The following is a 64,170-nucleotide window of genomic DNA, read 5'->3' on the forward strand; positions in this document are numbered from 1 at the left end:
GCACATTCACGCCTCAAGAGGCAAAGCCAGCAGGGCGATCGAGCCAGAGCGAGGCGAAGAGCGAAAGAAGAGATGAATACAAACTCTCAATCATGCATCACTGACTCTGCTGCGTGGGTAATTTGTTCAGCAGGCAGAACAGTCTTAAAAAAAGATTATGCTGAACATTATTAATTAGCCTGGGGAAAAAAAAATAGACTGTGTGCTGTGGGTGTGTGTGTGCGTCTTCCTGTGCCATCCAAATGCTTCCCTGCTGCTAAATCCAAATTCGATCGCACCAACTTTCAGCAAGAGTCACGGAGCTGTAGAGAAAGGAAGGCAGAGAGACTCATAATTGGTGGTGATCGCTCCAGCTTTTCCTATCACATCACAGCGTGCTCTCAGGAATGAAATTATCTTCTTCTTCTGTGTGTGTGTGTGTGTGTTTCAGAGAGTGTAAGACAGAACGAGGGGAATTTGAAAACCTGTCCACAGAAATAAAACCGATATTTAATCTTTGCCGCTGCACGCTCCGATTTTAAAATTCAGACCGAGCGCTTGTGTCAGGTCATCAAGTGACGCATCTGCACACACACACTTACACACTCTCTCCAGGGCATCCTACATGAGTCATGCATGCTTGAGAACACACACACACAGAAACAAACAGATAAACAACTGTGCAGCCCTCTGGTCCCACAAATCCTTTCTCCCATGTGCACACACTCCGTCAGCTCGCTTCCACGCACACTCGCTGGCTCACACCTTCACACGAATCGCACACTCTTTCCCGCTCACCTCCATTATTCCTCTGTTTATGTAAATGTCTGAGCCTGTACAGCCGGCGTGAAGGCAAAGGTCTCCCGTTTGTACTTCTAATCAGCATGAAATAGCTTGTTAGCTGCTAATCTGATTGCATTTCGCCTGAAAAGGCCAAATCAAATTGATCCAGAAATATCTTCCCGCTGGCTTTTCAGCTTCGCGCGCTTGCTTTCTATTCTCGGCGTTTTTTAAATACCTGCAGCTTTCACGGGCAAACGTAAAGAATCGACGAGATTAGCTGCAACTCACGAACAAAGGGTACCTTTAAACGAACACCGGTGACACGACTCTGCATCATTCGCTTTGATTTGACATGTTCGGTCGGGGAATGAGGCATCGTTTTATAGCTGCGGTGACTGCAAAGGCCACAGAAGTGCGTTCATTCCTGATTTATTCAGGTGTTCTGTCGTTTCTATCTCTGCATCTGGATCAAGAAACCAAGTTATTCTACTAGAAGCAAAACACTTGAATGGATTTTTGCTATTTCCTCCATCAGTGTTGCTTTCCCACGCTGTCGAAGTCCCCCATCGCCACATCTGACCCAGCCACCACCATCCAGACTCCAAGGAGATCTCCATCCATCTCCTATCGTTATGTCCACTTAATCACATTAACGGGGTCTGCTTGCCAAAGTCTTTCTCTGTTGCTAACCTCAATAAATGTTGTTACGAGCTGCCAATTGATCTCTCTTCTGCTGTCCTAAAAAGCCAACGTGATCTCATGCGACGGCATATAAATAACACTTAAAGACATTTCACATGTCATGTCATGAGTTTTGTACTTCCAGAACAGGAAGAATTCAGGTGATCAGTGTGTGATTAGTCATTCATTATCATAGTCGGGTGACCTTTGTCGTCATGGTGACAGTGATAAATATGCCGTTAATGGTGTGAAGCGCTCACACCAAAGCTACTTCGGTTCAGATAAGTTAAATTACATCACGTACGAGACATAGCTGACATTACACGAGCTAACTTATGACGTTAACGGTGTGACATTTGGTTTCCGGCATGAAAGTCCTGTGTATGTGGACTTTGTTGCATTTTATACTACGTCACCTGAGATGTTTTCCTCTCTGACACGTGAAAAGCTGAACGTAGACACCGTTAAATGATGCACGGTCAGCAAAAAATGCATTGTGTTAACACGCAGAATAACTTAAGGGTGTTTTTCGTACGCTATTTGGTGACACCAAGATGAAAAATCATCTACATGCACATTTTCTGATCCAGTGATCCTATTATCAGGACATTGTTAACGTTTGTCAAAGTTTTGTGGTCTGCCACCCCCACAGTGATGGTTCCTTCAGATTTAGGTGCAAACACAAGCTTGAAATAAAGGTTTTGTTGAGAAAAACTGAATGAACGAATGAGTTCAGCCCATGCTTCTGAGATTCAAAAGAACCATCGATCAAAGGTGTTGTTTTTCTGGCGAGGACAGATTTAATTTACCGGCCCCTGCAGCCTACAGATGGCAGCCCCCTTCTCCCTGGACTGCGAGCAAAGAACTGTCTTTATTTGGGTTCGATCATCTTGAAGTGCACCCGCATCAAACTGTAGGTGGGCTCCAGCTTTCTCTCTGATTCACACACATGCGAACACACTCACACACAGCACATTCTGACTGTCGGTCGTTCACGCATAAATTTTCACCTCCAAGAAGGCAAAGCAATCAGGTGGCAAGTGATGAAACGCACATCCACCTTCTTTCCCTCTCATTCGCTCATTCACACGCTCGGAGTCAACACTGCACTGCGAGTATGAGCGCCAGCCCGGGGATTATCAGCAGGGCCGCTGTTTGCACATGTAAAGAGGCTGTCGATATATCGAGCAGACAAACGTACAAGCTGAGACAAACGAGCCGAGCCGAGTTGAGCGCTCTCCCGCGCAATGACTCAGGCAGCAAGCGCACTGGAAGTGAAGGCAGATATGATGTGTCACAGGTCAGCGAAGTCATCTCGGCAGAGAGAGAGCTTCCAAAGAGATTAGTTTCAAAAATCCTTCCTTTGAGGGGGAAGGAACTGCAGCGTTGCATGAGCTCAGCTTTCCTCCCAGCGACTCGCGTCTAAAAGTCTACTTCAAGCTTCAAGTGGTGTTGTTAAGAAAAAAAAAGCATTCAATGTCTTTGTCGCTCACTTCAGCAGCGACGATAGGAGGCAAAGTAACCCGACGGCCTTTCGTGCAAAGCCCTGGGAGACAACAGGAGAAAACTGAGGGTCCGCCGGTTCATCCGTCGGCCTGTTGAGGACGACAAAGGAAGTCCCCGTAAGCCATGGCAGGGACCCACCATCTCCGCCGTGGCACCTGAAGCTACTTGCCTACTTGCTGGTCATCGGTGTCGGGCGTGCGTGGAAGTAGTCCTGCCCAGCCCCACCGCTCACCTGCTACCACCTCCAGGTGACAAATCAGGGGATTTATACTAGTGAGGGTTCCTTTCTGTGTCTGTGAAAGAAGCAGTGAATGGCCAGAAGAAGTAGATGTTAGCAGTGGGAAAGTCAGACTCAGCACACCTGTACAAGGGTGCTGGTCTCAGCTACCAAAAGGGTCAAAATCTTTGTGGAACTGGAAGAAAAAAGCGAGATAGTTAGCTCGAGATCTTGAGATAATGGCGTTCTCAGCTTCCTTGGCTTAAATCAAACTGACTTGACAGTGTGATTAAAGAGTCAGCATCCTCACTGCGTACCCACTCCACGGACGGCTCTGACCTCCCCTTCCCCGGTTCGTTGCTGCTCGTCCAGACCTCAGCGGCTCATTTTTGGAGATTTAAGTTGTGTTTAGGAGGAGGCATGCAGACGGGGCTACAGTTCAGTTCGTCAGGTCACTGTTAAGTCAGCTGAAACCGAGCAATTAGTCTAGAAAATTTACATCTCTGGGAAACATTCGACTTAGTTCAATATCACGTCCACATTTGTAGGAGTTTAGGTTTTTTTCCTAAAATGTCTCATTTTCCACTCATGTTGACTTCCAAGCATGCATGAACTCAATCTCTTTGCACTACTTTGTCAGTTTTGGGCCCATTTTGCCCCGAAACCATTAAAGTTTTGCAGTTTGGCTCAAATCAAGCGGCCACTGTAAGAATCATCTGTGATACCCTCGCGGACAGAACAGCACAGAGACCATTTGCATTTGAGAAAAGGACGATGTTGTTCCGAGTGAAAAGAAAGGGAGAGAGAGAGATGGAAATTGGCAGTGGATGTGATTCATCAGCACCGGAGGCCGATGTCTGCCGAAGCTGGAGACCGTTCAAGACTGAGGAATTGAATGTGCTAAAAACCTGATCGCGTGCTCGGCCATGATGACGCCAGTACAGCGTGGCGGATTTGCCCAAAGGCTGCAAGGAGTTGTTGGAAATGCAGTAAACAATTACAGCACTTGGCTTGAGATCTTAGCTACTGTGTGAAGCAAAGTAACCATTACAAATCTGTACAAAAGCATTTGTCTGATTCTTATCTTTGATATTTAATTGTAGACCGAAGTAATTCCACTTTTACTTTTGGCCTGTGCTTTCGGCTCAATGCTAATGCTAGAATGCTAAAATGCTCACAATGACAGCACAATCTCGGTTTAGTGTTTGAGAATACAAACTAATCAGCACTTAACACAGCTGAGATTGACGGGGAAGCCACGAGTTTTACAGGTGCTTCACCTGATGGGAACATCTGCACCAAAATTCATTGCAATCAATCCAATAGTTGTCGAGACACTTCAATCAAAAGTTCATGCTAACACAAAGGGACAGTTGGGGGATCTCAAAAGTCATTAGAAGTCATCATCTTGGAAGCATGACGATTATGAAGCCAGCTGACAGACATGACTGGAACTGAGTGGCAGCCTTCAGGACAATTGACATAAATCTAAAATGTATGATAAGCCTTAAAACGTTTGGCGATGGTGTAAAGTCTGAAGTTAATCTTACGAACATGTCTTCTTCTCTTGAAATGCCTGATTGTCCTGATTGAAGTGACGTTGCCTGCACACCCTTCACATGTAACGTACCCTTTAAAATGCAGTGTGACTCTAACCTAAGCATGAGTCCGCGCTCTTGCATCACGAGATCTGACAGTACTTTGGTTTTTTTGGTGGTGACTTCCTGGAGCATCGCCAGGATGGAAATATTTTCCGACCAGAGGTAGAACGCAGCAGCTTTGCAAGCAGTTTGACCAGTTACACGGGCGCAACAACGAGATTCGAGAATTGTATAAAAACAAAGCCGCATGAAATCCTGATGATTTAAATTCTTAAGTAAGACTTAAAGTCTGAGCCGGGATGACTCGTGACTTTTCACCAACGCACGAAGAGGACATGCGGACATGCGTCACCAATCAGCATCCAGCTACATTTATTATTATTATACTATGACACCCCAGGTCTCTGAGTGGATTTAGTGACCTTTGCTTCAGGACAACAGAAATATCATAATGCTAAGAATAAAATGAGCCAAAGCAGGATTCGGTTCTTGAATGAATTAGACACCGAAGTCCACTTCACTTTGTTTCCGACACACACACACACACATTCAGAGGAGACCTGGCCTATTCATTCTCACCTCCTATCAATATCCGCCCTCTGTCCCTGTCCATCTGATTGAGAGGCATGAAAAGGTTTCGTGTGATTGCATCAGGTAATCAGTATCATTACAACCAGTCTGGCTGCTGCATATCAACCTTTCCTCACCTATCTCAGCCTCCACGTGTCAATCCATTCCTACCTTACATTTACATACCTCTACTTTTCCTCTTTTCCTTGTCTTTACCATACCTGTCTTTGTCCATCTTGGAGGACACTTGAATTCTTCCTTTCCTCATTGACACTGACCTTACAATCGCCCTCATTAGGTTTAAGAGCTCATTCCATTGATTAATGTGATCTCGAGCCTTTCATCTGGACTTGAAAAGGTGTGTGAAGGTGTGTTTGCGTCTATCTTTATTTATTTAGCAGCTCAAAAAACTAGCTATCAGGAGCGTTGATACCTTTTCACAGTAGGGAATCAGTCAAATATGGTGGAGTTCTTGATACCCATCGCATCTCAGCAGCTTTAATGTGGTCTTATCTCAATAGCTAGTTAACTAATGTAATACTGCACATTAGCAAGATAACGCTAGCTCTCGCTCTCTCAGTCCCATTAAAGAAAATAAACAATCTCTAATATCTTGACATGCAGGCTAATGGACTGTGCCTGCATAATTGCGATTTGTCGGCTTCTACCTTAATAACCATTCACTCTAGTGGATTGTTGTGGGGTGTGCTCATAGATCTTCATAAGTGACATCCTCCCTCTGCAGTGACAGGAAGGCAGAGCAGGTAGTAATGAAGAATGCATATATTTCTTTAATTCTATGCAAAAATCGGCTTTTATTAATCTGGGACCTGCGCCTCGAACATCCTCTGCACGTCCCCGCGGTGCAAGTCACAGCTCCATGATCACACCAGTCATTGCATGTGCCTCTTTTGCTGCACTCTGCCAGTCTAAAAAGAAACGGATGCATATCGTTGGTACTGGTTTAAGTTGTCTGGGGGGATTTTCATTTCTTAAACTAACGTCCTGTGTAGAACTGTAAAGCACAACTAACCGGTCTGATGTGGACAGATCACATGACTTCATGCCATTATTTTGCAGCACCCTTATGAAAGATTTAATGAGTAGATTTGGCGTGATGTCGGCAATCAGCCTCACTCAAAGAGGAGAGACCACAAACATTACCGGCTGTTTTTCGATGGTTAAGATGGGTAAGAGAGTATGAGTTAGACTATATGATAATTTAAAACAGACGAGCAAAACATATGTTAAATGTATTTGTCTAACTGTAGGGAGCTCTGTGTGCATGCCACTCCACCAACAAGTGCTTAAAATGCGTGGGAGCTCAGGTGTGCCATGCATAAGGAGGAGCCGACCTTTTGGCTGGTGCAGGGTGGCACCTCCTGCTGTGTCTGCACAGAAATCAAACCCGAAACATTTCGTAACGTTTGATGGGCGCAGCTGACACCATCCTCATTCCTTTACAAATCCCTGCCACTTTCCTTTCTTCACTCAACAATGGGCCAACAAGGACAAAGCAGCACTTTTTCACTGTAAGCGCCTTTGCGCCGCATAATTGTACATAGCACACCTCTGAGAAGAGCAGGGATGGGTGGATCTGCATACCAGGAGTGCTAGGAAATATCTAACGGGCGTCAAAGATTTGAGAAATTTTTGCATCTTTTGAGAGAGTGTGCAAGCTACCAGAGAGGATACTGTTTGATCATCATCATACAAACACTTATTATATCAGCATGCTGGTAAATACTTCCAATATTCACATGAAAACGAGAGATTATCATGTTTGTCATATGTCCATATTTGTATCAGACGTTGGACGTCACGTAAAAGCCTTTAATTAAAAATAAGAACAGTGTCAACACTGTAAACATTAGTTTTCCCGCTGAGAACTCCTCTCCCGGCTTGTTCTGCAGGACAGGCACAGCATGAGAAATATGCTGCCAGCAACTGCTGCGTTTCACACGAAATAAAATATTGATTTTGCCCTGTCATATCACATGATTGAGTGCCTGGCACGTCTGAAGCCTTTAATGGGTGCAGTTGAAATGTGTTTAGAAGATACGTGGGTGTGTTCGCCTCTCTGTCTGGTGTGCGAGGGCAGAGGGATCAGAAGCTCGGCAGAATCATCGTTATGCAATCCAGCGAACGGGTGCCATCATACGCCTGTTCGTTGTGGCTGGAAGGTGGCACAGGTATGCAATAGGGAAATCATTGTTGAAATCCTTGCCCCAGTTTGAAAGAAACTAGTTTTCTAGTCTGACTGGTTTTAAAGAATTTCTTATGAGTTTTGGTCTCATTGTGAAAACAGTGAAAATCCAGATCGCTCAGTGGGTTTAGTTTGTTGACCTTTGGTAAGCTAACGTTTGAGTAGCTTTTCTTTCACAATTAAGATATTTTAAGATTCTGCTCCACAGATGTGCCACTTATTATTATTACAACTGATCAAGCCAAGTTCAGACAAAATTTGTTACTCAAGTTGGTTAATTAATAGATAGAATTGATCAGGCATCTCAAACCGATTCCATAAAGGGCCGTGTGGCTGCAGGTTTTGGTTCCAACCAAGGAGGAGCACCCTGGGCCAACCAATCAACATCAAAGGATCACTTAGTTATCAGCTGAAGACTGAGATCAGCTGATTAATTGATTCCAGCCTGCAGCCACACGACCCTTTATGGAATCTGTTTGAGACCTCTGGAATAGATTAATAGACAGGGCTGGAAACTGGTCACCGGCAAGCTAACTGTTAACTAGCTCGCTGGCTACCGCTAATCAGTCACGATAGTTCCCAGAGCATCTCTGTTCTCTCTCTACTGTTCTGTTCACTTTCCACCTACCTTTTGTTCATCATTTCATTAAATAAAATGTCATTCGAGAGGTAAAATAAAAGTTCTTGAAGTTAACGAGCTTGCTAAACGTGAGCTAGCAAACTCTTTAGCTCAGTTTGGTTGCTGACGAGATAGTTCTGTAAGTTTCCGCAGTTTATTCAACGGAAGTTTTATCATCGGGTTGTGTGTGAGTGAGCGAGCACGCACGTGGGCGGCTGCATGAACTTTAGAAGAAAAGACGTGAAGCAATCCACGAAAACCTGACATGCAGCATTTTTCCAGCTTAAATCAACATTCAAAAAAAAAAAACAAAAAACAAGACACAAACCAGACAAACAATAACACTCGAGAGTACAGGAACAAGTTCAAGTTCAAGCTCTTTTTGATTTGGCATTGAGATGCATAACGGCAACAGGATCATTGATTTTACTTATTTCAACCATAGAGAAATAATAATCAGATAATGCTTTATGCAAAGTGCAACGAGCAGGCTGGACACTTGTCAAAGTGTCAAAAAAACAAAGACGATTAAAGTCACTTTTAATTGTCGAAGTTAGCGTCACCTTTTTCTAACTACAGTGCGGTCTGACTGTGAACTTCCTCTTTGAGAGCATTAAACGTTACGCTGAACTCCCTCCATAGTCTCAACAGCAGGTGCTCGTACTGCTCTTTACTGTAAGGTGCACAGGTAGCAGAGCAGGAAACATTTCCCTGTTGTTTGGCAACTGCTGAATGGTTTACCGTCAATCAGAGCAGCCAGAGTGGCAGGAAAGATGTTTCAGAAACTGAAACAGTGAAGCGCTGAATGTCTTGTTGAAAAGCATTATAATTAGTTACCACACAGGAGTAGTGGCTAAATGCAGCTGTGAGTCCTCTGTGTTCTCAGAGGAAACTAACAGTGAATGGTCAAATGTTCGTTTATTAGTACCAAAATCTGCAGATATGTCATTTTTAATTGGCTTTTCACTTTTTTTTAGTGTCTTTGCGATTTGATTGAGAAGTGTGAGGTCACCATGCTTCCAACAATAGATAAACTTTTATAATATGAGACGATAACTGTGGCCTCGGGACTGTAATCTCGCAAAAAACAGTCACATATATGTCAAAATGATGTGGATCAAAAAACCCACAGGCCAGTTCACAACACCAGAGCTTTAAAAACACGTGAGTCTGACTCGATGCTTTTTTTCATGGCTTCGAGCACAAGTTATGTGGAGAGGCAGGTAAAGGTGGCAACTATATGATGACAGTTTGATGGCATGTTTGACACTGTGGGTGGAGCTACGTATAAGAATAAGGTATTTAAAGGTGAGGACAAAGTGAAGGAAGCACCGTGAAAATGGATCTCTGCAAGGTTCTGTGTGGCATAACAGTGGCGATCAGTCTCTTGTCCAAAGGTAAGATAGACACTTTGATTTTTCTTTATAATGAAACTTTTTTTTTTCATTACTTGGCTCATATCAAGGGTTGAAGAAGCACAAGACTATCATGCTACTTTACTTAAAATGATGTGAGGGCACTTTTAAGTACAAGTACAAAAGTAGCTTTTTAGAGGCTACTCTTAAGTGATACTTTTCCATCTGGGTACTGTGAAAGACCAGCCACGCACTCCGCAGGCCACCGATGTTCTTCAAAGGGATGAACATCGTTTCTATATCAGAGGGATTTTTCGCAGAAAGCTGCATGAGGGGGGGGAAGGGTCAAAACAGTCTTCCTGAAGAGTGTCAAAACAGCAGGAACTGTGGGCTGGGCTTCAATTTCATCACTTCATCCAAATGACTGACTTTTATAACGTTATCACTCTGGTGTTGTAGCTTCGGTTGCACAGATTTTAGGGATATGAGGCATGTTAATATAATGTATAGAAAATTACATCCTCATAAGCAAAAATACCAGCACGGAAATATCAGATGAAAGTATGGAAACACCTTCGCATTTAAAAAAAAACACTAAAATTGACATAGTTCAAATAACATCTGGGGTGCTACGAAATATGATGTTCGTATTTCTACATTCAGAATTGTTTTACATGTTTAATTTGTCGAATTTAATGAAAGAAACATGTCCTATTTATGACACAACTCCTCTACTTTTACTTCTTATTATGGTTTAATAGATAATTGACTTTAACTTAGGTTGTATATATTATAGGGACATACGAATATCAGCATTTGAGGATGCTGCAAGGACATGACACCACAATGAGCAATAATACCAATGCAGGCATTTTAGACCATTTGGTTTGTACTAAAGTCATAACTGACAAAAGTCATTAACAAGGACAGCAATAATATTGGCATACGCCTTTCGGCAACACCAGCCAAGTATGAAAACATGAATATCAACATCTTGTCAGTCATTGTGGTAATATTAAAGAGGATGTCCCTGCCATATAAATAACAACAGTACAATAACATGGCTGTTACACAAATGAAACCTTACAATTTGGAGTCTTCCTGCCCTCAAAGCAGTCTGAGAGTCCAACAGTTTTTGAACGCTGTGTAACTGAGAGAAGCAACAAGCAGCGAGATAATTGACAAGGCGTGCAGCGGTAAATCTGTATTGTCAAAGTAAAATATCATGTCAGTCAAATGAGAGGGATCAGGGCTCTGAGTGGAGGTTTGGTGCAGCTTGTTACGCAATCAAACAGTGTTGATTTGAAGAATATGGGACCTAGACTGTGACATTCAAAATCAAAACAGTGCTTTTAAATATGAGGTTTGACAAAATTCCGCTTCTTGGCTTTGGTGTTTTAGACCACAGTTAAATTTCCACGTATTTCGTATCTTTTTGGTATACAATATCAAATGTGCTAATGTTTCTCTGCCTGTGTTCTGATTTTCAGGATGCCATTCACTGCCAGGTAAGCATCCAGCTTTGCAAGTTATTCAAGTTTCATTTCCTCCTTTTAGCCATTTGGAAAATAGATAACACAGCAGGTAGAACTAGCCTCATGCAGCTCAACCACAAGGGCGGACTCGAGTCTGTCATCTGTCACCAAGTGCAGTGTCTGAGCAAATCTGCCTTCAGGCAAAAAAAAAAGCTAAAGTCATTTGTGAAGTTCACTTCTGACAGCTGGTTTGGACACAATTAACTGTCAAACTGCTTGTTTTATCCGACAGCGGATGCATGATGTAGCATACCTTTTTTCTAAAAACAGAAAAATGCCGTAAGACGTACATTTCTTTATCTACACAGCAAAATGTAAGGTGCAAGGTGTGCACCAAATGGGCTTCGTAGAGAGGTTTGGAAGTTTTGTTGCTTACGCTCCATGTCTAACACACTTCTTCACTCCTCCATCAGAATGTGGCATGGCTTCAAATAACCCCAGAATTGTGGGAGGTCAAGATGCGGCTCCAGGAAGCTGGCCCTGGCAAGTCAGTTTAAGCACTGAGTTCTCTGAAGCCTTCTGTGGGGGGTCCCTAATTACCAGCGAGTGGGTGCTGACTGCTGCTCACTGCATATCACCGTAAGGGATCATTGTTGCATGTTTTCTTTTAGAAGCTTTGTGTTTTTAGCTTGTTAGCTTACAACATAATAGAGTTGCAAGACAACATGTGTCTAGAAATATGAACAATGATGTACAGACCTTATGTTGCTTGTATTTTATTTATTTATCAGTTATTTAGCAGGTCATGTCCTTGACCTAGTCTACATACCATCTTCGCCTCATGCACCACTTAACCAATTTGCATATTAAGATCCAATCGCAATTGCGGCAAAAGCAAGACAACTTACAGTATTAATACTGGGTGTAAATGCAGGCTATCTAGAGACAGATGTTAGCACCACTCAGTCACTCATTCTTAATTTTGTTTTTTCTTTGTGTTAAAAAAAAGGTATGACAGAATAACGGCTTATCTGGGCCGCCACAACCTGTCAGATCCAAACCTCAATGAAGCGTCACGGACAATTAATGAGACCGTTTGCCATCCTGCATACGACCCCCTGACCTTGGACAACGACATATGCCTCCTGAAGCTGTCGGCCCCTGTGAATTACACGAACTTCATATATCCAGTGTGCTTAGCCTCAGAAAACAGCACTTTCTATGCCGGCACAAGCAGCTGGGTCACTGGTTGGGGTGCTGATGCTAATGGTAAGCTAATTAACAATAAAAAGAACATAGATGGGCCGTTATGCATACTGACATTTTTGTATAAAAGTGGCTCTCTTGCTTTAAGCTTGTCCATTGATAAAGTGATTCTGACATGCTAATAATGCTCAAAAGATCATTGTGAGTATGCACAATTTTTTTCACTTACATTGCTGCTGCCAGGGTCCTCACAAAACCCTCGGCTCTACTTTCTCTTTATGTTCTTGCCTTCTTTTGCTTTTGTGTCTTTTCCGCACCAATTTGAATCTCACTGTTCAAACATCTTCAACCAGGTTCCTATCCCAACATCCTTCAGGAGGTGAAGGTGCCAATTGTGGGAAACAACGAGTGCAGTTGTTCCTATGAAGGAATCACAGACAACATGATCTGTGCTGGGTACAAAGACGGAGGGAAGGATTCATGTCAGGTGACCGCCACTTTTTCTGTGTTTGCTATGGAATGATTTGTTGACTCTAGGTCGACAAATGTACTTTAAAGGGAGGTGGGAGAGAGAGCAAGGCAAGCTACAGAATAGCATCCTGGGGACATGGAATCAGTCTTGAAGTTTTAGCTACGTGGCAGCTGTTGTATCTAGTGGATTGGTTGCTTAAGACACCTAAACCAACAATCTTGATTCACATACCAGAAATGTATAAAATCATCCGTGTGCTGCAGATGATGCACACTAGCTTGTCTTTGTCTGCCTGAAACCTTTTATTTTACTTTCAGTCAAACTTGTTTGGTCTGCTGAGAGGCTTTTTTCCTTTCGATGGAGACCAACCATTTCCCGTTGCTTCCAGCCTTCATGCTAAGCTAGGCTAAACATGGGTATCCATTGACTGGACACACAGATGGAGCTGAAATCAATTTAATTTCATAACTCTCGGTCACCCATTAAGCTTTTCGCTTTACTGATTAAAATAATGTTCAGTATTTCAGTATTTAATGTTCAGGAGCTGAGACTTTAACAGTTACCAAACAGCACAGCAGGGTTTATGCTTCAGCCAGGTGGACATTGTAAAAAGACATTGTATTCCAAAAACAGTCATCAGTTTCTTTCCACAGGGAGACTCAGGGGGGCCAATGGTGACCAAATATGGTGATGTGTGGGTCCAGAGTGGGATCGTGAGTTGGGGCGAAGGCTGCGCCAGGCCTTTGGCCCCTGGAGTTTACGCTCGTGTGTCCGAGTACCAGGGATGGATCAGCAACATCACAGGCAGCAGCAAACCAGGCTTTGTTACCTACACTTCCTCAGGAACCGACAGCGACGAAGACTTCATCTGTTTTCCACCCACTACCACTACCACCACCACCACCACCCAGTCACCTCCATCCACATCTCCCAACGTCACTCGCGATGGCAACAGCATATTTGACGGTGGTGAGAACGTAATCCACTTCTCCCACTTCACTCACTTCATCTCACTCTGTGTTCTCTTTCTTTCGCTCCATGTTCTGGTTGGCGACGCATAACATGAAAGCGAAAGTATTTAAGGTAAAAGGTTTCTGTGCCTCAGTGTCTCAGCGGACTGTTGGGTGACTTGTCTTTAATTGAGGAGTAACTCAACACCACACTGAAAAGCAGCATCTCTGTGGGAAAATTTCAACTGGGGGTGGACGGCAACGTGCCCTGTTGCACCTGCAAGCATAACGGGCAGTGATGTCCTGGCCTACACCTGTGCATGACTGCATCAATCCACTAGAGGTCAGCAAACACAACATGTCAGTGTGGTGATGAGTTGCTCTTTAAATTTGATGTTGATTTTCCAAAAGTTTAAAATCAGTATTCTAATAAAAAGTTAATAATTTAATAAACAACAGATGGTTGGGTAATATCTGACACACTATAATAACTGTGTAATAATAATAATCTGCAATACACCTTGATTGAAAGTTTTGATTGTCTTGTAAAGAAATATTGGCTTCCAGGCACGTGTAACAATAAAAATACAATAGATATTGTTTTGTGTTTTTGCGTTCTTTACACATTGAGCAGACATGGAGCAACATTAGTGTTTATTTAAAGTGTTTAAGGCCACCTGATGAATGCCTGAATGAACTGACCACTAAGATTATTGGTTACAGATTCCATTAAAAACAAGTAAGACTAAAAATCACCTGTTTCAGACGTGTCTGCGCTATTAGCAGTTTCCCTCAAGAGATGTCCTCTCTAGACTTCTCAAAAGAGGTTCCACGGGTCATAAAATTCATGCTTGAACCCGAACATAGCTGGATATGTATGACCCAGAGTTGAGATGGACCCATCAATTAATAGAAAGTTGGGACAAGGACCCACGCAGAACCAAGAAATGCCAGACCTCGACTGGCAGACACAGACCTGATCGGCACTGATTTCATAGTTGATTGACATTAACAAGTTAGCATTGATGTACAAGTTGTGAAAAAAAATATTTTGTTCCTAATTACCTCATGCAACATTGTTTTTTCACCTTATTTCCCGGCACACACTGATCCACCACTACAGCTACACTCCCTACAGGTCCAGGGTCAGATGTTGGGTCCTTGTGGACCCGTGAAGACTTCTCCCTCTTAGGTGGTTTAATTTAAAGCTACAATAATTGTTTTTTCTGTTAACTGTTAACTAGCTCGCTGGCTACCGCTAATCAGTCACGATAGTTCCCAGAGCATCTCTGTTCTCTCTCTACTGTTCTGTTCACTTTCCACCTACCTTTTGTTCATCATTTCATTAAATAAAATGTCATTCGAGAGGTAAAATAAAAGTTCTTGAAGTTAACGAGCTTGCTAAACGTGAGCTAGCAAACTCTTTAGCTCAGTTTGGTTGCTGGCGAGATAGTTCTGTAAGTTTCCGCAGTTTATTCAACGGAAGTTTTATCATCGGGTTGTGTGTGAGTGAGCGAGCACGCACGTGGGCGGCTGCATGAACTTTAGAAGAAAAGACGTGAAGCAATCCACGAAAACCTGACATGCAGCATTTTTCCAGCTTAAATCAACATTCAAAAAAAAAAAACAAAAAACAAGACACAAACCAGACAAACAATAACACTCGAGAGTACAGGAACAAGTTCAAGTTCAAGCTCTTTTTGATTTGGCATTGAGATGCATAACGGCAACAGGATCATTGATTTTACTTATTTCAACCATAGAGAAATAATAATCAGATAATGCTTTATGCAAAGTGCAACGAGCAGGCTGGACACTTGTCAAAGTGTCAAAAAAACAAAGACGATTAAAGTCACTTTTAATTGTCGAAGTTAGCGTCACCTTTTTCTAACTACAGTGCGGTCTGACTGTGAACTTCCTCTTTGAGAGCATTAAACGTTACGCTGAACTCCCTCCATAGTCTCGACAGCAGGTGCTCGTACTGCTCTTTACTGTAAGGTGCACAGGTAGCAGAGCAGGAAACATTTCCCTGTTGTTTGGCAACTGCTGAATGGTTTACCGTCAATCAGAGCAGCCAGAGTGGCAGGAAAGATGTTTCAGAAACTGAAACAGTGAAGCGCTGAATGTCTTGTTGAAAAGCATTATAATTAGTTACCACACAGGAGTAGTGGCTAAATGCAGCTGTGAGTCCTCTGTGTTCTCAGAGGAAACTAACAGTGAATGGTCAAATGTTCGTTTATTAGTACCAAAATCTGCAGATATGTCATTTTTAATTGGCTTTTCACTTTTTTTTAGTGTCTTTGCGATTTGATTGAGAAGTGTGAGGTCACCATGCTTCCAACAATAGATAAACTTTTATAATATGAGACGATAACTGTGGCCTCGGGACTGTAATCTCGCAAAAAACAGTCACATATATGTCAAAATGATGTGGATCAAAAAACCCACAGGCCAGTTCACAACACCAGAGCTTTAAAAACACGTGAGTCTGACTCGATGCTTTTTTTCATGGCTTCGAGCACAAGTTATGTGGAGAGGCAGGTAAAGGTGGCAACTATATGATGACAGTTTGATGGCATGTTTGACACTGTGGGCGGAGCTACGTATAAGAATAAGGTATTTAAAGGTGAGGACAAAGTGAAGGAAGCACCGTGAAAATGGATCTCTGCAAGGTTCTGTGTGGCATAACAGTGGCGATCAGTCTCTTGTCCAAAGGTAAGATAGACACTTTGATTTTTCTTTATAATGAAACTTTTTTTTTTCATTACTTGGCTCATATCAAGGGTTGAAGAAGCACAAGACTATCATGCTACTTTACTTAAAATGATGTGAGGGCACTTTTAAGTACAAGTACAAAAGTAGCTTTTTAGAGGCTACTCTTAAGTGATACTTTTCCATCTGGGTACTGTGAAAGACCAGCCACGCACTCCGCAGGCCACCGATGTTCTTCAAAGGGATGAACATCGTTTCTATATCAGAAGGATTTTTCGCAGAAAGCTGCATGAGGGGGGGGAAGGGTCAAAACAGTCTTCCTGAAGAGTGTCAAAACAGCAGAAACTGTGGGCTGGGCTTCAATTTCATCACTTCATCCAAATGACTGACTTTTATAACGTTATCACTCTGGTGTTGTAGCTTCGGTTGCACAGATTTTAGGGATATGAGGCATGTTAATATAATGTATAGAAAATTACATCCTCATAAGCAAAAATACCAGCACGGAAATATCAGATGAAAGTATGGAAACACCTTCGCATTTAAAAAAAAACACTAAAATTGACATAGTTCAAATAACATCTGGGGTGCTACGAAATATGATGTTCGTATTTCTACATTCAGAATTGTTTTACATGTTTAATTTGTCGAATTTAATGAAAGAAACATGTCCTATTTATGACACAACTCCTCTACTTTTACTTCTTATTATGGTTTAATAGATAATTGACTTTAACTTAGGTTGTATATATTATAGGGACATACGAATATCAGCATTTGAGGATGCTGCAAGGACATGACACCACAATGAGCAATAATACCAATGCAGGCATTTTAGACCATTTGGTTTGTACTAAAGTCATAACTGACAAAAGTCATTAACAAGGACAGCAATAATATTGGCATACGCCTATCGGCAACACCAGCCAAGTATGAAAACATGAATATCAACATCTTGTCAGTCATTGTGGTAATATTAAAGAGGATGTCCCTGCCATATAAATAACAACAGTACAATAACATGGCTGTTACACAAATGAAACCTTACAATTTGGAGTCTTCCTGCCCTCAAAGCAGTCTGAGAGTCCAACAGTTTTTGAACGCTGTGTAACTGAGAGAAGCAACAAGCAGCGAGATAATTGACAAGGCGTGCAGCGGTAAATCTGTATTGTCAAAGTAAAATATCATGTCAGTCAAATGAGAGGGATCAGGGCTCTGAGTGGAGGTTTGGTGCAGCTTGTTACGCAATCAAACAGTGTTGATTTGAAGAATATGGGACCTAGACTGTGACATTCAAAATCAAAACAGTGCTTTTAAATATGAGGTTTGACAAAATTCCGCTTCTTGGCTTTGGTGTTTTAGACCACAGTTAAATTTCCACGTATTTTGTATCTTTTTGGTATACAATATCAAATGTGCTAATGTTTCTCTGCCTGTGTTCTGATTTTCAGGATGCCATTCACTGCCAGGTAAGCATCCAGCTTTGCAAGTTATTCAAGTTTCATTTCCTCCTTTTAGCCATTTGGAAAATAGATAACACAGCAGGTAGAACTAGCCTCATGCAGCTCAACCACAAGGGCGGACTCGAGTCTGTCATCTGTCACCAAGTGCAGTGTCTGAGCAAATCTGCCTTCAGGCAAAAAAAAAAGCTAAAGTCATTTGTGAAGTTCACTTCTGACAGCTGGTTTGGACACAATTAACTGTCAAACTGCTTGTTTTATCCGACAGCGGATGCATGATGTAGCATACCTTTTTTCTAAAAACAGAAAAATGCCGTAAGACGTACATTTCTTTATCTACACAGCAAAATGTAAGGTGCAAGGTGTGCACCAAATGGGCTTCGTAGAGAGGTTTGGAAGTTTTGTTGCTTACGCTCCATGTCTAACACACTTCTTCACTCCTCCATCAGAATGTGGCATGGCTTCAAATAACCCCAGAATTGTGGGAGGTCAAGATGCGGCTCCAGGAAGCTGGCCCTGGCAAGTCAGTTTAAGCACTGAGTTCGCTGAAGCCTTCTGTGGGGGGTCCCTAATTACCAGCGAGTGGGTGCTGACTGCTGCTCACTGCATATCACCGTAAGGGATCATTGTTGCATGTTTTCTTTTAGAAGCTTTGTGTTTTTAGCTTGTTAGCTTACAACATAATAGAGTTGCAAGACAACATGTGTCTAGAAATATGAACAATGATGTACAGACCTTATGTTGCTTGTATTTTATTTATTTATCAGTTATTTAGCAGGTCATGTCCTTGACCTAGTCTACATACCATCTTCGCCTCATGCACCACTTAACCAATTTGCATATTAAGATCCAATCGCAATTGCGGCAAAAGCAAGACAACTTACAGTATTAATACTGGGTGTAAATGCAGGCTATCTAGAGACAGATGTTAGCACCACTCAGTCACTCATTCTTAATTTTGTTTTTTCTTTGTGTTAAAAAAAAGGTATGACAGAATAACGGCTTATCTGGGCCGCCACAACCTGTCAGATCCAAACCTCAATGAAGCGTCACGGACAATTAATGAGACCGTTTGCCATCCTGCATACGACCCCCTGACCTTGGACAACGACATATGCCTCCTGAAGCTGTCGGCCCCTGTGAATTACACGAACTTCATATATCCAGTGTGCTTAGCCTCAGAAAACAGCACTTTCTATGCCGGCACAAGCAGCTGGGTCACTGGTTGGGGTGCTGATGCTAATGGTAAGCTAATTAACAATAAAAAGAACATAGATGGGCCGTTATGCATACCGACATTTTTGTATAAAAGTGGCTCTCTTGCTTTAAGCTTGTCCATTGATAAAGTGATTCTGACATGCTAATAATGCTCAAAAGATCATTGTGAGTATGCACAATTTTTTTCACTTACATTGCTGCTGCCAGGGTCCTCACAAAACCCTCGGCTCTACTTTCTCTTTATGTTCTTGCCTTCTTTTGCTTTTGTGTCTTTTCCGCACCAATTTGAATCTCACTGTTCAAACATCTTCAACCAGGTTCCTATCCCAACATCCTTCAGGAGGTGAAGGTGCCAATTGTGGGAAACAACGAGTGCAGTTGTTCCTATGAAGGAATCACAGACAACATGATCTGTGCTGGGTACAAAGACGGAGGGAAGGATGCATGTCAGGTGACCGCCACTTTTTCTGTGTTTGCTATGGAATGATTTGTTGACTCTAGGTCGACAAATGTACTTTAAAGGGAGGTGGGAGAGAGAGCAAGGCAAGCTACAGAATAGCATCCTGGGGACATGGAATCACTCTTGAAGTTTTAGCTACGTGGCAGCTGTTGTATCTAGTGGATTGGTTGCTTAAGACACCTAAACCAACAATCTTGATTCACATACCAGAAATGTATAAAATCATCCGTGTGCTGCAGATGATGCACACTAGCTTGTCTTTGTCTGCCTGAAACCTTTTATTTTACTTTCAGTCAAACTTGTTTGGTCTGCTGAGAGGCTTTTTTCCTTTCGATGGAGACCAACCATTTCCCGTTGCTTCCAGCCTTCATGCTAAGCTAGGCTAAACATGGGTATCCATTGACTGGACACACAGATGGAGCTGAAATCAATTTAATTTCATAACTCTCGGTCACCCATTAAGCTTTTCGCTTTACTGATTAAAATAATGTTCAGTATTTCAGTATTTAATGTTCAGGAGCTGAGACTTTAACAGTTACCAAACAGCACAGCAGGGTTTATGCTTCAGCCAGGTGGACATTGTAAAAAGACATTGTATTCCAAAAACAATCATCAGTTTCTTTCCACAGGGAGACTCAGGGGGGCCAATGGTGACCAAATATGGTGATGTGTGGGTCCAGAGTGGGATCGTGAGTTGGGGCGAAGGCTGCGCCAGGCCTTTGGCCCCTGGAGTTTACGCTCGTGTGTCCGAGTACCAGGGATGGATCAGCAACATCACAGGCAGCAGCAAACCAGGCTTTGTTACCTACACTTCCTCAGGAACCGACAGCGACGAAGACTTCATCTGTTTTCCACCCACTACCACTACCACCACCACCACCACCCAGTCACCTCCATCCACATCTCCCAACGTCACTCGCGATGGCAACAGCATATTTGACGGTGGTGAGAACGTAATCCACTTCTCCCACTTCACTCACTTCATCTCACTCTGTGTTCTCTTTCTTTCGCTCCATGTTCTGGTTGGCGACGCATAACATGAAAGCGAAAGTATTTAAGGTAAAAGGTTTCTGTGCCTCAGTGTCTCAGCGGACTGTTGGGTGACTTGTCTTTAATTGAGGAGTAACTCAACACCACACTGAAAAGCAGCATCTCTGTGGGAAAATTTCAACTGGGGGTGGACGGCAACGTGCCCTGTTGCACCTGCAAGCATAACGGGCAGTGATGTCCTGGCCTACACCTGTGCATGACTGCATCAATCCACTAGAGGTCAGCAAACACAACATGTCAGTGTGGTGATGAGTTGCTCTTTAAATTTGATGTTGATTTTCCAAAAGTTTAAAATCAGTATTCTAATAAAAAGTTAATAATTTAATAAACAACAGATGGTTGGGTAATATCTGACACACTATAATAACTGTGTAATAATAATAATCTGCAATACACCTTGATTGAAAGTTTTGATTGTCTTGTAAAGAAATATTGGCTTCCAGGCACGTGTAACAATAAAAATACAATAGATATTGTTTTGTGTTTTTGCGTTCTTTACACATTGAGCAGACATGGAGCAACATTAGTGTTTATTTAAAGTGTTTAAGGCCACCTGATGAATGCCTGAATGAACTGACCACTAAGATTATTGGTTACAGATTCCATTAAAAACAAGTAAGACTAAAAATCACCTGTTTCAGACGTGTCTGCGCTATTAGCAGTTTCCCTCAAGAGATGTCCTCTCTAGACTTCTCAAAAGAGGTTCCACGGGTCATAAAATTCATGCTTGAACCCGAACATAGCTGGATATGTATGACCCAGAGTTGAGATGGACCCATCAATTAATAGAAAGTTGGGACAAGGACCCACGCAGAACCAAGAAATGCCAGACCTCGACTGGCAGACACAGACCTGATCGGCACTGATTTCATAGCTGATTGACATTAACAAGTTAGCATTGATGTACAAGTTGTGAAAAAAAATATTTTGTTCCTAATTACCTCATGCAACATTGTTTTTTCACCTTATTTCCCGGCACACACTGATCCACCACTACAGCTACACTCCCTACAGGTCCAGGGTCAGATGTTGGGTCCTTGTGGACCCGTGAAGACTTCTCCCTCTTAGGTGGTTTAATTTAAAGCTACAATAATTGTTTTTTCTAGCCACTTGGAAACAAGGTGGAAACACAACAGTGTTATGTGACAATCCAGCACATCCCGCAGTTACAGAGCAACATGATCAATCACGTGGAGTCCTGTTTCTGGCCACCTGATTGAGTCCAAGAACTGGTGCTGATTCTCACTATGAGCAAATCCTTTCCAGAATGCCTCGTCATTTGATTCATCTTTTAATATAAAGCTTTAAACTGAGATTTTTGTTGTTGATTTTTGAAAATGCTGGGATGCTTGGTAACACACGTTTTGACAAAACATATGCAGCAGCGCACGGAAATTGTGGCAAGACCTAGGTCAGAAAAATAAATCAACATTTCGTCACAAGCTAGCCATCCAAACCTGACAGACTGGGAAATGTGGTTTGTTTTCCAGCCCTGTCATTTTCCATAGAGCTCCTCAGGGGAACGTGCATGGTCTACACACACACACACAGACACACGCACACGATGTGGGTGCCTGCTAACCTGGCAGGGAAGTGCAACTCATTTCCCTGGCCTGCAGGATTAATCGGGTGAAAAATTACATGCACTGATTCCAAGTGTGTTTGAGCACTCATTAGGTGTGTGTGCTTAAGTGTGTATGAGTCATCCCTCTGATGATGTGTCGAGGCATGTTGCTTTGTGCATTTGTGTTTCACATCGGCCTTAAATGCCCTTCAAGGTTCACAAACTCCCTCTGAAATGAGACCTAATTGGGCCAGGTGTACCTTATTTTTCATTTCCCTTCACTTTTTTCATTTTAATTTTCAAATATTCACACACGAATGCGACTACTGTCCCCCGCAGGCCACTGCAGAGAATTTGCGACAAACCCGAACTCCAATATGTTCTGGGTGGCTGATCAGAAAACTAACTTGCAAGCAGCCTGAAGCAACTGAGACATTCTCGTTGTCATTCTGTGCCCCAGTCTCAGCGGTGTAAAGTGTGTGTTTGTGTTGTTCTCTGCGAGCTACAGTGTGAGAAAAGTCCACAAAGATGACAAAAAGCAAATCTGACTCAGGGGCCAGAAACACCTTCCGGAAAATTAAGTTGATTTCTTTCCTTGAAGTGGTACTTTGTTTCCGCGTGGCACACCACTTAAAAACCTCGACAAACAAGATAAACTCACTGTCTCTACTTTAAGCAGCCAGAGGATGAGTGAGGATTTTATATAAAATGCCTCCACACGTTGCAACTGTTTAGCAGTCTATGATTGGTTATTGATCATTCGAAAGAGCAGCGGGTCTGCTACCAACCTATTGCAACCAAGTTTAGCAAAGACTCTCTCAATTAGCTAACTGCACTGTCAGGTGGACGCTGTATGAACGTATGCAAAAACAGAAAGCAGTCATTTGCAAACTGTGTTTTCTGATTTCTTAGTAACATCTTCGATCCAATCATGTGTTCACAAAGTGGTGAACCTTGCTCCATCCTCGCTTGTGCTTGTGCTTTCATACCCAATCATGATCCTATCACCTGTTATCAACCTGTTTACCTGGAATGTTCCAAACAGGAAAGGACCTTCAGGATCGCTAAACCCTATTATCGGTAAATCTTAAATTCCACACTGTGCCAGCTCATGCACACTGAAAACAGGAGGAGAGGAGGCAAGACCAACCACAGGACATAGACTGGGTCTGGGTGGGTCTTGAAGCATTTTATTAAATGTAGGTCACCATCTAAAACTGTGGACAAAAGTCTGAAGTCCTTCTTGTGTCTGCTGACATGCAAAAAAAAAAAACTTCTTGTGGCACAAAATAAAACTCACGGACTTCAGCCAGAAATATTAATAGAAATATTCAGAAAGGAAACGCTGCCCTTCCTTTTGCCTCTTTCTTAGTAAGCTATATGATTCATTTTGATTATATGGACACAATATCTTTATCAATGTCAGTCAGTCAAGCAAACAGGCTGAGGAACTTGTCACTTCTTTCATTTTTATTTTCATTTTGGCTAGTTTTTGCCTTTTTTTGATAGAGGCAGCTTGAGAGAGACAGGAAAGAGGGGAGAGAGTCAGGGTGACACACAGCCAGGGGCTCTGGCCCAGGCTGCTGTGGTAAGGACACAGCCTTGGTACATGCGTGGGTGTGGTGTGCTCTACCAGGTGAGCTATCAGGACGAAAACATCACTGAATATTGGACCAAAACAGGCCTTAAACACCGAACAATGGGCTAAAACACACGTGAATACCAATGTAAAACAGGGACTAAAAAATAGTATAGAAATATGCATCAGTGTTAAACTAGAGTAGTGCTAAAACACCAGTCAATATTAGCCCTAATCGGGGGTAAAATATCAGGGAATACTGGACTAACAACTGTCAAATGATCTGTGCAAAAACAGGATAAACAGATACCAATGACTTGTGAGACATGATAAATAGCAGTACACTGCAGAGCTTGTTGCAGCTCTGTCTCAGTGCTGACTCACTGTTTAGATGTAATGACTCATGGTGAAGATAAGATGCTGCCATTGTTAGTGAGGTGAACCTCTGCACCTCATCACTGTTATACAACCAACTGTGGAGAGCCATTATCAATCTTACTTTTTTACCCTTAAATTGGTAAAAAGGTAGTATGATTACTATTGGAAGTACTAGTAATAGGAGTTATAGGTACCATTTTGTTGCCATTGTCATTTTTACTACAAAATTCTGCAATATATTGTTTAGTAGCATAAAAACAACGTCATTATCATTGATTATAGCCATAGAAATGAAAATAAAATCATGATTTCTGAGGAAGTACAGTTATCTCGAATTAAAAGCCACATTAAAGTAGAGCGAGTGGAAAAGCCAGAGTCAAAGCAGTAGTAGCAGGTAAATATTACAGTAGCAGCAGTAGTAGTACTTGCACTTGAGGGACCATCAGCTCTGTAATAGCAGTAGCTGTGGCAGCCAGAGTAGCAGCTGAATCATGCGGCCGTGGCTCACTTCTATTTCCCTCAACTCATCCTCCACAAACATCTCATCAGCTCTGAATTTACTGTAGACTGCTGTGTTTTCTGCGAGTTTCCTACTCTTCTTCTGGGCAGGAAAAAAAAACCCATACTTGTATCAGTGTCTGACTAAGCGCTGAGTCACTGCTGTGGCCTGCTGTGTGTGTCTGCATGCACATCTCCATCTTTGCCTTAGCACTGAGTAAATGTGCAAGCGAGCGTGTGTCTGTACGTGTGACATTGAGCTTCTTTTCACCCTCCCACCCAAACTTTCCTCCAACTTCGTCTTTGTTTCCCTTCTTTCATTCCTATGTTGATTTCTAAGTGTGTGTGTGTGGTCATGTTCTTCTATACAGTACACGTGGGGTCCCACCTCCAGGAACTGACGATGCGGGGTCTAACGACTTTGTGGGGACCTGCATTTTGGTACAATGTAAATGAGTTTGTGTGTGTGCTCGTGTGCTGCTGATGCAAACAAAAGTCAGTTCAGGACTGTAGCTGAGGCTGCAAAGAGGAAGATTAAAGCAATTTACTCTTATGTCTCTCACCCACACTTGATCTCTCTGTCTCACACACCCATGCACACAGTTCTATACAGATTTGACTCACTAAGCTCGCTTTGTTTGGTTATAAATCATGTTGATGCATATTGTCTTCACAGTGCAGTGAGCGAGGTAAAGGTTTTCAGGTGTGCAAGACAACTCAAATTTTGAAGCAAACACTCATATGTATTCAGGAGAGAGAGAGAGAGAGAGAGATTGACTTAACATTAAATTCATGAACACTTACTCTACCAATGACTGCAACCACTACTTGCCTAACCTAACCTTAACTGAAGTCTCCGTCCTAACATGTATTTATCTACATTATGGGGACTTGGGTTTTGTCCCCACAATGTGAGTAACATTGTGGGTCCACACATAGTCTGTCCATTATTTTACTCTGCCACTCTCAAAGTGCAGCAAAGCCTCTGCAGCGACATAAAGGGATGACGGTGCAGCTGTTCAGTTCCACACTGCCACACTAACTCGACACAACAATGTCTAAACTTTTATTCTCCCTACTTAAATCTACACGAAATTCAAAAGCACCACAAACTAAATCTGTGTTAATTGTCTGAGTTGCATAAGTAATTTTCTCTTTGCCCTGCCCTGCAACCACAGCACTTGCTATTAGAGAACACATTAGCATGTTTTTGAATGCTAACTATTTTGTTAGCATTCAAAAACATGCTAAAAACATGATATTTTCACAGTTTTCATAGTTAGTTGTGTTGTTGTGTATATGGAGTGAACTGCACATGGTTACATTCCACGGACGCTACAGAATGTGGAAATTCCAGTTTCAGTGCAGCTCTCAGCGCTGTCGTTGATATGTGACTGACAGCTTCATTAACCAGCTGTGGTTATTGGTATGCATTGAGTGTCTCAGCAAGTGGAAGTATTGCCCTTCCATCCCAGCCCGGCCCTTCACTTCGATCTGAGCAGACTGTGCTGATTAATGTCTGTCTTGATGTCTTGATTGATTGATTGATTGACTAATTGAAAGGATATTGACATCTGGTTTTCTAAAAAAGCCTGCCAAAAGTCTACAAAATGAATTCATCTTCAGCATTTTTGTGATGTTTGTCATTTTGACGGAACCATAATTTAAGGAATGGGATTTTGATCTCCATACGTGGCTACAAGGAGGATTACAAATTAATTCAAGTACAGCCTTTTAAGGAAAGTAGGTTAAGAGACCACTGTATTCAGAATTAGTCCATCTTGTCCTGTATTCTGCTCATGTCTTGAAAAATAAACCCAGTTGAAGAACATGGCTTATCTTGGAAGAAATTAATTCTCTGAATGAAGCTGAGCCATCACATGGCTTTTGCAACTCCCTGTCGGTAAAAAGTTGAATTGATATGGCTGAATTAAAAAACAAAAAACAGCTGGACTGATGTTTAATGCTGATTAGCAAATGTTGGCATGTTAGCACACTGAACTACAACCCCAATTCCAAAATAATGGGATGCTGAAATAAAAACAGAATGCAATCATCAGCAAATTCCCAACAGTTCCTGAGTCCATGTAGTAACATCCTTTATCCAATCATGTGATCACAAAGTGGTGAAGCTCCCTCCATCCTCACTCATAAACCACTGAGCCTTTCCAGGATGCCCCTTTCATGCCCAATCATGATGCTATCACCTGTTACCAATCAACCTGTTTACCTGTGGAATGTTCCAAACAGGTGTTTTTGGAGCGTTCCACAACTTTCCCAGTCTTTTGTTGCTCCTGTCCCAACTTGTTTGACACATGTTTCTGCATCAAATTCAATATAAGCAGATATTTATAAAAATCAATGAAGCTGATGAGGCCAAACATTAAATATGCTGTCTTTGTGCTGTTTTTAATTGAGTATATGTCAAAAAAGATCAGCTTTGTCATTGTGACCATGTTAAGATGCTGATGTTAGCATCTGGATAAACAAGCCAAAAAGATAAGAGGACACTGTGAAAGTCAGATTAACAAATTAAAGCAGAGAAGAAGAAGAAGCAGCAGCCAGGAAGAAAAAAAAAGGGGACTCTGATAACGTTATTGCACAGGGAGGTGGTATATTGAGCAGAAGTGATAATTTGAGGCCTTCCCCTCCGCTCAGCTAGATACTGATAAGATTCTTCATAAGGTAAGGAAGGGCGGAAGGGGGCGGAGGGTGGAGGAGAGTGTAAAAAGAGAAGATTTTGTGTCCTTGAATGAAGCTGGAGGAGAGGTAGTGTGAAAGTATAACAGGAATAAATCCTCTGTTCATGGTTTTCTGCTCGCCCTCTAATCTGCTAATCTCTGTGCCTGGATATTTCTATCTTTTCTCTCACCCCCTCTGTTTTCTTTTATTCCTCTTCTCTTCATTCTCCTTATCATTCTATGTTCGATCTTTTCCAACATTTCTAACTTTATTGCCCTTCTTCCTCCTTCTTCTGTCTTTCTCCCTCCTTTATTATATATTTTATGACTCAATTCCCTTACTTTATCTTCCTATCAATTTTCCCTCCTCCCTCCCACAAAATCTCATCCTCCTCCTTCCTCATTTTTGTTCTGGCTCTCCTCCTTTCCCACGTTTGCCATTCCCCGGCATCACTTCATCCCTTCTCACCCCTGTGCAGTTAAAACAATCTGACACTACATGGCTCATTCGACTGGGAATTGGATTATTTTCGTTGGAGAACTGAGCTGCATCAGCAGGAAACAGAAACCTCCCAGAGGGTCAGTTTCAATTCAGCATGAACAAAGATGAGATGGATATCATTTTTTCCAGATTCCTCTGGAATTTGTCTCATGTTCCTAAATTGCTTTTCATATGAGATAAGTCTGCTCGAGGGACGATTTAAGGGATTCAATAGAAATTGGCTTATGCCAATATTTCATCCAAATCTGATCTATAAAATTGTCCTCAGTGTGGATAAATGGCTGTGATTGGAGGCATTCTTTGACCCCAGCCGGTTCCCATTAAGTCGATTTATAGATGGTTTGACTGCATCAACAGATTAGGAGGCTGCTATAAACTGTAGATTTGGGAGAACACGTTAGCATTCATTTGGAGTCCTGTTTGTGGCCACCCATCAACGTGATAATAATGACTCCGCTTTTAGCTCTGTTTTTGGTCTCCACCAACTCTTGAGGGAAATACGTGGACCTTTAGCTGCTAAATGCTCCACTATGCTCACCTGTTAGTTGCTAACTTTGTCTGCCGGTTACGGCCACTAGAGGCCACTAACAACAAGCAAAACCACGGGGCATAATAACCTGCTTTTCACGGACGACCTGTACAGGCGTTTTTCTGTTGAGGACGTGCTGGATATATAATCTCCCTCCTCTGAACTCGTGAGTTTCAGCTAAATTTCTTCTTAACAACAGATTTTTCTCTCATTACAAGCTGCTCACATCATCCCGCGTTACAAAGGCTTGACATTTCCGCTTCATTTCACTGCAAACGGCTGGTATCTGCGGGAATGTATCAACATAAATATCGGTTTAAGTGGGAAATTAAATTCTGGATTAAGGATTTAGTCCTTTCTTCTCCTTCATTCATCCCTCGTCTTCATCCTGTAATCTTCTTCTCCTCCCTCTAAAGACCAGACGGCTGAAATCATTCGGTTCCTCTCCAGCAAAGGTTGTTCTTCGCAGCAGATTTAGCTCCTCATCAAAACTCATGTCTTTAACTTGCATCCGTCCGTCCTAAGTGTCTTTCTATGCCCTCAGCATTTAGACCACAAAGTGGAGGCTTCCTGTCATAGAGTCTCTTTTTTTAAAAATTGTATGGATTTCAATAAAAGAAAACACAATTACAGAGACCTTACTCGATAATCCCTCAATGATGTCCTAAAATATCTACGACCGTATTAAAATTACCCTCAGTTCCGCTTCTTAAACCCTAAAATTAAGGATTTGTTATTTATTTTCACAATTAGTTAGCAAAATAAACAGCAAACCAGGATATTTATAGTGGAGTTCTGATACTGATCAGCAACACTGAAGGGAAATGCATTGTTGTGCCAAATGGAAAGTTGTTGCTGTGGAGGTAATTATAGTGCGTTTGTCGTCAATTTAACTCATTATTGATTATAAAATGATGGGTGAGAGAATTTGCCATTTGCCTTCATACTGAATTATTTGTAATTGGATGCAGATTGTGTCAGTTATGACCACATCAACACGGCCTATTTTCCTCCAATGTGCACTGATATCTCAGGATTAATTTATGCCTTTTCTATCGCATCATGTAACTCTATCAATCAATTGCTGATCAATTGGGAAGTGGTGAAATGATAACGATTTATCAGATTCAGCACGTTTGTAACTTGCAACCTGGAACACATCGGTACAACATCATCCTTTATGGTAATAGCATTTCTGCTTCCTGCTGTGTAAATGTGGTCTACATGGCGAGTTAAGTGAAGCTGAGAGGTTTAAAGTTCCAAGTATGCATTGCAGATAACTTATTACCGTCAGCCGTGTCACAGAAAATAGCTTATTGACACGAGTGGCGTCAAGGCTCTGATCTCATCGCTCCCTGCAGCAAAGCTGTGCTGACAGAGACAAAAAAGCAATATTTGCTCCCTCAGGAAGACTCAATCAGAGGCTGCAGGTAGGTGTCAACGGGGTTGATGTAAATACTAAGCAATGACGCAGCAGCAGCACCCAAACTGACAAGAGTTTAACTTTGAATGTCGAGTTTAATTTAATCGCATGCACCCTTTGCTGGTGTTCGCTCGGCCTTTGTTTCGTCCTGTTTTTCCTCAGTTGTAAATCGTCTTGTTTTCTCTTCTCCGGAGGCTCTGATTGGCTCATGGACAGCACCTGAGCTGACTGTGGCTGAACGCTTGTCACAGAGAGAGGCGGAAGAGATTAAAACTAGCTTCCAGCCAGCACAAAGCCCTGCAACTGCTTTGATTGTGTTGGAGGTCTGGAGTCGCTCTGTTTTCAGGTTTGAGTTTAGTTTCTGTTCACACGGGCACCTGGGTGGTTGAGCTACGGTCTTTTCCAGCCTTCTTCTTGTCCAAGGTGTTAGTTACTACTGTTTGCTGTGAAAGCATTGTTCGTATCGAGTCAGTCATTTTTGCTTGGAGGCTTCAACACATGGTAGGCTTTGTTTTTAGCACAGCGAACGTAATATTTTATTTTACATGTCCTATACAGTCCTGTAATTTTCTGTCAGGACGCTGATAGGTAACTGTAAACGAATAGAAAGGAAGGACTTAGTTTCAGTAAGCAAACTGTTCAGCTGAATGTGCAAAACTGTGACGCATGTGATGGAGATATATAGATGCATTTATAAGAAATTAGAGAAAAGATTAACTTCATTCCTACACTGTACAAATACTCCATTACAGCTAAAAATCTTGTATTGAAAATGTTACTCGAGTAAAAGTAATCAGGAGAATGTACTTTAAGAATTAAAAGCGAAAGTAGTCAATGGAGAAAAATGTCCCCTGTGACTGTGGAATGACTATATATTATTATCAGATTATTACTCATGCATCAATGTAAAAGCAGCTTGTCCAACCAGTCGTAACCGTGCCGTACAGGAGGCTGCCCTGCATGCCGGTGCCTCTATGTTTTACATAACTTGTGTGTTAATGTGCGTTCATACCGGCTGCAGCCAAACAAAACTTTCCACACAGAGAGAGAATCGAGCGTCAGCCGCCACCAATCAAAATGCTCCATTTAACTTGCAGTTGAACAATATTTGCGTGGAGATACATCAAAAATAAAACCATAGATAAAAACCCTGCTGCGCGAACCGACCATGACTTATTTACAGAGGTCTGGCGTTGATGCTCCCGAGCTCTGAGACCAACTCAGGGAGAAGAAGTCAGAGGAGGATGAAATACGTGGGGCTGATGTGGTCAGAGAAAAACAAACCTGACAGCAGGGAATCACATTTTTAAAGTTTCATGGAAAGAGTCTATATTATATTGAGGTGAACAGGCTGAGGTCAGAAAACTCACGCACATGCAAAAATTTCCAATTTGCATCACCTCTCTCCACCGCTTTGTTCAGTTCCTGAGCGTGGAAACGAAATAAAAAGCCAAAGTGAGTGTTTCAGCTGCATCATGCTTCCCGTAGATGGGAATCTTAGATCACAGCTGTGAGAGAAGCCTTGTTTTTATACATCTTTTCTTACATTTATATCTAATGTTGGTACTATTTTCCTGCTTCTTGTTATTTAACAGGCTGAAGACTGCGGTGTTAAACGTTAAAGACAATTCAGAGGACAGTTTGTTGGTTAAAGATTAAAAAATATATATATCAACAAACATTTTGCAGGTCAGACATCAGCCAAGCCCAGATGGTTTGGTGACATACGGCCTCATCACTCAGGAAGCCTGATACTAAGCTGTTTGCTTTGGTTTTTATGTCCAAATCCAGGTAGATCTGACAGCTGGCTGTGATCGACACCACCGAGAAAGACAGACTGAACAAACGAGAGGAAGGAGAGCAGCAGGAAGGCAGCATTTCAGAATAAAGCCCAGGGAAGGCATGGCAAACGTAATGCTAGTCTACAGTCTACGGTTGTACACCTCATTCCAAAATCATGGGTGTTAACGTGCCAGTATAACAGCCTCCGCTCTTCTGGTTTCAGGCTGGCCACCAGATGTTGGAACCCGGCTGCAGGGATTTGTTCCCATTCAGCCGTAAGAGCATTAGCGAGGTCGGCCACGGATTTTTGGGTGACAAGGTCTGGCTCACAGTCGGCATTCGAGTTCATCCCGAAACTGCCGCATGGGGTTGATGTCAGGGCTGTGCAGGCCGGTCATGTTGCCAGAAAGCAGGAAGAACAATATGGTGCGCAGTATTTTGCTTAAATGTAGTAAGTAAGCAGTTCCTGATTCATGTCACCAATGATTTCACCAACACCATCTTCCCCTAACTTTAATATTACCATAAAAATGTTAATCATGCCAGTCAAACGGCAGTTAGCTTAAGTTTAGGTTCAAAAGCTACTTGGTTCAGTTCAAAACTAGGAGGCTAAGTTCAGTCAATGATCACGGTTCAGGTTAAAATAAGTGCGTTAATGTGACGAACGTTATGTAAGTTAAAATATGCCAAACATTGACTTCCAGTTTCACAAAAAAAAAGCAGCCTTCTGGGTAAAAATGGAAAGTCTGTTTGACTCATCCATCCACTCCACCTCCTCCACATGCAGACTTTCTTCCTCTTAAATCAACTGACTTCCTCTTTTGCTCATGTCATGATTATTACGGCCACTAGACGCAACTTTACGTAACAATAACCTGCTTGCACAGACAACCTATACGGCTGTCTCTCTGGTGAAAAAGCAAACGCACTACAACATTCTGCAGATATTCGGTCATTAGTAAAGACGCAGGGAGGGGGGAACAACAGGAAACAGCTGTAACAATTACATTTCTTTCAAATTGGATATTTGCTGTTGCACATTAGCCGTATATCAATATAACCCCAACCCTGGAAGGACTTAAAATACAATATTAAGATTCTCTTCATTGGGAACAAAGGGAAACCCAGACCCTGACACACAGCCACAGTGGGTGTCCACATACTTTTGGACACATACTGTATTTGTATTGCTCATAGACTGGAGGGAAACATGTGGGATCCAGCAGTGGAGCTGAAACTGGACTTCCCTTTAGTCCTTTTTTTTCTCAACACAGCCAACATCTGTTTGGGAGCAGCGTCTTTAACAGCCTTTAGAGGAACTGCAGCTTCTTGGCAGAAAAACAAAACACATCTTTTCCACTTTAATGAAGGTCACCCAGGCCGGGATCACTCCTCCCCTCTTGCTGGGAATCCCAGCTCCTTCTGGGCCTGCGGGAGGCCGAGGTCCCCCCAGCGTTTCTTGGATGCTTGCCCGCGGTCTCCCTCCACCGGCCAATCATCATGACCAGGCGGCCCGAGCCGCCCCTCGCGGCTCCTCTCGACGTGGAGGAGCGGCAGAGGTCGTCTTGAACCGGCGGGCTCTTCACCCCGGCACGAAGACGAAGGCCAGCCACCCGGAGAAACCTCGCCTCGGCTCATTCTTGCATCTGCGGCCTCATTCTTTCAGCCGCTGACCATCATCTTAAAGGACATTTAAGAGATCAACACATGGCCCGCTGCCTCATAAACAAGGAAATACAGACTCTAACTACTCCATAATGTGGGATGCTTTGTTCAGCAGCATGTCGGAGGGCGGCCCGCTCGGAAAGAAACATCTGTTCAACCAACAAACACACGGGCCGGAGTGCTCATTCATGTTCACGAGCTCGTTACACACTTCATCTACGAAAACGCCTTCTAATATCGATGAGCCCACTTTCCCACAACACAAGACTCTGTTGTCTTTATGTGCCCATTCTGTCGTCTAACGGCGGCATCTTCACCAACGGGCCAAATGTGGACATCAGACGTAACAGCTTCGGTATCATCCCCTCGCTTTCATTCGGCGACAGTCAACACTCACACGGGGCTGAGATTCATCACAGCGGAGGCAGAGACACCAATTTCTCCACCAGCGGCGGCAGGAAAATGGCCCAGAATGCAATTCAGCCGCGAGACGGGGACACAGCTGCAATCACGCCGACAGCCAAATGATCATGAGCTGGGAGGCTTTATTACTCGGCCGGACGCCCACCCTTGATTGAAAACAATATGCTTACCTCATTGCTTCGTGGGCTGATGAAAAGCATCTTGGGAAATGTAGTAAATCATGTATCATTCTGCTGTTTTCACATTAAAAAGACCAGAAAATACTCTGAATCTGGGGATGTATCTGTGTTTATTTTCATAATTTTTTCATCATATCTTGGTACAAAAAAAAACCCATCGCCCTCAATTCTTACATTATTATTACATTTTGTGCTTACAAGGTTATTCATGTCATTTGGGGATGCCAACCCAAACCAGGGTTTGGGTAGATGATGGTAGTGCGGCACTTGGCAGTTACATGTGGCATCTAGGCCTGTGGTAGCATTGTAGCAGTTAACAATAGCTAAAGTGGTGGTAGTATAATAGTATCTTAGCAGTTAGCATTGGCATCTAGCAGTTAGCATTAACAGTATAGGTGAATCTAGCTGTGTTGTCTTCTTCTATTCTTCTTAGCAGTTAGCGGTTAGCATTAGCATTAGCTAAATAGTAGCATCGGTACTGTATTGTCTTCTTCTGTTCTTCTTAGCAGTTACCGGTTAGCATTAGCATTAGCTAAATGGTAGCATCGGTACTGGCCACTACCTGGAGCATCTCCTGAACAGGCCTGGGTCAGTTGAACGTGGCAGTGCTGTTTGGACTGTGTAGGAGCACTGTGAACTGGCACTAGGGGGAGTTCACCGCCTAGCCTCCTGGAGGTGTCGTGGGACTAAGTAGGCAAAACACTGTTGAAGGGAGGTGACCCCCAGAGACGTGTTAGGAATCACCGCTCTTTGGCATGTATAGAGGCAGATTAGGGGTCCAAGGCTCTTCACTGAGAATGAATCCTCTTTTTGAGCACAAGTACCTTGTGTCTAAATTAACTAACTTCATGTCTGTAAATGCGGCAGCTAACTAACACTAGCGTCCATTGCTAATCAAGCATGCTAACTGTGTAACCTCATAATTGTAGTGTTTCCACGATATAAGATATTTTGCTAGTGACTCGGCTGCACATTTCATGCAGTGTTATGACAGTTGTAGTTAGGCATATATGACCTGGTGCATGATCAGCAGCTTGTGTTGCAGGAAGCCAGAAGACCTGAACCTGGACTAACGTCCTCTCTCCTCCTGGTTCTGGTTAAAACCTGCAGAGTTTTGAATGAGCTGAAGTCCTGCAGTGTTTTTTTTTACACTCAGCCAGTGTAGCTGTTTTTTTCTGAGGCGGAAAAATGTCTGCGTCACCTTGTTGATGTGGGACTCGCGGCTTAGTTTTGACTCCAGGATAAAAACCGAGACTTGCAACCTCGGATTTGATCCAGGGGGTTCATTTTAAGATTATTAAAAGTGGAAAGGAAAAGGATGAATCTCAGCGTTGGATGCACTCGTTAAATGCTTTGAGGGTCAGATTTGAGCTTGTGTTAAATCCACTTCCTCGGAGGGGAGGTCCACCTCTTTGCTATCCTCTGGAGGATTCAGACTTCGGCTGCGCTGACCTCTGAGGACGCATCATTCCACAAAGATGAGCCTGCTGACGTTCACTGTGTGTGTGCTTATTTTCTCCTCTTTTCTTCCCAGAGGCTGTTCTCTCTCTTTATTCTCTGTCTTTTAACACCCCCACGCACCAGTATTGAAACAAAAATGCTCTCACACACACACACACATTAATGAAAACAAGGAGGCAATGACTACCTACAGAAGCAGAGGAGACTTGTCATTGGTCGTTTGCACCATTACACGTTCAGTCACGGTCAGTTCCAGTTCAGTGCACGAACATGCAAAACACAAGCGCTCGTTCACCTGCGCTGATGCCAGGACACCACACAAACATCACTCGAAGGAGAGTGTCCGACCCTCTTTTCTAACGTCTTTCCCGTCTGAGCAGCGTCTCAGCAGCCTTTTAAAGAGCTGGATTTGCTGGAGAGCACTTGAATTCAGGAGTCACGCTATGCAATGTGTGTGTTTTCTGATAATTTCACAGTAAAGTCTGGTGTGACGCAGCCTCTCATACCTAAATCCTGCTCTCCGCTGTGCTTGTAGAGAGCTGGGCGGGACCACGTGCTCGTTTCCTGTTTCCGTCCTCGCTGTCTTGTGCTGTTTCTGCAGGACGCTGAGCTTTGGGTTGTAATTTGGTGTAGAAAGCACGGCGGGCACGTTCACCGGACAACACGCCGGTGATAGACGAGGATGAAACACTCACCTGTGCTTGCACACGCTCCCACTCCAACACACACACGTCTGCTCTTTTCAGCCGGGAACAGATCAGCCACCTGATGTATTGTTAGTCGTGACAGATGATAAAGGCTGCGGCGTCTCGCTGTAATGGAAGAGAAGAACTCTCTGAGATACTGGGATTTGCTGAATCTGAAATCTGTAATTCAACCCAGTCGGCTCCGCAGTCATCCATCATTATGACAAGCTCAAGATGAACCCGACTGTACGAGACAGTTTACAATAAGCTTAAAGCCGTTTCCACATCTAAACATGTATACATGACAGCTATATGTAAACAGGTTAATCTGGATTCTGTTATATGCAAATGCAAAGACTGTTTGTCTGTCAGAGCTGTTAGGATTGAAGGTCTAAACTACCAAAATGCTCCCACCTAGTGCTACCACAGCATCTGTCACTATCAGCATAGCCTACTAGTCTGCAGAAAGCATGATTGGCTGGTTAGATGTGACGTACAGCCCCTTAAATCACCGCCAGCTTCAGCTGAGCAAGGGGCGACGCCACGCAAAAAAAAGAGATGTGGTTCCTTAACCAAAAAAAAAAGTGAGAATTTATTACTTTAATCTCAGATAATTTTAATTTTTTATCTCACAAATTATTATTATTATTATTATTATAATCTCAGAGAGTATTTAAACATTTTTCTGGTAATTTGTTTCTCCTCCTAAATGTACCACTTCAATCCCAGAGAATATTCAAGAGTTTTTTGTTTTGCTTTTTCTCGTAAATGTACAACTTTAGTTATTTTCTCAGAATATTACCCTCCTCCTCCAGCCCGTTTTACCTACAGTGGCATTTTAAAAATCTTTATTTCTGAACACAGCAGGAAAAATGAGACCCAGGTTATAATTAATCTTACTTTCTTTACTAAATCAACAACTTCAAGCGAAGGAATGGAGTAGGGGTGCACGATAGTCATCGGGCAGATAACAGGAAATTATGACATCATTCAGATAAGTCCGATATCATGACAAACAGCTCCGATAACATATGTGTTTTTGTCAGCACAGCAGTGCCTCGCTCCCACTATGAGACCCGAATGGACTGCAGTGAATGCTGCATTCATGTGACGTTGGCATTATCAGAAAAACTCTTTCTCACTGGGAAAAATCAAGAATACCTCCTCATCCCAGAAAACAACTCGATAACTCGGTCATAATTTTGGTAGTTGCTGACTTGAATTAACATTCGCAGCATTCTCACACATGTTACACATAAAGGAATAGAAACATGAACTTAAAAAGGCCGGCCGAAAGAACGACTACCAAACGAGGGAACGGGGGAATGTACGTTACACCTTGAATGCAGCATGCGGCACAGCGTGCTTATGAAAACAGAGTTCAGACTTCTTCAAAGTTTCCGAAGAAGACAGTTCGCTGTTTATTCGTAACAAATGTTCCAAGCGAGTTCCACGAGGAGGGACAAATTGCACGAGTTTTAATACTTCAAACCTGGTCAGCCACCTGAAACATAACCACCGCTTTGACGGAGTTTGGAAAGCGTATGAGGATGCCCGGCCTGCTAAAGACGCTAACGTTAGCAAGGCAGCTGCAAAGAAACGGACACACGTCGGCAAGGCTTTCGAAAAATCCAAGAAATTTGCCAAAGATGACACAGGAGCTGAAAGTTATCTGTTATCGGTATCGGTTTTAAAAAACAGTTATCGTGCATCCCTAGAATGGAGCATTCATAACGAAACACTGCTGCTTAAGTCGTGGGAAGGATGACCCACTACTGGAACTAATATTGAGCAGGACGCTAAATCTCCCCCTCTTCTGCATGTGGCTGAGTTAAAACAGCCTGAATGGAGTCAGGGAGCGAGACTTTCCTGTGCTGCAGAGCGATGATGAGGCTGAAATATCTCACAAACAAAACAGGGAAATGACAGCAAAGGAATTTGTTCGGCCGCAGAGCTGAAATAACCTTTCAGGAGGAGTTACAGTCGAGGTGAGAAATGAGAGGAAGTGCCCCGGTTTGGCGAAGTGACAATAACAGATGACTTGATTAATGTCCAATTTACTTCAGAGGGATGAAAAGAGCTCAGCAAAGTCCAGAATAACCTCGCTCTCCGGGGAAGGAGCTGATGTGCTGCGTCTTGAGAGATGAAGCGAAAGCGTGTTTAATAAAGCACTACAGCGACCGGGCAGATCCAGAGTCAGAGCGAACGCATTCTTAAACATTAAATCGAATGAAACGGCTTAATAAACCAGACCATTTCTTCACTGAAAGAAACGACGGCTAACAGCAGCTCTCAGTGTCAGACTTCCAGCTGGAAGGACTCGATTTCAAAGTGTTCGCGGCCTTGTAGTTTTCAGAGGAACAAATTGGTGCACTTGAGATCAACGGAAACCGACGAGGGCCTAAAAGCCCCCATAGCCATACCACGCAAGCGTGCCAAAAGCTCTTTGCTGCCATGGCAACCAGCTCCCTGTCCCTCGTTTGTTTTAACTCTGGAATAATCTGCTCTGTGCTTTCCAGCACTCAACACGGCTTTTACGTCTTTATCGGTCAAATGCAAGACTCTTCATGAGTTAATGACATTGAAGTGTGATCGCTTCCACTGAAAAAAATACATTTGAGACGTTTTAAACAGTTAAAAATGTAGAATCTTGGGGATAATTCACTTGAATGAGTTGAAGTTTGAGTGGATGTTGAAGCGCTGACAGAAATTACAGTGGCAGCGAGGGTGTGAAGAAGGGTCAGCTGGAAAACACTGAAAGACGTCAAAGTCAAGTGAAGTTTCATTAAAAGGTAACAGTGAAAGTAATATAAGCGTCAGCATCAGGTCTCACTTGTTTGACCTTAAATTTCTTGTAGAGCTAAGTTCAAGTGTATCTCACGCCAGAAGAAGTGTGAGCACTGAATGGAGCTGAAGCGTCAGTTCATGTATAAACACTTGGAGGAATTGACGAGTTACAGTTGAAGTTGAAGTGTATCTACTAAAAGGAGTTAAATGGCAGTTTAAGTGTACTGACAGGTGTGAGATGGACAGATGGAAGATGACGTGTCAGCTGAAGTGACAGTAATGAAAGGAGACACTTATGCTAATTTAAGTGTAAAGGAATGAAAGAAATTAGTCAAATCAGGCATCAGTTGGAAGTGTAAACGCTCAAAGAAGCTGATGTCAGTTGAAGTGTTGCTTGAATTTAACAAAGTGAAAGCAGTACATGTCAGTCCATCTGTGACTGCTGAAAAGCGGCTCAAGTGTCACTTTTACAAGCAGTTTGAAGTAAAAGTTTGGTTGTATGTAAGCACCTAAAAAAGCTAAACTGGCTAGATGCCGCATGGAGTTGAAGTGTCGGTTCGTGTGTAAACACCAAAAGGAGTTGATAAGTCAGCTGAAGTGCAAACAGGCGAAAGAGATACAGTGAAAGTTGAAGTGCACTGACAGGAACTGAAGTGTAGGAACTGAAAGCGTCACTGTGTAAGCACTGATAGGAGTTGAAGTGGCACTTCAAATGAAAGCACTTGAAGGGTTTACACTGTCTGACTGCCTCACCATGTGACGTTCCGAAGCTCAGTGTTTTCAGCACAGGCTAAAGATCGGGGCTGCGAAGGTCAGAAAATGAGACGTTTTCACTCGCATTATTCCAATCTTTTAAAGACACTCGCACAGCGTCATCTCTGAGGACGTATCCGCTGGCTCTGCAGCCCCGACCGCTGCATACATATTCATGCCGCTTGTTTCGACTCTCAAACATTCGGTGCGTGCACACACGCGAACACGATCGCCGGGAGCAGCGACGGCCGAATCCGAGCAGCTCTATTGTTCTGGCTCATCTGTTTTCTCGCCACTCTCAATCCCTCTTTTCTCGGACAGGGTGAGGTTGCCCTTTCGTCTCCGTTCAGCTGGGGAATGCTAATGGCAACGCAGCGAGGCCAAGACAATTAGCCAGACACACACAACGTCAACAGACAAGGCCCAAAACACACTGAGTGAGCAACAGGAAACACACACACACACATATATATGTACATATTGAAACACACTGGACACAATGAGAGACAATTGCTAGTATCAAGCTTTTGTTTCGTAAACCTGCAGTTTATTCCAAGAAGCAGCGAAAGCTAAACAAAAAGAGAGGGGAGACAGAATGAGAGAGGTGGGCAGAGGGAGTCACAGGCTAAACTCAGACAGGGGGGATTGAATGAAAATACTGATTTTAAGGAATAATGGTCCACAAAACGGTGTCGGTTCAGGGTGGAACAAATATCACACAACCCAATCTACCATGTTCCTATGAACCCCCCAACCCAGACCTTTAAAGAGCGCTCCACAGATTTATCGTCGGACTTGAGATGGACAACAGAACCCAGCCCCGACGTTACCTACAATATATCTCGACTGACGACGGTTCGGTTGGAGACTCCATCAAATATGTTTCAGTTTTTTCCAGATTTTGTTTTATTTTCTCCAAAGTTCAGTGTTTTTAATTTTCTGTATTCGGCGTTTTACAATTTGTGTGTCTGAACACCTGGTGGATGAATAAAACTGAACACAATTCAATAAAAAAAAAATAGTAAAAAATTAAACATCGATGACTTTGTTGTTGCAGTGCACTATTTTTTATCAAACGGATCTTCTGCAGGAAGGCTTTACCAAGCTTGAAAGGAAACATACGTCACTTTTTCTTTTTTTTTTCCTTAATAGTCTGCAGCCCCCACCAATTCTGACTCAAGTGACATCACTTGAGGAAACTTGCTAGGGCACAGCTCCCTCTGGTGCCACAACAGGCTTAATACAGCTGTTTTCCACATGCACAGTAGCTCTCCATCAACAGACTTAGATGAGTATAATTCCTCTTTAGGTTAATCAATTTAAAGCAAACCTTTAATGCAAATTGCAAAAGCCTGTTGAATGTCAACTTTGCTGAGAATCAGTTTTAGCTCTTATGGCAACAGCTGAAGAGCAACACACCCAGAGACTAGCCAATTCAAGATTTCGAACAAATGTGTCCCAAAGGTCTGTACAGATAAAGAGTGCCTACATCTGACTAATCAATCACCTGATCAAATGAAGCAGGTCTTTGTGCTTTGTCCCGCCTCTGTGTGGGCCAAACGACTCCACACAGAGGCGGGTAAGCATGCAGATTCAACAAAGCAATAATCAGAATTTGAGCCATTAGGTTGTATAGGATTTGAAAGGTCTTGCAGAGCTGCATCAGTAAATTATTTTCACGGCATTTCTGTGCAGGGAGCCAACAGGAAGTCACTGGGCAAAGCCAGATGAAGATGATCCAGCATCCAGCTCTCTCCATGTTTCAGCGAGGCGTTAACTTTAATAATGAAACATGCAAAATTATCATGCTTGTCGATATTTCGTGGCCGCTTTTCAGACTGGTTTCTTCAACGGGAGGCAGAAATGGCCATCAGTGCGCAAAACAGTTTGACTCTGTGAACAAATTGGACGAGTGGCTTGTGATCGTGAAACCAGGCTGCGATGCTGCGAGCTGAAGGGGAATTTATCCAGAGCGAGGCAGCAGACTCATGACTCCACATGCGGTTTGAATTATAATGATTGTTTATCGCAGCTCAGTTCGTGGATATCTACGGCATCAAGTAACAGCCGTAACCTTCAAAACTGCATCGCAGAGACTTGAAAGACATTTAAGACTCTGTGACTGTGGATAAGAAAGAAATATGGAAAATCCCCCAGAACCAAACTAGCCCTTTATTCTCCAGTTCAGAAGTCTGGAACAGTAGCTGCACCTCAGAAGTGAGAACTAAAGAGTGCAAAGCTGCCAGCTCTCAGCCGGCCCCTTCTGATTGTGCAGAGCTAACAGAGCGAAAGCCCGTTTCAGCCCTCCACTGATCAATAGCTCATATGCGGTTTGGCAGCGCCGGTTTAGATGCGTATCTGCTCAGCCGAACGGCCACCATCTTCACCAGCACACTTTAATCAGACGGAGTTATTGGGATGTGTGGCTGCGAGTGGACTCCGACATAGCACACACACACACGCTCAATGTGGCCAATCGATCTCTTTGTTTGATCGAGTGAATAGCAGAGGAAGAATGGGCCCCCGGTGCAGATGCAGCAGTGGAGTGTTTGTGCAAGATGATGATGGCTGGTGAATTGAATTGGCAGGGATCCATACACTGTATTTCAAGAATATGAACAGCCTTTAGCGATTAAAGCCCATCATTACGGCATCTTAATGGGGTAGAGATACGCTGGGTTGTACAGAATAACCTCTGACGGAGCTCAGACACTGGTGGTGGTGACGGAGTGAAGAGCAAATGCTGGAGATGTGGATGGATTTGATGCGGACGAACACAGTGTCGGCGCGAATGAGATAAATGGGCTGGTGGAGGGTCGCATCAGGCTGACTGGCTGGCAGCAGCAGAGAGGGACAGATTTAAATTTGATAGCAACGAGATGATTGGCTCTCAGAGGTCAAGGCAAGATGCGAGTGGAGGAGTGGAACGCCGGCGGTCAGCTGATTGAGCCGGAAGCCGGAGAGGACAGGAAGTGTAAATGTAAATAAGGAGTCAGTCCTTGTTGAACGTCCACTGAGCTTCATAATGTAAGTATATGAGTGGGTCCTCTAGCGACCTGTGACCTCACCTACAGCCTTTTGATGGTCGGCGCAAGCTAGCTGCTAGCTGCTAATCAAATCACACAATGTTGCCAATGAAGCAGATGAACTCCTGCAGTTTGTTTCTTTTTCACACATAGCGACATTATTACTTTAAGAGCATTAAATAAACTTGCATACACATGCACACACCAGCGAGGATCCTGAAGCAGAACAGGCTTCTTATAACAACAAGGCTAACGCTACCTTAGCTAGCGCTGCAGTATAAACACAAAAACAGTAACTGGCATGAAACCAAATACTCTCAATATTTAGGTGGCTTCAAATGAGGCTGGACAGTCACAGTTTCTGTCGACTGTCACTCAAAATTAATCAAACATTACTCCCAGTCTATGGAGGAAGCCACTTTGGTAACGCTAGCCGGGCTAGCGCTGCAGTAACAACACACAAAGAGCAACATGGGAAAAAAATGTTACCAGCATCAAACTTACTGCTGTTAAATAGTTGGCTTCAAATGAGGCTGAACATTCAGTTTCTCGACTGTCACTCAATATGACAACATCAGTCCAACATCGCTCCCAGTCTGTGGGAGGAAGGTTAGCCACATTAGCCGTGCAACATGCTAGCACTGCGGTAAACAGGCTAACTAACAAAACATAATCTCACAAAACGTGGCAAAACTTACAGCTTCCAAGTTTGACGTTAGGTTGTGGAGACTGTATCAATCCATCGTTGGGTTTGTACCGTCACCGGCCCCCGCTGATAAAGCAGAATGACAGATTTCCATCACGTTTCCATCAAAAACCGACAGGTGAATCCACTGTGACTTGTGTTGGTCCTCACAGCCAACAGAGAAACTGGTTTCTTTACTCCACAGTTACCTTCCACATCTTCACATAGCCACAGCTGAAAGCAATGTGGGCGGGGCAGTCATCTGGAAGGGGCGTGGTCACCGTGCTGGAGGCAGTGCTGTGTCACAGAGTGATGTGGACTGCTGTGTGTACTGATGAGGACTGCTGACGAGGCCTGTCGGGCAGTTCAGGAGCGGAGAATAACTCCCTTTGGTGTGGAGCGTGCAGATGTTTTACATGCACAAAAAAGCTCTTTAACAGACTAAAGGAAAGAAAATATGCAAACAAACTAACTGATCAAAGCAGCAGCAGAGCAGCAGCTTCCACCTTCTGTTAGGTAAAATTACTCTTTTTGCCAATGGAGTCTGGTGGCTTTGAACAGGGCCACATTTGCGCTTAAGGACTCTGTTCCAGCCTTTGCTGCCCATTTCACAGCTGCCAGGTTCTACGGGACCAATTCCAAAACTTTCTGTACCTATTAATCATTCAGACCCCAAAATATGTAAAAATATGGCCCAGGTTTACAAACATCAGAACCCACTTAGACATAAAATACATAGCTTAATGATTACCATTCAAGTGCCAAGTTCACTGTTGGGAAAATGCAGGAAATGGGATGGCAGGCAGAGGGAAGCGCTGAGTAGATGCACTGGAGGCCAGTTAATAAACGTAAGCCACTGTGATATTTAGCACGTCTCCCCTCTGGAGAAGTGCTCAACAGGAGAAAGTTCTCAAAAGGTAGACTTTGTCGTGGTCAACAGTGAAACTTTGAGCTCAGATCCAGTCTGTCCCGGTTCCATCTGAGAACACAAAATCGATTTCCGCACCTCTACCCTCCTCTTGCAGGCTGTCACTTGCAGCCACAGAAGCTTTTTGTAGAACAGCAGCAAAAGGGGGGAATTTCTGAATCGAAGCTGTCATCTGGTTTCTGTCATCTGTCAACTTATCGACCTCCACAGATCTCCAGAGAGCAGGAGGTAGCCAGCTGCTACGCCAGTGATCATCTGAGGGAGCCTCATGAGACAGTTTGATCCTAGAAACCACTAGTAGGCAAAGTTTGGCTAAAACTTTTTAAAAACTGAAACAGCTATGATCATTCAAGAGCAGACTGCCTCCATGTTGCTTCACACTGGGGTGTGTCTCGTCTTCTCTCATCCATTCTGTCCCATCTCAAACTGCCATGGGGAGAAAAGGCCACGTCACCATGACCAGTGCCACTTTAAATCCTTTAGAAGTACCACTGATGGCCTCCAGCAATCACATTCATCCTCATGTTATCCAAGAACCTTGATTTCTGTTGCAAGTGAAAGAAAACTAAGACTTTGAGGAGATGTCAAACATCTCTGAGGTGGGAAATGTATGACAAAATTCATAACTTAAGGCATGTCTAACACTGAACAGCTAGAAAGTGCTCTTTGAGTTCAGAATTTTACGTGCAATTACTATTTCAGAGGACAGGAACGAACGTTCACGCTCAAGTTATTAGATTAAAGAATCAACAGCCGTCTCAAGTGGCTCCAGAATACCTGCTGAACACATGACTGACAGCTTGGAACATGGTGCACTACTGACCTCTGGTGGTCGTACAGTACAATCACAAGTCATGAATGAAAATGATGAAAACCTATTTTATCAAACACATAGAAAAAAAAACACAAACATCTTTATTTTAAGAGTATGCACGACAGCCATTTAGAAATAGCACAGCGTCATCCAATCGTCTTTTATACAATAATTAGCATAATATTAACATGATAAACACTGTACAACATGTGAAAACACATACATGCATACCGGCTAACGTCAGCAATATATGACAACCTATAAAACCTGTTCCCACTGCATAATTCATTAGTAAAACTAAGCACTAACCTCACATCTCACTATTACTTTCAAACATACACTTTTTAAAATAATCCACACACACACACACACACACACATGCACAGGGGGCTTACAAATTACTAATGAATTCAGCTTTTCTCTTTTTATCCTCTAATAAAAAGTTATAAAATAGATGCAAAAAAAAGTGTAACACTAAAATAAGTCATTATCAGCAACCTTAACATAATAAACTGGCAGACCTCTTAATAAATGCCGACATCAAAACTGTTTTCCATCACAAACTGGAATTAAAGACTTATTTCCAATATCATATAAAAGACAGACTACGTGTATAAATAATCAACTTATTAACAGATTATATACAGGTTTGAGGGAACTTTTTAAATATTATCCTGGCAGGATTTTATTATTATTTTTTTTATCTTTATCTCACTGAGATAAAGCTTTCTCCAAAACGTCAATGTTGACCAACGGCAGGCACGCGACCTCAGAAAACACCCTGAAAGATATGAAAGAGAATCCATTAACAATCCGCTTCATCCACGTTAACGCGTGAGAAGAGCTGGTTTCACGCTGAACGCCTTCAGATACGTTACCTGTGTGAGTATTTGTTCCTGATGGCTGTCAGTTTGTCGTCGGGAGGAGCTAAAAGCATCAGGTAGAGTTTTCTGACGAGCGGCGCTAAATCTGACACCTGGTAGCCCGAGTGGAACTGAAGGATGGGACGCTGCGGCACAAGAGAAGCAAGAGGGACAGTTTACACCGTCGCTCACAGGAAATGCAGCTGTGCTGAATCCTGAAAGCCACTTTGGCTTCATTACTCCCCTCTGCAGTTTTCAATATGTTACATAAACATTAGCATTTCGACAGGAGCTGATTCTGGAGCCCAGGAGCGAAATAAAATTACCCATCATCCTTTGTACTACTGCTGCAATGATAACTAAAATTTACATAGAAAGACAATTTACATTCAAATTGAACTGCAGTGTGGTTCCCCTGAAGTTCATCTAATGCAGGAGCCGAATAAACTGGAACTGGTTCACCTTCAGAGCAAACAAATAGTTCCTGCCACGATGTACACAGGCTGAGAGCGTTTTCACACCTCTGGTTCGTTTGCTCTGGTCTGAATCAGCAGATGAACAGTTTCTCTCTGCAGACTTTACTCAACCTGGACCACTGAACTAAAACGAGGGAACTGATCTGTACAGTTCTGGACTACATAAAGAATATAAATAACTGTCAGGAGGAGCATTAATAATGAACAGCAGAGGGCAGCATCCACTGTGTCAGCTTTAGGTGCATTTCTCTCCTTGAGAGCAGGTTAGCTGCACTGGCTAGCTAACAAGCAGCACAAAGTTTACTTGTTATCTGTGCAGGAAAGCAACCGGAGTTTTTCCTGCATGCCTCTACAATGTGTAACGCTAGATCTCAGTACACGCTGCATGCTTCTTGGCTCTCTGATGATGAGTTTACTCCCTGTGTATGAAAATTTGGTACCAAATGTCGAGGCATTTTTGTGATACTGCATAGTATTGAGGCAATTCAGTCGGTGCCATAAAAGTATCTAAGTTCAGGACCCAGTCAGTGATGAGATGGTGAACTTGGCGTTTTCTTGTTTGATTTCTTTTCACACAGACAAAAATCAAAATGCAGCACTATAAGCCATATGAGAAGCTTCACTCATTGGTCGGATGTGTCAGGTGCAGAATCACGAATGTAAACTCAGGAAGATGATCTACAGGCCACTTACAAAGGACTATGTTGTCCTGGTCCAGGATCGACCCTGATTCATTGCCTGGCTAGCTGCTACCAACTGCTAAACATACTCATCCGCATCCCACGATGCAATCGCACTTGGCTACGGGAGCCGTGTGACTCAAAGACTCGCAGAGCACAACCGAGCAGTGGGATCAGATTGAGGCCTGAACACAATCTCTAGACTTTAGAGTATGCTTGGGACCGGACTGAGACCACCTCCTCTACAATGTCTGGGTACAGTCGTTTTGGTCAATGAAGTGCAAACAAACTGCACCAAGCAGGAAAAAGAACCAGAGTTTGATTTGACCGCACTAAGAAAGTGTGATCTGAAAAACACATCCAGAGTTATCATGTCAGGGTTCATTTAGGGCTCCAGGTTTACGTTGTTACCACAGTGAAGTAACTACAAACATGAGCTGAACTAGAACCGAGCCATAATAATGTTCCCAAAAAACATTCCTGTTGCACAACTGTGTGGTGTGTGAATCACTGTCGGAGGGAAAGGCTTAAAGACAAACACCTGGCTAACATCTCAGCCCTTCTGGTTTGAAGTCAGCTGCAATAAAGAAAGTTGTTTACTGACATTTGACAGCAGTGCTAATTTTGACATCAAAGACCAGATGTAGCAAGTCAAAACTTCTGGTGCGAAAGTACAAAAGTGACCTAAACTCTGGCAAATAGCGGCTAAACAGGGAGCTAAAAGGCTGAGATCAGAACAGAAACTAGTGCCGTGTGCAGGACCTACCCATCCTCCCAGGTCTTTGGTGACCAGCGCCATCAGCAGGCAGGCGGACGCCAGCAGCGAGCCTCTCTCCGACACCATCTCCATCTCCATGAGACTCATCTCGCAGTAGTACCGGGCCAGAGTCAGCGTGTCCATGCCGGCACTCACACACTGCACAGACAACACAGCAAACACTCAGCCGAGGCTCGGCGGACCCCCAGAGGCCGGGGTCAAAGCCCTGCGGGCCCTGAACGGCCCGCCTCACACTCACAACACGCACCTTGGCATAGCGTCTGAGGAAGCGATAGGCGGTGGGGATGTTGATGTCGAAGGACAGCGTCTGCAGGATGCTGGTCTCCATGGAGATGAGCTCCTCCCTCTTGTATGCGTCATCGCAAATGTAGAGGAAGTCGTCGACACAAGGGGGACTGCGCTCCTGCAGGGTCGTCGGAATAAACCGTGAAGCAGGGCCAAGAAAAAACAGTGTTTGCATATACGTGGAATCCTCCTGCAAGGACCCTCGAGCAGCAACATAATAGAATAGTTAAGTAGCAACACTGAGACATCAAAGTGTTAGCGGTCACAACATCCTCAGGAAATCCTTACGGTGATTTCATCTCATTTCTTTCGAAGACATCCTCTGATGAGAATCTAAGGGGCCGCCGTCGCCGAAGTGGTTGCATGCAGCCGAGCACTGCACTTAAACTACCATTTGACCTGAAGTGTGTGCTGTGTGTCCTTACCTCAAACTTGGAGGCGATAAGCATGGCGGTGGAGCCGACGAGCTGCAGCATCTCCCTGTGGACCGGGGTCAGGGACAGGTAGTGATCTGTCATCTTGACAGCCAGGTACAGGGTCTCGTGGTTCAGCTCAAAGTTCTCCTGCACAGACACATGGAACAGACTCGAGTCAACGTGTTGCACAAGCCAGGGGAAGAAAGAACAAAAAAACAGGTTGTTCTGCTGTGATTTGGCTTTTGGCGCCCAGCTGAGCAGCAACAAACGTGTCCTTTTGAGTTGTATGTGTTTATTTGAACCCCAGGAGCTTCACTTTCACTTCACCTCACCCACCTACCACCCTTCAAATCTTTGATTAACACAAATTCGCACATGCATACACACGACAGGCAACCAGGAAATCTCACCTGCACTTCAACCAGCCAATCGATCAGGATCGCCCTCATCTCGGGGTTGAGGCTGGGCTGCTTGGGCATGTAGTCACAGAGGACGAACTTCTCCTGCACACAGCAGAGGAGAGACGAGACGGAAACAGATCTGCAGTCAGATTTTGTCCACAAAACAGCCCTTTTAACAACACCATCAAACTCCTTTGAGGACTTGTGGCAGTGTTTTGGTTTGGCTCACCTCTCTCTGTTTGAGGTAGTCAAAGATGTCCTTCGCGTACTCCGGACACATGTAACAGTCGTCAGAGTTCTCAGAGTCGATGTCAAACTCCTCTGGGATCTGCAAGGACGGAGGGGAGGTGAGTAACGAGGAGGACACAACGTGAGTCAGAAGCTCCTTTGGTGAATTATTTTCCTTACAGCTTGTTTCTGCAGGTGTGCAGGCACTTCACGGGCAGCAGGGGGCGCAGCAGCCACCAGCTCTTCTGTTGGAGCTGCTACATCCTTCTGCGCCTCCTCGACAGCAGCCTTTTCCTTCTCGGCGGTCGTCCCCTCTGAGCTCACAGACGAGGACCTGCAGGGGGAGAGGGGCTGCAAGTTACAGACCGAGGCAACAACAACTCACAGAGAACTGAAGTCTAGAGGGAGAGAACGGCGAAAATAAAAACATGGCCGTCTTACTTTTTCAGGTTGGCCTGATTCTGCGCCGGCACTGAGGCGCTGCTTGTTTTCTTCGCCTGCTTGTTCGCCGTTGCCTTCTTCCTCCCTGGAAGGCTGATCTGGACTTTATGAGCCTGTGAACAGTCAAAATGAGATTTCGTTTTCTACTCGCCGACAATAAAATCCCACATCAAAGAGTGCAAAGCTGACCGCCTGATACCCTGTTTGTTCCACAGTGACAGTTTCACACCCACTAACGTACAGTACACCTTCACAGCAGAGTGGAGAAGCCCAGCTACACCTTCACACCAAACCCAGAGGATGCAGTGTGTCACTCACTCGTGAGCACAAAACACACACAAAGTAATAATACGATAAGTTCTCTCTGAGGTCAGGCGACAGTCCACACCAGAAGACTGAAACTCGTTAGTTTGATATTGAAGCCGAGTCGACGTTTGGTTGCACAACAGAGACGTGCAGCTCATCTTACAACTCTAACCTGAACTCCAAACTAACTAATATTAAAGCAGAAAATTTGCTCCCACTTACTTTGAAAAGCTCTATTTTAATGCAGTGCTACCAACCATTTTGTCTCTTCTGTCCGGTCAACTTTGAACACTTTGCTACGCCATAGCAAAGAGGCTAACGGCTTAAAAAAGCTGTCAATGACTAAACAACAACAAAAATAAGTGAACTGAATTATTCAACCTTAGTCTACAGCAAGAGCAAAATAACAGCAGTGACATCAAGTGGCGAAACAATCGGCTACAACATCAAACGGTTACTGGGCCGATTAAACTAATATTATAACAAACACGTAATGTAACTGTTAGTAATCAGCGGTTGTTTACTAGAAGCTTATCGAACACCATATTTCTGCTTGCAAAACACTACACCGTTAACTTCTAATGTCAAATTTAGTCAAGTGTAACAGAGCGTGACGCTATGTTGATGTTTGTTTACTGTCATGGAGAACATGTTGCCGACACAAAGCCGTCATCACAAGATATCTCACCTTTCAAAATGATGCTCCACCCCAACAGCTTTCTCACTGAGGACTTCACTAAAGGCTCAGTGTAAGATCTGAGCTGCAGCTTATGGTTACGTTGGAACTATTTCAGCTGATGCAACCCTTAAAAATGTCAGCAGCACGTTGACTACATCCTAACGTGCACAGCTAGTGCAACACAGCGCTGATGAATAAAGATGATGCTCACTGTCAGAGTGTACGGCGGCCTGCAGGGACACACATACACAGATGCTACAGCTAAAAATGTCCACTGAAGACAAATCAGTGTTCAACAATGCACGAATGCCAAGAGTGTCCATATGAAAACAGCATTTTTTCACACAGTGACTGAGGAGGTGGTCTGATTCTCTGTGTGAATATGGCATCACGCTGGTATTCCAGTTCAGACCCTGGCCTGACTCCATGCTGTCTGACCCCCACCACCGTGTTGCAGGGCCCAAAAGCTTCCGTCGCTGCTGGGCCGACAATCTGGCAAACAGACAACTGACAGCCTGCCGTCAAAGACACGCGCTGGGAGATCATCCGGAGCTCAGCAACGTTCTGTATTCAGGCAGCAGCAAGTGAAACGTAGCCTGACAGTATCGCTCTCAGACAATAACTCCAACCTGAAGGCTTATGAGGAAGAACATATTTGTCAGAATCAGATATGACCTGTGCAGTAAAGAGCTCTGCAGCATCCTGATAGATCTGAAAGCTTAAGTACAGCTACTGTGTGTGTTTTGGGACCAAAAACCTGAAATATGATGGATATTTGCTGGTAAAAATGCTTTAAAATCACAAAAGTTATAATATTTATATCTACTCATGCACTGTATGTCTGACAGTGTCCCAAGTCTATTGTCTGTGCATCGCTGTGGCTTCAGCAATGAGCAATGCCGCAGTGCACAGGCGATGGTTTAACACAGCAATCGAGCCAGAGGAGGCTCAGGAAGTTCACACATTCACTTGATCGTCAGCTGCTCAGTTACACTGTCAGGAAAAGCAACCCGCAACACAACCAATGTCATCATAAATACTAAAGAGACTAAAGAGCAGCCAGGAAGCCAGTTTTATGGCTAAAATGGTAGCGAACGTGTGCATCAGGCTGACAAATGTTGTCAAAACGCCAGGCAGCTGTTGTGCAAATGACTAAAGTGAAAAAAGCACAGCAGACATTACATTCCCGCGTCATGAAACCAGACTACATGGAGCTTTTCTAATCGTGCAGAGAGGGATCTGAACAGGAGCAGACTTTCTGTCTCCTGTAGACAAAGCGTCTCCACCTGCTTCATCTAATATGTTTATGTGGCTTTGACCCCGGATTGCTGTTCACTCTTGCAAAACCAGAACCCCGTAAGACAAGACTTACATTAGTGATGTCAATAAAAGCTGTCCTCTTCTTGGGGGCTCCGTGAGGGGGGGAGGAGGACCTCTTCACCTGCGGGCCTTCCTCCTGCAAGACAACAACGGGAAAACTGAAAACACACCTCTCACTCACAAGTGCATGCACAGACTGAAAAGAAAACATGATTTCAGCACAAGTCTCGCTGGCTTAGTCCTTTAAAACGCCATGCACATCTACAGTCTGCTGCTGCAAAGGCTGCTTTGTTTACAGCCTTTCCAGCTAGCGAGCCTGCTGTTTAAACGACCGTGCATGTCTCTCTTACCTGGTTCTCGGTGGCTGCTGCGGTCAGCTTGGGTATCTTGCTCCCACCGATCGCTGTGGGTTTCTTTCCCCTCGGTACAGGCATGGCTGGCTCCTTTATTCCCTGAAAACAAACTCTGCAGCGGCTGCCCTGTGGTCTGCTTTCCAAAGAAGACAGGGGGAAAAATCGTTTTGTTTTTTTTTCTTAAAAAAAAATGGGCTGTGGTGTTTAGCAGTTTTAGCTAGCTGTAGTAGCAGCAGTAGCTAAAACGCAGTTTAACGTTACGCATCTTTGTGTTTGCCGGATGGAGTTTCCTCACGTGAACTGGTCCTACGTTGAAATATCAAGTTAAAAACGATTGTTTTGACTTACCGTGTTGTACGGTTCCTGCTGGTTTGACTCAGTGGACGACAAACGACGAAAATAGCTTGTTTAATTGTTGTAAATAGTCCAGGTTTACTGTCTTCCTTCGCATCCGAGACCTCAAACAAAAAGTGTTTCTGCTGCGGATCCAAATCTGCTGCGCCTCGGCGTCATTGGCTGGAATTTGAGCCGGCGGACCAATCAGAAAGTCGCTAAGGATGCTGTTGCTAGGGAGCGTTTGTTTCAAAGTAGCGGCTCCGCCCGGTGGATCGCTGTTGAAAGTATTTATTACCAAAGCAGAAGCATTAAAATCACCCATTATATATGAACACGTTTTTACGTTATATTGTTTATTTTTTATGTGATTGAGTAACTGTGTTATTTAGTAAAGCGAAATCCACTTAAAAATTCTAGGTGTTTGTATAAATTGCATCCGCCCACCTCGTTCCCTCGGACTTATCCAACGAACCCAGGAGGAGGAGCGTGTAGCATTTTCAAACATACTAGCAACCAATGCCAGTTTCAGCGCTTATTGATGTTTTCTTCAGGACAAATTTTAAACAACTCTACACGTGACATAGATTACGTACGTTAGTGCGCGTGATCAAACACGAGTGCGCTGTCAAACAAGTCCCTCGTGAATTCATTCACTGTTTATTCATACTCTACATATGTTTACATTCATTTCTACTCTCATTTCACTGTTAATGCGTATTTGAATTCACCATTAAATATTTTACAATGCATGAAAGCAGTCACAATTTCCTCTGGGCGAATACATAAAGCACACAGAGCAGTATGCACACACACGCCCACGTACACATGTATGTATTGTTGAAAGCATTCGTGTGATCACTAAAGACCCACCCCCATAACCCAAAGCATAACAGAAGCCACTGCAAAATAACTGATATTATGGTATATTAATTTAAGGTCTTATATTGTAGAAATTGCATGATACTGATCAATCATGACTTACATCTCCTGAGGAAGACCATGAGAGGTGACTGAAAGCTCCTTAGAGTTAGTATGATTCTTATTTCTGATTTCTGTGCATGGTGCCCTGTGCTGACTCTCCTGCTTGTTTTTCACCTGCATTCACAACCCTCGACCTATCTGATATCGGCTGTTTTCCCAATTAACAGTGCATGAATACAGAATTTCAGAAAGTCAGAGGGTATATTTTTCTCTTAAATGTTCCTTTTTTTCAGTTCGCTTGTGTCATGCAGGTCTGGCGTGTTCTGATTTCCCCTCAGGCAGCCACACGGGATGATCATGTTGAGCAATGAGCTCACTGACACAAAGATAAGTATTTCCTGAACTGGAGCAGAAAGAGCACAGTGGGCCTTCTGGGGCCCACAACACAGAGTTACTGCAGTAACAGTTTGGATAATAGGAGGGCCATAAAATGACATTCATGCACCCGGAGGGCAGGTTCGGGACAGACAGCAGGGGAAGCTGGCAGCTAACATCCAACCAGCTGCCATTAGTTTGGGAGGGCCATCTTTGATTCTTGTCTGAATAATGGGAATAGACGCCATAAAGTGTCTCTCAGTCTTGTTAAGAGAGCAAAATAAATCTGAGATTAATTCACTTTGAAGCCACACAGCACTATGTCATCTCTGAATACGCCCTCTGAACACACTCTTAAGTCTCTCTGGACACAATATTCAACCCCAAAATGAATAAATATGCCCTGTTTCACTTTCGCGTGAAGCACAGAAAACAGGTTCATCCAAAAAAAAAAAAGAAAAAAAAAGTCCCTGGGCTCGTTCCATTCCAGCATTCACCCCACGTTCGCTTTATTTTCAGAGGATACTTGAACGCAGCTTCGAGGCCGACGGTTCATTTTACTTCACCGCCCCCCCTCCCTGCTGTCCTCAGTTTATCCAGAGTGCTCCATCTGAGCTGGGAGGAAGTGGAGCTAAGCTAAATTTGCATTGAATTCAGGGTCATGGAAGTAATGGGTCACAGAGAATTACACAGAATCAGTTTGTTGGAATGTCGAACCTGTCCACTGGAGGAATGTAAATAAGTATAATACGAGGGGTACTTGTATTCTCCTTGAGTATTTGCTTTTCATGACACTTTATACTTCCTGTACTTTAGAGGGAAAGATTGTTCCCTTTATTTCACTACATTTAACAGCTTTAGTTTTCCGTCACTTTCCAAATTAAGATTCAACATTAAAACATTTCATGGCTCCAGCTTCTCAAATCCGAATATTTGCCATATTTGTTCTTTTAATTATTCTAACTAATTGTTAATTTTTATAATTTTCCTCAATACTTACAAACCGAACAATCAACTGATTCATCAAGAAAATAATCAAAAGTACAATTTGCATTGAAAATAATTATTATTTGCAGTCTAAAAGAAATTCACCTCAACCAGCTACAACAGTAAAATGCTGCTGACACACTATTGCATCAGAAATCCGTATTCAGTCACAGGGGCCATTTTTCTGCACTGAGTACTTTTACTGGCAACACTTGAAGTACATTTTCCTGATTACACATTTATACTTTTACTTGAGTAATATTTTCAGGACTGTGAGTATTTTCACAGGGTGGTATTAGTACTTTTACTAAGTAAAGGATCTGACTACTTCCTGCACCATGAAACAGTCTGCCTGTTGTGCACCAAACTGGAGTTAAACCAAACTCTATCTGGCCAAGATACTGGTCTGATCTAAGAGGCTTTACCTCCTCTGCATCCTCTCCTCTTCCTCAGCCGTTCACCTCCTCCTCTTCTTCTTTCCCTCTTCATCATTTTCACCTCATAAACAAAGGAAACTGTGAAGGTGTACATAATTAAGATGCATTTGTCATTTGCTCATGTTTCATGAGAGAATAGATACTGCAAAACACTCTCACTCTGCCTTTCTGCCTCTCTCTCTCTCACACACACACACACACACACACACACACACACATACACAAACTCACATACAGGAAGTGAGTGAAACTCGTTTGTCAAACCATTTCCGTGTAAACTCAGTCACACAGGAGACACCAGAGAGCGAGCCATCGCCCGTCACTGACTGGTAAGTTGGTCTGCAGGGTGCATACGCTGCCCGACGTTTCCTGTATCTTCTTTTTTCATATTTTGTAGTGCATTTACATAACTTTTGGCTTTAATCTCATCCAATTGGCCCTCACAATGCCTTCCGTGTCTTGCCAGGCACAGTAAATCAGAAGCTACCCTTTTGAGCTGCCATACTTCATAAATCTTCGAACGCAGGTTTATTTGCCTCGTTTTCGTCAGTTTTATCTACTTTGATGTGTCAAATCTCTTGTCTAAACTATCTTCTAGCTAAAATCTTGAAATATAGAAAACAAATGATGATTTTGAAGCCAGTTTTGGTAATTGGATTTGTCACATTTCATAAAAAATACTGAAAATGCACAAAGAGGAACGCCAGTTTTAATAAAAGGTCATCTGGGGCATCGCACTTCCAACCATACTTTGCAACACACCGTGTGGCCTTTGTGCTGGTTACCATGAAGAAGCTGTGTCTGGGTGTCGGACTCTCAGCGAGGCATGTTAGTGTGATCAAATGAGAAAGTGCTGTCACAATCAACAGCCGTTGTTTAGACAGGGTTGCGTAACACTGCTGCCAGTCACAGCGTCAGGAAGCATGTGTGTGTTTGGGAAAGACGTCGTCGCCGCATGGGATACGTTCCATCTCGAAAACCTGATCTTCAGGGCGCATTTTTTGTCAAACTTCTAGGTCATTTTGATAGCAAGATGCTAACTGACTGGATTCATCAGTCATTTCGCAGCAGTAGCTGTAGCTAGTTTGTCAATCAGAAACCATCCTAAAATACAGCTTACTGAGAAACTGCGATAAAAAGAGAGAGTTGAAATGAGCATATTTGATGATAATGCATTCTGTCTGCTAGCCAGATTAAGTTTTGCAACTTGAGCAACAATAGAAACGTTGTTAGCAAGTGCTTACTTCTTTTGTGTTCGCCAACTTATGTTAATGTTACGGCTATCTTGCAAAATGTTAATCTGAAAATACACAATGCAGTAAAAAACGCTAATTATCTCAAACATGTAAACCTTTCTGAAACAATTTTTAGCTATTTTGAGAATCATTTTAAAAGTTTTAAGAAATAGTTCACCGTTTTAGAATAGATGAAAAAAAAAAACTATATTTCATGTCTGTATGAGATCATGATCTTCTCATGTACCTCTCAGCAAGAAAACAAGTACGTGTATTTACCAAATTGTTGAACTATTCCATTAACATTCGTGGAAAAGAGCTTTATTTGGGAAACACAGCTTTCTAGACTCCCGGAGCAGAATAACGTCTGGACTTGATTCAGAGGACTGGCTCTCGAGTCGATGCCCTGGAGAGCAGTGGTAGCTGTGCGACTTTCCATGTTGTTTCCTATAAATAACTTGTTGCGCTGACACACTCGCAGACTCTTTCGCCGGACATGAAAACCAACACCCCTGTTTTCTGAATCGAGCCGAGTGAAACAAAGACCCCTTTCAAACGTCCGGCCTTTTTTTTTTTTTCCATTGTGATCAAATGAACACAGATGTGCCCTTTCGCGTACGCGGCGCAGATCAACGGCGTATTACTTTTCGTGCAACATTTGCTTTGCTCCACTTTTGTTTTTGCAGCTTCGACTCTGAACGATGAAATAAAGCTCCGTCTCAATTAACTGCAGATGCGCGCAAACCCGTGTTTAAAGAAATGTCAGACTGCTGCTGTGGACACCAGCGCAGTTTTTCGGTCTGATCTGAAACCAAACCGAGCTTCCTGCTTGCTGGCTGACAGGCTGTGGTCGAGGCCTCAATCTCACTTTCCATCTGAGGCTTCAGACGGGACTTTTGGTTCTTTGAGCCCCCGTCTTCTCTTCCTCTATTTTTACAGAGTTCTGGTTACTTTCTCTTTTGCTCTTACATCCAGTATAACAATCTGTCAATTTGTATTATACGTACTTTTAATCTAATCTAAAACAGAGCAGTGACTAAAAGGGAAATGATGCACCTTTTAGGGGCAAAACTCATGTACTGCCTAGCTTTAACTGAACATACTGGCAAGCAATATTCTCATAAAAATACAAAAATGAACTAATTATAGGAACAAGGCAGCCCCTTAAAATATCTTTTCTGTGCTTGTGCCAAGTCCTGGAATTTGCCATATTCTTGTTGCAAAAAAAAAAAGGGGGGGGGGGGGGGGTTCCAGGAAAAATACTTCCTTCACTTGTACTAAGATTATTGCTTTATCCCCACAGGATCCCATGCAGGCAGTGAGTGCAGATCCAAGGATGCCAGAGCCCTCTCCAGAAAACTTTGGCATTTCTGAGGGCCTCAAGAGAAGCCATCTAAACAATGGGGCTCTTGAGAAGTTTGCCCAAAATATGGCCGACAACATTATCCAGTCGTTTCTGAGCCAAATGGAAATTGTGGGACCTGAGGTGGACTTCAGGATGTCCAGGTTTAATCAAAACCAGGAGATGTTAGCTGAGGGATTAGCCTCAGCAGTCATTGAGGTTGCTCTCAGGGAAGTGTGTGGAGGTCGAAAGGTCGAGGATCACTTAGAGGGTTTCCAGGGTTCAAGATCAGCTGGGTTAAAGGTGGCTGGTGAACAGGGTCAAGATCCGCCTTTAATGGATCAGTCTGAAAGCGAAGGAGGCGTTTTGGACATGGATACAAAGACGGATCCAGGCAAAGAAATCCAGACTTCCAAAGACGCCCAGCACTGTCACCACCCTCTGTCCCAGTCAGGGCTCCCCCTCCTGGGATCCCTCGACTACCCCGACGCTCCTCCAACCACGCCTCTCCTCCCCGAGCTCGAGAGGAGCAGACACAGTTTCGCCAGGAAGCTAAAGGGAGGCTTGGCGAAGGTTTTCCTGCCTTCACCTCCTCCGCCAACCCCACAGGACAAAGAGGACAACTCTGACAGCGCCGCCCACGACCCCCGGGTGGAGTTAATGGAGCATCTGATGCAATCGCTGCCCCAAGATGATTTGGCGAGAGACTATTTTGAAGCAGGGGCTCACCGTGGAGCCAAGATGGAGGCTTTTGCTGAGGCTCTTTCAAGTGAAATCATCGGCAGGGCCCTGAGTGCCAAAAACCAAGATGATAGCGATCTTCATCTACTAGCCCACCAGCTGGCTGAAACCATCATTACCTCATCCCTTGATGAAGCTAGAATGATTGTCTAGTGTTTTAACATGACTAGTGGGATCATATTTGTGACACACACAAGAGAAGAAAAACATTGATATCCACCCCCACGTTGCCTCCAGGCTGACTGCCATGACCTGACATTTTCACTGAAGTGTGGCTTACTGCGATAATATTGTTTTATAATCTGAAGAAGATTTTTTTTTTTTGACTGAGTTTATTTCTCAATAAAGCTCAGTTAAAGCTCATCCAGATGAAGAGTTTAAATGCGAAACATTACCTATTTATTGAAAGAACTGAGCAGAGATCCAACAGAAAGACGGTTGACTCGTAGTTAAAACAAACTGTGGCACTTTTACGTCCTGGAAGCTGCATGTTTTCGATGGTGGATGATAAACCTGAGGTCATGTTTTTTGTCCAAGATGGATAAAAAGTTCACTGGCAGGAAAACTCCAACGGTCCTGAAAGCAATTTTGACTGGGATACAGGTGCAGTAACCATAAATGCCCATTAGATGGCAACACAGGAGCAATGTGCCTGAATATTTTCAGCATGAGGTCAGTGATGGTCCTGAGTGATGACCTGCCAACATTTATCTTAAATTTAGCTGTTTTGCTGCAAATATGCATGTGAGATTGTTGAGGCTTTATGTGCATTGTTAATAAAATGTTTTGTGTGTCTTCATTCTGCTTTACTGATCAGGTCTTCATTTTAAAACAGGAATCAGAGTCCTGCTGAATAAAGACTAAAGACACTTTCCATTTTGCACTGACACACCCTTCATATGTTTTTTTTTTTAAGTATAACCACCAAATTTCATTAATGCAGCTATGACAAAGAAGGAAACTGCATTATGTTTGGTGAATTTGTCACACCACAAGTAAATGGTGCTCGACACCACGTTTTAATCAAGCGGAATGTTGGGAAGTTATTCGGTTATTTCCAATTGTCATCGGCCTAAAAATCTTAATAGCTGCAGTATGATTCATTCATCCCCCGGACTGAGCTGAACATTTGCATTTGGACGAAGCTGTGTTTTGGCTCAAAGGAGACTAATTTTCATACTCACTTATGTACTGAGGTCAGATCCGGAAGAGGAAGGAGCCGTGGTGTTTAACCAAACAGTGATGTGATCCTGCAGTAAAACGCTCGTTTTTCTTTTCTGTCTTTTCCTAAATGGCACAATGGACAAATACACTGACCGGGGATCTTAAATGAACTGTGGAAGAGCATTTTTGAATGAGGAGCCGTATGGTTCCTAGTCACGCGTTATTGTGCACACACTCCTTCGGCTGGAGAGAATGGGTCACAAACACACAGTGATGCTCGCTCTCTTATGTTTGCATGTGTGCACGGTCGCATAAACACTTGTGGAAACAATACAGAGCACTTGTCTGTCTCTCGCTCGGATGCAGATGGAGCGAGTGGGAGAAAAAACAAAGTCAGTAGGTGCACAGTAATAAGAGTGTGTGTTATCATTGGCTCAAACTAATAACATGCATAAAGGCTCTATTGCATTTAGAATTAGGGTGTAGATTTGACATTTAGATACAAGACTAAAGTCCACTATTTGGGTCCACGCTGAAATATCTCTAAACCTATTGGATGGATTGCAGTGAAAGTTCATTTAAACAGTCACGGTCGCAAAAGGATGAGTGCTGTTGCCTTTGGCGATCCCCTGACTTTTCCCCCGGCACCGCCATGAGATTCTGTGGCTTTCAGCGAAATGTCTGAAGTCCCATAAAATCTGCCACAGATATTTGGTGATCCCTTCACTCTCCATCTAGCGTGGGCACACGTCAGATAATGACATCCCTATCAGCCTCAGCTTTCTTTGGTGCTAAGCAGCATGTGTTAGCATGCTAGCAAGCTAAACTAAGTGGATGTTCAGACCAGAATCAGCCCTGTGCTGGGGGCTGTGTGGGTGTGGGTGTGCTGCTTCAGGTAGCTGGTGAGACAATGAACTACGATGAAGGAAGCCCAATGAAGATTTGTGACTTTGAATTTACAACTCTGGAAACTTCTGGCTTCTTTTGCTTGTTTTGCTGGAGCCCTTCCGTTGCTCCCCCCGCTGCACCACTGGACTGGCCTTCAAATGCATGTGCATGCACACAAAGCTAACAGACGTCTGCTCGAAGACGACAGCGACGGCTTAACGCCAGCAGGTTAGCGCTGTCATCGCAAGCATTTAGCATGCTGATGTTAGCATCTGACTCAATGCGCCACAGAGCTCCAAAACATCGACGCCTGTTTTTAAAAGATTAAACGCTGCGAACCTCAGCTGTTAATTGGAGCCGCACACACACACACACACAAACAGAGCACAGTACACACACGATGACTTGGCTGCGGCGTGCGATAGTCTCTTGAGTCTGATACATAATACGTAATGGAATGCTTAGTCTGAACTTTTCACTCCCACTGCTGATCACCATTTTGTTTTCTCACCACAGGACACTGACTTACTGACACACTCACACACAAACACGGAGTCACGCACGTGCACGTAGACGAGCTGCGGTGCTGGGTGGACAGCTGTGGTGTCAGAGGACACACACACACACACACACGCACACACGCACACATCTGGAGAAATGCTTGTTGTGTTGTCAGGTGGTTGGCTGCCAGAAAGAGAGGACGACTGAGGGAGGAGATGGAAGAGGGAGAAAGCACCATGACACAAAGATGGATAGCAGCAGGGTTTCTGCATAGTAAAATGGAAATAAATAGCCAAAGCACTTCATCTCCTTGTCTGCTTGAGTGGAGGGTAAACACACCTAAATTCAATTTATCAACCTTTTATATGTAAGTGACAGAGCGCTCATCCACCAGATGTAAAAAGTGTTTCTAATTTAACAACATACATCACCATAAGAAGTGTTCTGGGAGGACTTAAGATATTACACCAATTATGCATCCTCTATTCTAACAAAAACAATTTACACTTTGAACAAGTCGTTTGCATTTTTAAAGGTATGGAAAAACCGGATAAGATCCTAAAATATGAGGAGCTATGAACAATTAAAGCCACACAAAAGAAACAGATACTTTACTCTATGATACACATTTTGCTAGTTAACACAGTATTAATCTGTTTTTTTGTTGTTGTTTTTTTGGCCACTTGGGGGCAGCAAACAAACTGTAAACTGACATATTTTCAACTGAGGGTGCTGTTTCTGGCCATTCTGATGAATGTCTGTTTTTTTACTCTCTCTGTAGCTCCATTTTGGTCTCAACCAATCAAAAATATCTGTCTCTCACCTGCTAAATGCTCCGCGACGCTCACCAGCCGGTCCCTAACTTTATCCGTCTGCTGTCTGGTGCCAGCCTATTAGATAAAAGAGAGTTAGTCTGCTGACTGCTGGCCAAAAACAATGTCGTTTTGAGCTGTGGGAGTGAAACAGTCACGTTGTGGGCCAAAACAAAACACAGAGCTGAGATGCGCTAAAATGCTCCATCAAGGTCAGAGAAAGTCAAGGTTCGTCATACCATAAACCCTTTTCACACTACACATCTTTTGATCAACTGCTCCTGTTAAAAATATTGATTAGAGCAGCTTTTAGTGCTGGGATTTGTATTGCAAAATACTTGTATTAAAGACACATTTTAACGGCAGGACATTCCCTTCCATAATATTCTATTAGTTTTACGTAGTTCTTGCATGACTGAGGTTTTGGCAGTTCCTTTCTGCTCTTCGCTCCTGACGGCACCGCTGCTCGCATCCATTTTTCAGCTCCACTCCACTTTATCTTGTCTGACTGCGTCTCAGTGCCGTGCCAGGATCACACAACTCAGATATGTGGATGTGTACTTTTTTATGTGAACACAAAGTCTTCAGTCCTGGGTTGAAACACTGGAAACAATCTGCAGCATTTTGCTTCCCTGTCCAGACGAGTTTGATCAACCCCATCGGGCTGTTGAAGTGTTCTCGGGTCAGACTGAATTGATTTTCAGACATTGTAGAGTGTTATGTTGGTCTGAAGTAGCGGTGACCTTACGGTAGTGAGCTGCCCTTTTGTGTTAAACCAATGCAAGCTCTCCTGCAGCATCCAGTTTGGAGGAACGGAGCAACTTCAGAAAAGAAGCATGTGTGGTTGACTGAATTGTCTTACGTAATAAAATAGCTTTTCGGAGAAAATGAAAAACAAAAATCTGGAAATGCTATTTGACCCTGGTCCGATATCCATCTATCTTCAGCGTCAGTGTAGATGCCTACAAGAACAGCATTTAAAGGCTGCTGAGTGCACTATCAGTCTATTTTATGAGGGTACCATTAGCTACTGGCTTTGAGGTTATAAATCTGAGTGAGGTGGGATCAGACTCAACCTTCTTTTTAACATTGTTAAAGAAATGAGCCACCAGAGGCTGTGCTGTGTTTTTCTACCCTGGTCACTGATCGTTCAGAGGGATGATTCAGTGTTACAATGCTTGTACAGAATGTCGAGTCCTGGAATAGTGATTAAACAAAGTCGTTAAGAGATCTGGAAACGTGCAGCAAAAGCTTTGTCATTTAAAGCGTGTTGAAAATGTTTCGGTTTGTGCCTCTCGTGTTTTACGATTACGCCGACGTCACAGAGCTAAGCATCGGATTTTCCAAAAAATACATACCCGTCAACCTTTGAAAAACCCAGAGGGTCATTTAAAAACATTCACTGCTGCTCGGAAGATATTTACAGACTCCTCAAAGACTCTTCTAAACAGCAAATAAAAAATGTATTCCAGCTGTACTTTAACCCAGCAGTGCTTTGAGCTAAATGCTAAAGTCTGCATGCTAGCATATTCACAAAGATGACATTTAAGTCTGAAATTAGCATACAAACTAATGCTAATTAGCACTAAACTCAAATTACAGCTGAGGCTGATGGGAATGCCAGTACTTTTGCAGGTATTTGCTCGTAAAAGGACTGGACAAGGTTAAAATTTTGACCTGTTGATGCCAATAGATGAGGAGTCAAAGGATCACCAACATACAATTCACCCTTCTGGATACATAAACGTCTGTACCAAATTTTATGCCAATGCATCTAATAATTGCTAATAATGAGCCACCTCATGGTGGCATTGTGGGGTACAGATCACCACATTATCTACAATTCATCCCCTGAGTACCATGAATATCTGCACCACATTCCACGGCAATCCATTCATGAGATTACGAGGTGATTCACAGAAGAGTAAAAATATCAATCAGCTGGTGGTGCTACAGAAAAATTCAGAGGATCACTGAAGTCAGTGGGATGAATCCTCTGAGAACCATGAAGGCGTGTACAAAATGTCATGGAAATCCATCAAAAAGTTGTTGAGATGTTTCAGTCTGGACCAAAGCGGTGGACCGACTGACGAACTGTTTCTTTGCAAATGTCACTGGGAAACACGTACGTGACTAAAAGCACCAGTGCAGGCGATAAATGTTATCCTGTTGCAAACCTTGTCAAAGATTTGGTTGTTTCAGAGGTCAAACTTGAGACGCTGTGTTGAAACATCATCCAGATAAAGACACCGTCCACCACTGTGACAGAGCTTTCCCTCGAGGAGTCGACTTCAAACCCCAAACAATGGCAAGATGTCCAGATGTGGAAAGTCTTTGGCTCT

The 64,170-nt window shown here is 43.3% G+C and overlaps 4 protein-coding genes and 1 long non-coding RNA gene across 7 annotated transcripts; 4 read left to right on the forward strand and 1 right to left on the reverse strand.

Moving 5' to 3' along the window:
- Positions 1-9,434: 9,434 nt before the first annotated feature.
- On the forward strand, positions 9,435-14,217 carry LOC121626654 (serine protease 27-like). The gene is made up of 6 exons (XM_041965281.1): positions 9,435-9,559; positions 11,008-11,025; positions 11,466-11,631; positions 12,002-12,261; positions 12,552-12,685; positions 13,324-14,217. The coding sequence occupies exons 1-6, from the start codon at positions 9,502-9,504 to the stop codon at positions 13,729-13,731; spliced, it is 1,044 nt and encodes a 347-aa protein (XP_041821215.1). The 5' UTR covers positions 9,435-9,501; the 3' UTR covers positions 13,732-14,217.
- A 2,001-nt stretch (positions 14,218-16,218) lies between these two features.
- On the forward strand, positions 16,219-20,993 carry LOC121626741 (serine protease 27-like). The gene is made up of 6 exons (XM_041965410.1): positions 16,219-16,335; positions 17,784-17,801; positions 18,242-18,407; positions 18,778-19,037; positions 19,328-19,461; positions 20,100-20,993. The coding sequence occupies exons 1-6, from the start codon at positions 16,278-16,280 to the stop codon at positions 20,505-20,507; spliced, it is 1,044 nt and encodes a 347-aa protein (XP_041821344.1). The 5' UTR covers positions 16,219-16,277; the 3' UTR covers positions 20,508-20,993.
- An 8,946-nt stretch (positions 20,994-29,939) lies between these two features.
- On the forward strand, positions 29,940-33,795 carry LOC121626774. Of its 2 annotated transcripts, none has more exons than XR_006007973.1 (3): positions 29,940-30,020; positions 31,466-31,585; positions 31,680-33,795. It is a non-coding gene; the product is annotated as an uncharacterized LOC121626774 (long non-coding RNA). The 2 variants fall into 2 exon arrangements; XR_006007972.1 differs by having other exon boundaries at positions 29,965-30,097.
- Positions 33,796-44,943: 11,148 nt separating this feature from the next.
- Positions 44,944-53,133, reverse strand: ccnb3 (cyclin B3). 2 transcript variants are annotated; one of them, XM_041965207.1, is made up of 12 exons: positions 52,438-53,133; positions 52,087-52,225; positions 51,789-51,872; positions 49,432-49,544; positions 49,171-49,324; positions 48,992-49,090; positions 48,772-48,864; positions 48,371-48,508; positions 47,908-48,063; positions 47,649-47,798; positions 45,742-45,872; positions 44,944-45,644 (listed from the first exon to the last, which is right to left on the reverse strand). In XM_041965207.1, exons 2-12 carry the CDS (start codon positions 52,168-52,170, stop codon positions 45,575-45,577), a joined length of 1,272 nt encoding a protein of 423 aa, XP_041821141.1. In that variant the 5' UTR covers positions 52,171-52,225; positions 52,438-53,133; the 3' UTR covers positions 44,944-45,574. The 2 variants fall into 2 exon arrangements, with proteins under 2 accessions (XP_041821141.1, XP_041821140.1); XM_041965206.1 differs by having other exon boundaries at positions 52,087-52,222; positions 52,438-53,132.
- Positions 53,134-55,410: 2,277 nt separating this feature from the next.
- Positions 55,411-59,262, forward strand: si:dkey-171c9.3. Its single transcript, XM_041965348.1, has 2 exons — positions 55,411-55,474; positions 57,684-59,262. The coding sequence occupies exon 2, from the start codon at positions 57,690-57,692 to the stop codon at positions 58,614-58,616; it is 927 nt and encodes a 308-aa protein (XP_041821282.1). The 5' UTR covers positions 55,411-55,474; positions 57,684-57,689; the 3' UTR covers positions 58,617-59,262.
- Positions 59,263-64,170: the final 4,908 nt, after the last annotated feature.

The sequence above is a fragment of the Chelmon rostratus genome, chromosome 23, assembly GCF_017976325.1.
Source record: "Chelmon rostratus isolate fCheRos1 chromosome 23, fCheRos1.pri, whole genome shotgun sequence".
NCBI classification, from domain to species: domain Eukaryota; kingdom Metazoa; phylum Chordata; class Actinopteri; order Chaetodontiformes; family Chaetodontidae; genus Chelmon; species Chelmon rostratus.

Coding starts and splice junctions, on each gene's coding strand:
- LOC121626654 (XM_041965281.1), top strand. CDS start 9,502: ATGGATCTCTGCAAGGTTCTGTGTGGCATAACAGTGGCGATCAGTCTC. Junction 11,632..12,001: donor GCTGCTCACTGCATATCACC/GTAAGGGATCAT, acceptor GTTAAAAAAAAG/GTATGACAGAATAACGGCTT. Junction 12,262..12,551: donor TTGGGGTGCTGATGCTAATG/GTAAGCTAATTA, acceptor ATCTTCAACCAG/GTTCCTATCCCAACATCCTT.
- LOC121626741 (XM_041965410.1), top strand. CDS start 16,278: ATGGATCTCTGCAAGGTTCTGTGTGGCATAACAGTGGCGATCAGTCTC. Junction 18,408..18,777: donor GCTGCTCACTGCATATCACC/GTAAGGGATCAT, acceptor GTTAAAAAAAAG/GTATGACAGAATAACGGCTT. Junction 19,462..20,099: donor GAGGGAAGGATGCATGTCAG/GTGACCGCCACT, acceptor TTCTTTCCACAG/GGAGACTCAGGGGGGCCAAT.
- ccnb3 (XM_041965207.1), bottom strand. CDS start 52,170: ATGCCTGTACCGAGGGGAAAGAAACCCACAGCGATCGGTGGGAGCAAG. Junction 51,873..52,086: donor CAGCAGCCACCGAGAACCAG/GTAAGAGAGACA, acceptor GTTGTCTTGCAG/GAGGAAGGCCCGCAGGTGAA. Junction 48,509..48,771: donor ATTGGCTGGTTGAAGTGCAG/GTGAGATTTCCT, acceptor GTGTCTGTGCAG/GAGAACTTTGAGCTGAACCA.
- si:dkey-171c9.3 (XM_041965348.1), top strand. CDS start 57,690: ATGCAGGCAGTGAGTGCAGATCCAAGGATGCCAGAGCCCTCTCCAGAA.